This window comes from Sus scrofa, chromosome 13 (assembly GCF_000003025.6).
Source record: "Sus scrofa isolate TJ Tabasco breed Duroc chromosome 13, Sscrofa11.1, whole genome shotgun sequence".
Lineage (NCBI taxonomy): Eukaryota > Metazoa > Chordata > Mammalia > Artiodactyla > Suidae > Sus > Sus scrofa.
The window spans coordinates 29,468,623-29,540,711 of NC_010455.5; the positions used below are offsets into that span (position 1 = coordinate 29,468,623).

At 43.0% G+C, this 72,089-nt stretch overlaps 3 protein-coding genes across 6 annotated transcripts in view; 2 read left to right on the top strand and 1 right to left on the bottom strand.

Moving 5' to 3' along the window:
- On the top strand, positions 2,946–7,655 carry RTP3 (receptor transporter protein 3). Its single transcript, XM_003358408.5, has 2 exons — positions 2,946–4,533; positions 5,975–7,655. Exons 1-2 carry the CDS (start codon positions 4,373–4,375, stop codon positions 6,897–6,899), a joined length of 1,086 nt encoding a protein of 361 aa, XP_003358456.1. The 5' UTR covers positions 2,946–4,372; the 3' UTR covers positions 6,900–7,655.
- On the bottom strand, positions 9,168–55,555 carry LRRC2 (leucine rich repeat containing 2). Of its 4 annotated transcripts, none has more exons than XM_021068200.1 (9): positions 55,410–55,554; positions 40,610–40,753; positions 35,449–35,656; positions 30,058–30,214; positions 22,916–23,052; positions 20,865–21,010; positions 19,041–19,196; positions 16,113–16,249; positions 9,168–11,526 (listed from the first exon to the last, which is right to left on the bottom strand). In XM_021068200.1, the coding sequence occupies exons 2-9, from the start codon at positions 40,732–40,734 to the stop codon at positions 11,477–11,479; spliced, it is 1,116 nt and encodes a 371-aa protein (XP_020923859.1). In that variant the 5' UTR covers positions 40,735–40,753; positions 55,410–55,554; the 3' UTR covers positions 9,168–11,476. The 4 variants fall into 4 exon arrangements, with proteins under 4 accessions (XP_020923859.1, XP_020923860.1, XP_020923861.1 ...); XM_021068201.1 differs by having other exon boundaries at positions 55,406–55,554; XM_021068202.1 differs by lacking the exon at positions 16,113–16,249 and having other exon boundaries at positions 55,410–55,555.
- The window catches only part of TDGF1 (teratocarcinoma-derived growth factor 1), a 6,813-nt gene continuing 3,975 nt past the window's right edge, over positions 69,252–72,089 (top strand). Inside the window, exon 1 of the mRNA XM_013981587.2 lies at positions 69,252–69,342. Within this exon, the coding sequence (XP_013837041.2) occupies positions 69,252–69,342 (91 nt within the window). The remainder of the gene's footprint in view (positions 69,343–72,089) is intronic.

Genomic DNA, 72,089 nt, shown 5'->3' on the forward strand with positions numbered 1-72,089 from the left:
GAGGTGGCCTTTTCCGAGCAGCTGACCCAGGGCCCAGCCCAGTGTTCAGAAAGAGTGTTAGCCATTCACATGAGGAAGGGCCAGAAGCCTGCCATGCCCTGGCCAGGTAACAGGCAGTAATGCAAGCGCCTATTTATGCACAGAAATTTCTCTTTCTGGAGTGGTATGGGTCCCAGTAAGAGTTGAGGGTGTTCCAAATGAGGCCCAGGAAATTGTTTTTATCAAGTGCACCAGATGAGATAACAGCATCAGGCTAAGGGCTCTTCTCTGCACCAAGCATGCCTCACACCCTTCCACATAAAAGGCACATTTCATCCTCAGAAAGCTGAAGTGACTTGTCCACTGTCACAGAGCTGGCCAGAGCCCCAGACAAAAGACCCTGACTTCCTGTCCAGACTCTCCCACTGTATCCTCTCCCACTTTCTCAATCTCCTAATCTGCTCTGAAGTTGAAAGTAGTTGGAAGGAGAATAGAAAAAAGAATTTGAAAAATGGAAATTAAGAGGGCTCCTAAATCTGATTAATTTCTTTTTAAAAACATTTTTAAAAAGTTAAAGTATAGTTGATTTAAAATAATGTTGTGCCAGAGTTCCAGTTGTTGCTCAGCAGTAACAAACCTGACTAGTATCCATGAGGATGTGCGTTCAATCCCTGGCCTCACTCAGTGGGTTAAGGATCCAGCGTGGTGGTTAGCTGTGGTGTAGGTCACAGACGTAGCTCAGATCTGGCATTGCTGTGGCTGTGGTGTAGGCCAGCAGCTACAGCTCTGATTTGACCTCTACCCTGGTAACTTCCATATGCCATGGGTGTGGCCCTAAAAAGACCAAAAAAAAAAAAATCGTTGTGCCAATTTCTGCTGTAAGGTAAAATGACCCATCATACGTATACATTCCCTTTTTTATATTATATTTCATCAGGGTCTATCCCAAGATACTGGATATGGTTCCCTGTGCTGTACAGTAGGACCTCACCGCATGTTCATCCTAAATGTAATAGTTTGTGTCCACTAACCCCAAACTCCTAGTCCTTCCTACTTTCTCCCCCCTCCTCCTTGGCAATCACAGATCTATTCTCTATGTCTGTGAGTCTGTTTCTGTTCTACAGATAGGTCCATTTGTGCCATATTTAAGATTCCACATGTAAGTGATATCATATATTTGTCTTTCTCTTTCTGACTTACTTCACTTACTATGATCATGTCTAGTTGCATCTATGTTACTGCAAATGGCATTATATTGTTCCTTTTTATGACTGAGTAGTATTCCATTGTGTATAAGTACCATATCTTCTTAGTCCATTCACCTGTTGATGAAATTTAGGTTGTTTCCATGTCTTGGGCATTGTGAATAGTGCTGCTATGAACATATGGGTACATTATCTTTTCAAATTGTGGTTTTGTCCAGATATGTGCCCAGCAGTGGGACTGCTGGATCATATGGTAGTTCTATATTTAATTTTCTAAGGAGCCTCCATACTTTTTGCCATAGTGGTTGTACTAATTTACATTCCCACAAACAGTGCCGGAGGGCTCCCTTTTCTCCACACCCTCTCCAGCTTTTGTTATTTGTAGACTTATCAATGATGGCCATTCTGACTAGTGTGAGGTGGTACCTCATTGTAGTTTTGATTTGCATTTCTCTAATAATTACTGATGTTGAGGATTTTTTCTACTGGCCATCTGCATGTCTTCTTTAGAGAAATGTCTATTTAGGTCTTCTGACCATTTTTCGATTGGTTGTTCAAATCTGGTTAATTTCTAACCTGAGCCAGTGTTATTTCTCCAAGTAATATGGAGAAATAACACTGGAGGGTGAGGAGGGAAGACTTAGGCTTCCCAAGATGGACCTGTTATTGAAGAAGTTGAGCTGAACTCTGGGGCAGCAGCAGGGAGGGTGGGAAAGAGGTGGCTGTGAGGTTGTCAAACGCCACCTGCCCAACCCATCCCCTTCCGTTCCTCCCCCATCCCCCCATTCCCTCCCCCTTCTATCCCTTCCCTTTCCTCCTGGCCCACTGCTCAGACTGCCACTGTCTGACCCAGCTGGTGGAGGCAACCAGGCAGCTCTAGGACTGGTTGCCCCCAAAGTAGGCTCTGTAAGCCTTGCTGCTTCAGCCACAGCACTGCAGGTGGAAGGGACACCTCTGGCTATGGGTCTCTCTCCTTCTCGTGTGCTTGCCACCAGGATTTCTCCAGGTTTTCCTTCCCTTCCACCTCATGTGGTTGCCACATAACAGAGCCTCAGAACCACTTGGGGAGTGTTTTAGAAATGCTGATGGCCCGACCAACTCAATGAGAACTTCTGGACTTGGAGCCAGTAGTGCTGCAATTGTACATAAGTATGAATACCTGATGCCTTCTCCTCAGCCCTGCTGAGCTTTGCCAAGCCTTGGCACCCCGCCCCCAACCCTGGAAACCCAGAATTCTCTGGAAAAAACAGGTAAATGATGTTACTCATAGTAGTTAGAGAGAAGACACCTAGCCTATGTTAACTTAAATGTGTCACACATTCTTAAATACTTTGAATGTATTAAGAGGCTAAAGGAAATCTTTATGTGACCCAGAAACACTATCTGGGTATCTTCCAAAAACCTCCTTGCACAATTATTTTAGAGTGTGGTTTTTTTTGTTTGTTTGTTTTTTGCTTTTTAGGGCCCCACCTACTGCATATGGAGGTCCCCAGGTTAGGGGTCAAATCGGAGCTACAGCTGCCGGCCTATGCCACAGCCACATCAGTGTACAATCCAAGTCATGTCTGTGGTCTACACCACAGCTCATGGCAACGCTGGATCCTTAACCCACTGAGTGAGGCCAGGGATTGATCCTGCAACCTCATGGTTCCTAGTCAGATTCGTTTCCGCTGTGCCATGACAGGAACTCCTCGAGGGTGGTTTTAATGAAACAGAACTAGATGTGATATTTTCACACAATATTTCACACCAGTCACAGAGTCAGAAAGATTCCTTTATTAAATATTCTTTGGTCAGCACCTTATCTGAATGAGCTTTATGATGCAGAAGAGCATTTGCTTTTAGGGGGAAAAGGAGGCAATTTCTTCCTCCAGCCACAGATAGGAGCCCAGTGCAGGAATTTCCTTAGTTAACACCAGGCAGGACAGGGGAGTGGATGGTGGGACATGCCGTGTGGAGGGAAGGCAGGTGCTCTGCTTGGAGTGGACCTGAGTGCAAGGCCGGAGAGCTGGGAGGATAGGAGTGTTCAGAGGATGGCACAGAGGGCAAGGGGTGGAGTTTCGGGGGTGGGGCGCATGTGGCCTTTTGGGAAGATGAACTTGGAAGGCCTGGCCTGGGAGGGGTCCAAATGCCATGCTACCGCCCAGTGTAGGTGGGGGTTTCTACTTCTGGAAAGACCCTCAGCTGCAGTAATGGAAAGTGGCTCAAGTAGCCTGGAGGGGCCAAGAGACCAGGACAGAGATGGTTATGCAGGCCTGAGCTGAGACAGGGGTTGCCCGGCTGGAGGATTTGCTGAAGGCAGGGCTTTTCTCTTGAGAGGTGGTCAGTGACACGGGTCAGGCCAGGCTGTCCGTGAACAGGCCTTGTGAAGCACACACGGAGAGACTTGCCTACTCACTCTGGACTCTGCCCTGCTCATCTCAACTTCCTCCTTCCTAAGCCTCTCCTGGAGGAGACAGGGATGATGAGGAGACAGGGATGACCTCGGGGTATACTGTGGCCGCCCACCCACGTGGAGCCCTTGTAGCCTCATTCCCAGGACCCAGGAACTGCAAGGGCTTGGTGTCCAGTGGATGGAAGAGTGGGCTTCGGAGATGCCTTGGACGGCTTAGTGTCTATGGAACACCGTCCCGCAGAGACTTGGCACAAGCAAGGGAGGAAAGAGCAAGAGCTGGGAGGCAGGGATGCAGGGCTTCGATCAAGGTCCCAGGATGGCCATGTCCTCCTGTGCGTCTCTCCTCCCAGATCATCAGCCCAGCAGCCCAGTGGATAAGGATCTTTAAACATTAGAACTAGACAGGGCAACTGCAGCCTGTCTCCACTGTTTACAGGGAGTAAAGGTGTGTTCCTGGTTAAAGATGGGCAAATGGCAGAGCCTGCCTGAGATCCACCCCTCCTATCATAGAGTCCGGGGCCCTCCTTTGGTAATAGTTTGCTGGATGAAGCCATGCGTTCCACGTCTTTCGAAATTCCCTGTGGAGTCTAGTGCTGTTCTTAGAACTTAGAGCCAGAATCAACTGATCTTTGTCCTTGGGGCAAAGACCCAGTACATGCCCAGTTCAGGGATATAAGGGGCAAGCAGGTCTGAATCCTTGCTCTCCAAAACAGGAAACCTGCTCCAGTTCCTGTGTCCTGCTCCAGATCTCTCAGAGCCCAGGTGACGGTGATGTGGTCAGTTCACCGGGACCATGGCGATGGGTCAGAACACCGAGGTGTGGAAGCAAGTGTTCCAGGAGTTAATTCAGGAGGTGAAGCCATGGCACATGTGGACCCTGATACTAGACAGAAGCCTTCTTCCCAACATCCTGAAGCCAGGGTGGACACAATATCAGCAGTGGGCTTTTGCCAGGTAAGGAATGTGATGGTAATATTCCAGAAAATTCTTGCTTATTTCTTACTGTGCATACTTGTTACTTGTTCAGCTCATACTTACAAAGTGAAGATTACAGGAAGTAAGGTGCCCATCATCCAAGGATGTTTTAGCACCATTAAAGATTTTTTTCCTTATATGGAACCCCAAAACAACAGCAGGACTGGCTGACGCTCAGATAGAAATCTGAGGGTGAGGGGAAAGCATGAGAAGCATCAGGAAAAGAGAAGCGGAGGAATGAATGTTATTTCCCTCAACTGCAGGAGAGTTGGCTGAGCCAGGCTCAGGGCATATGCTCCCTCCTTGGAAGGCCTGGGGTCCAACATAACCCAGGGGAGAAGCCCTGGATGCTGAAGAGACCCCCTCAGGGAAGGGGTTGAGGACCAGGGAGCTGGCAACACACAGCAACCTTACCCCTCTCTACTTGGAGAAGATGGATCCTTTTAAAAATAGTGTCCTCAGAAGTCATCCAAAGTCTCACCCTTTTTTTCAAATGGGAAAGCAGAGCCCCAAGGATTGGGGGTGGGAGCTTGGGACTTGATCCCAGAACTGGGGCCATGCTCATTGCCTGCATACCACCTCCCCCAGGAGAGGGTCTGGGTAGAGGAAGCAGAGCTCTCCTCTCCTGGTGGCCCGTACTTTTCCCAGGCCAGGAGCTGACACTGGGAACATCCTTTGGAGCAGAGTCTCAGCTCACTGCTTGCAGTTCTGGAGGTGGGAAGTCAAAGATCAAGGTGCCATCTCCTCTCCTGAGTCACAGGTTTTTCATTGCAGCCTCACATGGCAGGAGTTAGGACGCTCTGTGGGGTCTCTTTTATAAGAACACAAATCCCATTCACAAGGGCTCCACCCTCATGGCCTAATCACCTCCCAGAGTCTCTACCTTCTGGACACCATCAAGGTGCCATCTCCTCTGGCAACATCTCCTCTGGCAACCATCTCCAACATGGCAATTGTTGGGGAGGGGAGACACAAACATTCAGATCACACATATCTACACTCACCTGTACCTATTTGAGGCTTGCAGCTCAGGGTTCCTGGGGGTGCTGTACTTGTAGCCTTTGACCAACTTAGATCTATGTTTGAAGAAGCCTTGGTTTGGGGTCAGGACACTGGAGTTCCAGTCCTGCCTCTTCTATCCACTATGTCTCTAAGCATGACAAATTCCCAGTGTGTTCCTCAGCTCTAAAGTAATGACATTAGACACAGAATTTGCCCAAGACCCCTTCCAGCTCTGATGGCTTGTGATTTGCTGTTTTCATGGCAGACACACCTGTGGGTCACAGAGTGTGTTGGCGGCACAATGGAGACAGGAACAATCCATGATCCCAGTCAAATCATGTCTCCATGTGCCCCTCGGGCACAGCCCACAACTTGGCCATAATGAGCCAACTGAGGGTCCTGTCTTCTGTCTCCACAGGTTTCAGTGCTCATCATGCTCTCAGAACTGGGCCTCCTCCCAAGTTCAGGTCCTTTTCCACATGCACTGGAGTGAGGGGGAGTCCAGGGGCCAGGTGAAGATGAGGATCTTTTCCCAAAGATGTAAGAAGTGCTCCCAGTCTTCGTTTGAGGTTCCCAAGTTCACAGAAGAGAACATCTCAAGGATCCTGAACAATCTGGTATTGCGAATTCTGAAGAAATGCTACGGAGAAGGATTTAAGTTGGTGGAGATTCCTATCATCAAGGAAGTTTCTCTTGAAGGGCCACATGACAGTGACAACTGTGAGGCATGTCTGCAGGGCTTTTGCATCCAGAGTGGGTTAGGTCTGGCCACGCAGGCACCAATGTCCCCATCACTTCCTACAATAAGCTCACCCCCCGTTGAGATAGCAATCCAAATGCCTTCTCCCACAAGGAGTAGCACCACAGAGGATGCAGTGAAGAAAAAGAAGGTAATACCCAGACCCTGGTTTCCTGAAGCTACACAAGCTGAGAGCCTCCCCACTTCCTGGAGCCCAAGAGCAGACACCAACTCCCAGAATCAGAGAGCAGACATCAGCTCCCAGAGCCCAAGAGCAGATACCAACTCCTCCCAGAGCCAGAGAGTAGACATCAGCTCCCAGAACCTGAGAGCAAAGACCAACTCCCAGAGCCCAAGAAGAAAGACCAACTCCCAGAGCCCGAGAGCAAAGACCAAATCCCAGAGCCCAAGAACAGACACCAGCTCTCAGAGGTGGAGAGCGAATACCTACCTCCAAGTGGAGAGAAGAGTGCAAGACTCCCTCTCCAGGGAGGTTTACTATTCCCACACAGCTCAAACTTTCAGGAGCAGGAATTTAGGCTGTTGCTGTTGTCTCATCCTAATAATCATCGTCATTGTAATTGTTATAAAAATCACTATCTGAGCCTCAAAGGCATGATGCTGAGTTTAAAAACTCGGACACACAGTCTAATCCCACTGATGTGAAATATTCAGAATACATAAATCCAGAGACAGGAAGTGTCTGTCATTTCCCCCCAATCATGGGGCTGGAGGTGGGGTGGAGAAGGAAATGAGGAACAGCTATTTAATCTGTAGGGTTTTTTCTAGGTGGCGGATGATGAAAATATTTTAGAGGTAATGGTTGCACAACACTGTGAATATACCAAATTGCTCACTTTAAAATGGTTAATTTAATGTAAATTTCACATCAGCTTTAAAAAAAAAAAAGAAAAAGAAAAATGCTATAATTTCATTCATTCTCTGGAAAATGGAGGTCAAAGCATTTATGGCTCCCAAAATGATCTGGAATTCTCATGAAACCCAGGACCCTGTTACCAGAAAATTCTACATGGACCCTCTGACGTCAGTCTGTGGCGGCATTTGCTGTCTGAAGCGTTAGCCCGAGAGCTCCGGCTTTTGGAATACTGGTCTCTGCAGAGGAGCAGCACGCACCTGAGGGCTGAGGCAGGACCATCCACCAAGGTGGGGAGATATCCTTACAACTCCATGTAATTTTTCTTTATACTTTACTATTTCTTGTTGCATGTTATATAATGTATGCTAACCTATTAGTAGAATGGTATAGTGCAATAATGTATAGATAAATACATTTGACACAACATTGTAAATCAACTATAATTTTAAAAATGAGAAAAAAATAAATACGCATCCATTAGGAGCATGTGCTTATTTCTCATTGTAGGTTTTCTCTATCAAAAACATCAGGGCAGAATTCCCATTGTGGCTCAGTGGGTTACAAACCTGAGTAGTATTGATGAGATGAAGGTTCGATCCCTGGCCCCGCTCAGTGGGCTAAGGATCACATGTTGCCGTGAGCTGTGGCGTAGGCCAGCAGCTGCAGCTCAGATTCAACCCCTAGCCAGGGAACTTCCATATGCTGCAGGTGTGGCCCTAAAAAGGTGGGGGGGATAAACAAAACCAAGCAAAACATCAGTGCAGGAGGGTGGGCAGGGGTGGGGGTGGGGGTAGTCAGGAGCCTGTTCTGAAGGACCAAGGGCGGAAGTCTGTGCTTCCATTCTCACCAGGATTCTGAAAGCAAGTTGCTTTTTAAGTTTTCTGTTCTAATTAATGAGAATAATTTTAAGACTCATTCTTTTTTTTTAAATCTAGAAATAGGAATCCTGCTGTTTATGTGGCTAAAATGGAAACAATAGACATTTACAACAAATGTTTCTTTTCACTGCCCTTCCTCTCCTCCACCCATCTGGTTTTCTCATCAGGCACAGGCTGGGTCTGGCAGAGGCCCAGCCCACAGGCCCCTCCCCCTAGAGGAAGCTCTAGAATTTGTTCATTTTGAAAAACTGAAACTCTAAAGCCTTTAAATAACCACTCCCCTTTTCTCCCTCCCCTACACCCCTGCTAACCACCATTCTTTCTGTTTCTAGGAATTTGGCTTCTTTAGATACCTCATAGAGTGTTTGTCTTCTTGTAACTGGCTTATTTCCCTTAGCATGATGTCCTCAAGTTTCATCCATGTTGTCTCTTGTGACAGGATTTCCTTCCTTTTTGAGGCTAAATAATACTCCTTGTATGTATGTACCATATTTTGTTTATTCAGCCATCCACTGAGAGACATTGGGTTGCGTCCATCTCTTGGCTGTTGTGAATTATGTTGCTGTGAACATGAGTGTACAGATATTTAGTTGAGACTCTGCTTTCAATTCTTTCAGTTATATACACCACAGAACAATATCTAAATATCTAAGAGTATCTAAGTTTCTTTCCCATTCAAACAGTAATAAGACCCATGGAGGAACAGGAGTGGACACAAAGGGAATTAATTTCTGGAGCTAACTCTTGACAATCATCATGAGTTACCCTAAATTGGTGCCTGGCAAGCATCCCAAATGGTGGTTCTAGAAAGCTAGACTCAAGAAATCTGGTGTAGATCTTGCTATTAATTAAATACACTACTCAGGGTTCCTATGTGGCTCAGCAGGTTAAGGACAGGGACCCAACATTACCTCTATGAGGGTGCAGGTTGGATCCCTGGCCTTGGTGGGTTAAAGATCCAGAGTAGTGCAAGTTCCATCATAGGTGGCAGATGCAGCCATAAAATTAAAAAAAAGAAAAAATGTGCTACTCATGATTTCACTGAAGTGTCTTCGCCCTTTAACTTCCAACATATGAAGAATGGGTATAATAATAAGCTTTGGGAACCAGAACATTCTTCCCCTAAGAATTACATTTTATTCCTTCATTCACATTGCTTTAATGTTCATTCCTATATTCTACTACAAAAATTACTCTTCCAAATTATGCATCAGTCCATATGATTCATGTAAAATTTTCAAACTTCTATTATTTCCTCTAAGATGCTTAATCTACTTTAGAATATTTCTACATTTTTATATTTATATGACTAAAGTAAATAGTATTTCTACAAGCCTCATATTTAAACAATACATTTGTTTGGGAGTATTATAAAATAATTATATGTCAATATAGTACTTTTTAAGTTATTTTTATGTAACAATGAGACAAGGTTTTTGCACAAAAAACTGATTTTATTGAAATAAATTTTACACGAGTTATGGACTGTCAATTTATGTGAAAGTCCCATTGTCCCCCTTTTCAGATGTATTTTTACATCTGGCTGTATATAACATATCTTGGGGAGTTCCCATTGCAGCTCAATGGATTAAGGATCCAGCACTGCTGCAAGCGGTGGTATAGGTCACAGGTGCCGCTTGGATCTGGCGTTGCTGTGGCTATGGCATGTGCCAACAGCTGCAGCTCTGATTCAAACCCTAGCCTGGGAACTTCCATATGCTGCGGATGCTGCCCTAAAAAGACAAAAAAATAATAACAATAACATATACCTGGCATGAAATAAAATTCCAAGATCATTCACTATTATGACTAATAAATTTGAATTATATTTTTAAATGCAAATATGAAAATTGTTTGAGGCTCAATTAAAGTGACTTCTCATTTTCCTACTCATTTCATCTCTTAACCTACTTCTTAGAGTTTGTTTTTAAGTTGAAGCAGTGCTCTACTGAAGCATTACCATGTAGCTTTAGAATATTCTGTTTTATGTCTGTTGAGGATAAATATTTAGAATTATGATTAAGCCTATCAAGACAATATTAGGGTATCATTATTAACCATTCTAGGATAAGAAAATAAAAATTACCCTTCATTTCTAGCTCAGATTAACTTCCAAAAAACTCAATTGGCTAGACCTGTACTGTCCAATATGGTAACTACCTTTGCCTATTTAAATTTAAATGTAATTGAAAATTTAGTTCTTCAGTTACACCAGACCTTGTCCAAGGGCTCAAGAAGCACGTGAATCTGGTGGTTACTAAATTGGACAGCATAGATATAAAACATTCCCATTACTGCAGAAAGCTCTACTGGATAGCACTGGGCTAGACCAAAGAGTTGTTGAATCATGTAGAAACATGTGAATATATGCATTTTTTTCTTCTTAGTCACAAAAACTACTTGTTTTAACTTACCATCAACACTTTCACAATCCTGTCTATTTTAGCCCAATAGTATAAAAATAGATGTTTGTACAATTTCTCCACATTATACAGTATGATGTAAAAGTCCAAATCCCTGTAATGAATCTCTGCTTTGCCAGTGTAAACCCAGCCTCATGAGCTCCCTCTGGACCACAGAGTCTTGGCCACAGGCAGAGTTCTCCTGTGCTACCTGCAGAAAAGCCTTGCTAGGAACTCCTCGTCAGTGTGGTCATTCCTACTACCTTATATGGCCACCTTGAAGGATGGGTCCCTGGGGGCACTGCCTCTGCTCTCTGCTCTGAGATGGGTCCCAGGACCACTAAGGTGTCCACTCAGGGCAGGCTGACCATCCATGCAGGCCATACAAGCTTCCTGTGACCAGCCAGGCCCACACTTCCTCCACTCGGCTGCCGTCCGAGCCCAACGCCTAGGCAGACAATCCACCCCTTCTTCCTACCTTCAAGGCCCAGTTTATACCTAGTCTTTCCTGAGAGCCTACACTAATAAAATATAACTTAAAATGTATGAAAATAACAATTTGTATAAAGCCAAGGAAAGCTGTTCTCAGTAAAAGAAATAATGCATTAAAACTCAAAATAAAATAAAATAAGCTCTCATCTGACTAGTCCAATATAAATACTCTTTTCATAACCCCTTTATCCTTTGATGCCTGAAAACAGTGCAATCAACTCAAAATTTGGTCTTTAAGTGATAATTTTTAAAATAACACATTTTCTAAAATAGTAAATGTGTATTATTTGGAAACAAGTGTATGCAAATGAACCTCTAAATTATCAATATATAAATCATCAGTTCTCCAGTCCACAGAGAGAGGTATTCACATATTTAAAATTTGAAAATCACTTTTCCTAACTATGACCCTGGTTTCTAGACTTTGTCTTTAAGCCCAAACCATTCATTATTCCTCTCTGACATGACCCACAACCCAAAGATTTATAACTCCACAGGTTAGGAAGATTCCACAGTCTTCCGATAGAGGGCTTCAAAGCTGAAGGCTGAAAGACACTTTGGTGGTATAGCTGGGAACAGATTCTGTAACAAAAGGAAAAAAATATACTCAACCATTCTCCATCCTATTATAAAGTAAAATTACATGCTGTGCCTATGTCAAAACACAAATTATTGATGCTTCATTCTTTGACTACAGAGATAAATGCATTTTTCACCGTTACAAAAGTGTAGTCATGCTTTAGAGATATTTAAAGATAGAAGAACACAGTATTATTAAGTCTCATCTTTTGTAATCTTTCCCAACCAGCTACATCAATATCTTGGAAACTGTATGATCGTAAGATAATATAGGTTGATAAAATAGAAATAGATGGCCAAGGACTTGGAACTATGGATACCAGGTGGAAGGGGATACAGTTTCTAAGAGAACTTTGGGCTATACCTAAACCACACGCAAGCTTAGTAAATAATCCTTATACTAAGTAAATAATCCTCTGTCCACTGGTTGCTGCCTTCCTTCTCTCTTTCTCTCTCTGTCTCTCTCTGGTCAAAGGTTGGTCTATATCAATAGCTCTCAAGGTGTGTTTCTCAGACTTATGCATCAACATCATCTGGGAACATCACCCCAGGCCTGATAAGTTGAAAATTCTGAGGATGGGGCGTGCAGCTGATTCATATGTTCACTTCCTCATCATTCGTGGATCACATGAGGTTGGATGTCCATGTGGACTGACTAAATCTACTTTTTTTCCCTTGTAGCAGTAGACTATCTCAGACATTAATCGGATGGGGAAGGAGAGAAAAGAAAGAAGACAATAAGATGAAGGAAAAAAAAACTTTAAAAAATTCAAAGCATATATCTGATCACATACAGGTTGAACTCTTAAGAAATCACCATTTTTGTAGGTCAAAGCCAGCTGAATATTGACAATATCATTTGGTTCAACTTAATATGAATATATAAAGGATAGAATTATTATAATTATTTAGAAGTAAATGAATTAAAAATCTGAAATTAACTTTTAAAATCAAACTATTTTAATTGCTTACTACATATATCCAAAGATTAATATCTATTTTCTCTAATTCACTCTTGTATTTTTACATAATAGCACTAAAATATAATTATGATGAATCAAATAAAGTACAAGAAAGTTTTTCACAAGAGGAAAATCATAATCTGTTGATGGACTTTTAGGTTTTCCATGCCTTGGCTATTGTGAACAGAGCTGCAATGAACATGCAGGTGCATGTGTCTTTTTCAAGGAAATTTTTGTCTGGATATATGCCCAAAAGTGAGATTGCTGGGTCATATGGTAGTTCTATGTATAGTTTTCTAAGGTACATCCTTACTGTTTTCTGTAGTGGCTGTACCAGCTTACATTCCCATCAACAGTGCAGGAGGGTTCCCTTTTCTCTACACCCCCTCCAGCATTTGCTATTTGTGGACTTATTAATGATAGCCATTCTGACTGGTGTGAGGTGGTATCTCATGGTAGTTTTGATTTGCATTTCTCTAATAATCAGTGATGTTGAACATTTTTTCATGTGCTTGTTGGCCATCTGGATATCTTCCTTAGAGAAATATCTATTCGGGTCTTCTGCCCATTTTTCATTTGGGTTATTGGCTTTTTTGCTGTTGAGTTGTATAAGTTGCTTGTCTATTTTAGAGATCAAGCCCTTGTCAGTTGCATCACTTGAAACTATTTTCTCCCATTCTGTAAGTTGTCTTTTTGGTTTCCTTTTCCAAAAGGAAATGCTCAAAAGCTTGTCAGTTTGATTAGTTCCCACTGGTTTATTTTTGCTTTTTATTTCTGTTGCTTTGGGAGACTGACCTGAGAAAACCTTCGTAAGGTTGATGTCAGAGAATGTTTTGCCTATGTTCTCTTCCAGGAGTTTGACGGTGTCTTTCTTATATTTAAGTCTTTAAGCCATTTTGAGTTTATTTTTGTGCATGGTGTGAGGGTGTGTTCTGGTTTCACTGATTTGCATGCAGCTGTCCAGGTTTCCCAGCAATACTTACTGAAAAGACTGTCTTTTTCCCATTTTATGTTCTTGCCTCCTTTGTCAAAGATTAATTGACCATAGGTGTCTGGGTTTATTTCTGGGTTCTCTATTCTGTTCCATTGGTCTGTCTGTCTGTTTTTGGTACCAGTACCACAGTATCTTGATGACTGTGGCTTTGCAATATTGCCTGAAGTCTGGGAGAGTTATGCCTTCTGCTTGGTTTTTGTTCCTCAGAATTTCTTTGGCAATTCTGGGTCTTTTGTGGTTCCATATAAATTTTTTGATCGCTTGTTCTAGTTCTATGAAAAATGTCATGGGTGATTTGATAGGGATTGCATTGAATTAGGAAGATGTGGTATATATACACGATGGAATACTACTCAGCCATAAAAAACAACAAAATAATGCCATTTGCAGCAACATGGATGGAACTAGAGACTCTCATACTGAGTAAAGTTAAGTCAGAAAGAGAAAGACAAATACCATATGATAGTACTTATATCTGGAATCTAATATACAGTACAAATGAACCTTTCCACAGAAAAGGAAGTCATGGACTTGGAGAATAGACTTGTAGTTACCAAGGGGGATGAGGAGAGAGTGGGATGGATTGGGAGCTTGGGATTAATAGATGCAGACTATTGCCTTTGGAATGGATTAGCAATGAGATCCTGCTGTGTAGCACTGGGAACTATGTCTAGTCACTTATGATGGAGCCTGATAAGGTGAGAAAAAAGAATGTATACATGTATGTGTAACTTGATCACCATGCTGTACAGTAGAGAGTTGACAGAACACTGTAAAATAGCTATAATGGAAAAAAATAAAAACCATTATATAAAAAAATAATAGAATAGATAAATAGATAAACAATAAGAGCCTACCATATAGCACAGGGAAGTATGTGCAGTCTCCTGAGATAGACTATGATGGGAAATAACATTAAAAAAAGAATGTGGTGTGTGTGTGTGTGTATAGTGAATCACTTTGCTGTATAGCAGAAATTGGCACAAGTTGTAAATCAACTGTACTTTAATTTTTTTTAAAGTCTGATTTAATATTCCACAATGTATCTTTTGTAGTACTTGGATCACAATAGATCATGAATAAATAGTTGATGAATGTAGTACATGAATCATTGACCAAGATCGAGAAAGCCCTCAAATCAGTGTGTTTTCAGCTGAATCAACCACATCTATTCTAACAAAAAAATAATAGCTAACTATTGTTTCTCTCTACTTCTGTTAATATGAGGTCCTATGTTTTATTTCTATTCCTGTTAGACTTTTTTTATAACATTAATATTTATTCCATTTTCATTTAAAAAAACAAAAAAATCATGCAAAGATAAACTTTCACAAATTAATGGTTCTATTATTTCAGTTTCATGTTTAACACAAATTTCTCATTTATTTAATAAAATTTCAGGATTCAAGACGAGGGATGGCCAAATAGATTAGAAGTAACTGTATAAAAATTTCTTAAGTGAGAAAATTTTAATTTGCCAATAAATGGTATATTTCATTAATGTCATGAGACATCTGAATGTCTGAATGTGACTAATCCTCTTCAGACACCTACTAACGAGGGAGGAGTAAGCTCACATGCCTGATATTTTCTGAGAGGGACTGAGGGAACCTGCCCCTGGGGTGCTCATCTTTAAAGTCATGGGGATCAGGCTACCTCCTCCACAAACCCACACACATGGCATCTTTCAGGGCTGTGCCCAGCTTATCAAAAAAAGAGAACTGAAAAATTAAGAGATAACTTGCAGGTGGGGATTAGAAGGAAAAAGACTGATTTATGCCTTTTCCTGTGTCCGTGTGCTTGTTGCAGGAGGAAAGGACTCCAAAGTTTCTGGTACATTCTAGAAATAACCACTGGGGAAAACATTTCTGCCCTTTACTGAGGTACTGGGACTGCCCTGTTCCTCTCACCATCCTATGGGAAACCCAAACCAAATGGATCTGTCTACTCACCTGCCATCTTGTTTTTTTGATTTTTAAATAGGTATACCTTAACTTTATACAAGAGATGACTTTTTTAAAAATAGGAGATAGCTTTCCATTTATTTAGGCATCTTTAATTTCTTTTAATGAGGTTTGTAGTTTGTGGTTTTTTTTGTTTTGTTTCGGTTTGTTGTGTTTTTTGGGATTTGTTTTTTTTTTTTTTTGGCAGTATTCATGGCATGTGGAAGTTCCCTGGCCAGGGATCGAACCTGAGCCACTACAGTGACTTCGCCCAATCCTTAACCCATTGCACCAGAAGGGAACTCCAAGATGACTTTTTCTAAAGTTGAATTTAAATGGGTTTTGATATGGAATACTATTTTATCAATATCTTTTCATTAGAAACCCATATAAGTTTAGTAATGCCACCTTCACATTTTAAGCACTTGTTTCTCTGTCGCATGGTTGAGGATGTATTAAGCATTCTAATGCACTAGGAAAATTTGATGATTTTAAGGAAAGGAAATGTATCTCTCTATCTCCCTCTCTCTCTCTCTTTTTTTTTTTTTTGGCAAATAGAAAAATAATTTACAAAGTAACCTGCTCCTCCCCAATTAACTTTTTGTCAGCTTGACATAGCAATAAATGCATTGATGAGTGAATGGAATTTTGTATATTCATTTAAAATAATTTTACATATGAGTAACCAACCTCTTTCTTTAAGATCTTCAATATAGGCTTTCATAAATTCTTTATCAAAATGTTGGCGATCTCGTTCACTTTCTACCAATTCATCACCATCTTGACACTGGGTATTCTCAATAGGATTGTCCATAAGGCTTATAAATCTATTCAAGAGAGTGTGGGAAATAACACATTTTCACATGTGCATTTGTAACTGTGCAAAACTCCTCTCAGAAATCAACCTTTGTGACATTAAATCCCAATTCTCACTTCTCCTTGGACATCACAGCTGACCACATAATATTAGTGTCACCAGTGTAATTCCACTGGAATCAGTTTACAACAGAGACTGTGCAGAGACTTGATGGGGGGAATGAGTCACAGACAGAGGACAGAGGGCAGGAAGCCATTAGGTGGACAATAATACCCAGCCTCCCCATCAGATATGATGTCTTACTACGTTTGATATTACTTCCACTTAGCGACATCAAACTCTTAAAATGGCTACATTGAAAAGGACTCAGATGAAATCCCTACAGAAGAGTCGTGGGTTTTTTTTTTTTTTTTTTAATGACAACATTTGCGGCATGTGAAATTTCCCAGGCCAGGGATTGAATCTAAGCCACAGCTGCGACCTACACCACTGCTACGGCAACACCGGATCCTTGACTCACTATACTCGGCCAGGGATTGAACCCCAGCCTCTGCAGTGACCTGAGCTGCTGCAGTCAGATTCTTAACCTACTGTGCCACAGTGGAAACTCCCAAGAGAATACTTAAAAGGTGGACTACCGCTACAAAAAAAGAAGCTAAAGAAGAAAAGCTTCTTAATTTCTTCACAATTTTGAAAGATATTTTGAAATTCTCTGGTGGCACAGTAGGTTAAGGATCTGGTGTGGTCACTGCAGCAGCTTGGGTTGCTGTTGTGGTGCAGATTTGATCCCTGGCCTGGGAACTTCCGTATGCTGAAGGCATAGCCAAAAGAAAAGATCTTTTGATATGAAAGATGATATAATTATTTTAATTCAAAATAATTAAAAATCTTTCAAGTACTCTTTGGTTGCAGTTGTAGGTCCTGCAGTCTTTCTTTTTTCTTTCTTTCTTTTTTTTTTTTTCTTCTTTTTGTCTTTTGAGGACTGTACCTGCAGCATATGGAAGTTCCCAGGCCAGAAGTGGAATCAAAGTTTTAGCTGCCGGCCTACAGCCACAGCAACATGGGATCCAAGCCTCATCTGCAACCTACACCATAGCTCATGACAATGCCAGATCCTTAACCCACCGAACAAGGCCGGGGATCAAACAGGCGTCCTCATGAATCCTAGTTGGGTTCATTACCACTGAGCCATGATGGGAACTCCAGTCCTGCAGTCTTTGGGTGTTAGTGTTGTTCTCCATGGTTTGTAGAGGAGATGTTATATATGTATATAACACCTATTTTAGTCATATATCTTTCCCAATTCATTTTCCTTGAATTTTATTTAATGGGAAAACAAATGTGTTTTAATTCTCATATAGCTGGATCCATTCAACTTTTCCTTTGCAATTTCTTTTAAAATAATCACTGTATGGAGTTCCTGTTGTGGCTCAGTGGTAACGAATCTGACTGGTATCCATGAACATGTGGGTTTGATTCCTGGCCTCGTTCAGTGGGTTAAGGATCTGGCATTGTCCTGAGCTGTGCTGTAGGTTGCAGATGCGGCTTGGATCCCACGTTGCTGTGGCTGTGGCGTAGGCCAGCAGCTGCAGCTCCGATTCAACCCCTAGCCTGGGAACTTGCATGTGCCACAGGTGCAGCCTTAAAAGACAAAACGAACAAACAACAACAACAAAAACCAAAGCAATCACTGTACATATCTCAAAATTTGAATAATGCAATGATACTTTTATGTAAAGCAGCAATCTTTTGTCCTATCCCTTTGCTCCTCTCCCATCCCAGAGGAACCACTTTCATTGGTCAGTCATTGTTTTTACTTCATCTCTCTGAAATATCTTTTACCACAGGACAAATCCTTTAATGTTGTTCAATCAACTGGACATGTTCGTCCCCTTTAACTCCCTCTACCTTCCTAACCCCTCCACCAAGTATAATGGTTAACTACACATTTAATTTTTCAACATTTTATTATGAAAATTTTCAAACATTCAGAAAAATTTTGCAGTGAGCACTCTGTTCCCACCACCTAGGTCCCGCATCTAACATTTTACTGCACTTGCTTTTTCACCTTCTCACCCCTCTAATCCACCCATCAAGCCATCTGGATTTCCGACACATGTCAAAGCACATCCCAGACATTGAGTACTTTTTCTTTTACACTGCTAACGCCAATACCAGCCACGCTCTGATCTGTAACCACATTTCACTTTCCTATCTTGCCTGCAGTTTGAGTCTCAGGAGAGAGACGACAGGGGACCCCAAAGCCCCAGATTCTGGCAGGACATACTAGCAGGGAGCCAAGGGGATGTGCTTTGGAGTCAGCCTCAGGGGAGGGTGCAGCTGAGGCTTTTCAAGTCCATTTCCAAATTAAGAAAGACTGTTCCATTTTACCCCAGACCCCAGTTTGTATCACATTTGTATGGATGATTTTTCATAGTTTTGAGTGGTTTTCAGATTCCTTTAAGGAAATGCAAAGAAAAGCAAGGCAACCAGGGAGGATTCAACAGCCACTGACCCATGCAGGCCAGTGGTAATGGGAATGTTGAGTGACCGACCAGGGAGCCCTGGGCAAATGCCCCAGTGTGCCTTCAATCAGCAAGTAGCATTTGTCCAGAAATCCTCTGAGCTCTACCTCTGGGTGCTGCTGGCCCCAAACTTCAATATTCTGTAAAAGTACATCAGAACTTCCTGTTCTCAGAGTACAGGAACCATCTAATCTGGCTCCTGATATGGGTTTCAGGTGCTCCTCGCTCTTACCTTTGTGTCTGAATGGGCCTCTACTGGGCTCTCTGTCTACTCACTTTAAGGGTGTAGATGAGTCACAGAGGGCGGTTGGGAGCTCCACCAAGTGGTCTCCGCTGACGACTAACAGGGTGAGCTTCTTTAGGTTAAGCAAGGCATAAGGAAGATAGGTCAGCTTATTCTTATACAGGAGAAAGGTCTGCAGTTCTTCTAGCCTGAGAAGATATAAAAGGGATTAGAACACAAGGACTTACATAGCTAAGAAAACCAAAGTGAATTACAAATAAATTTTAGTAGGAAATCCCTACTTAGTTTCTTTTTATATGTGACCCCTATAAGAATAAACTGAGTTTAAAATTTAACTAAAGTCATGCCAGGTGACACAATTTTTTAAAAAATTTTTACAACTTAATTGCCAGTTGAAGACAGAGATAAAGCAGCAGGATAAGCAAACTGTACAAACTGTACAGTGGGCCATGATGGAACCTAAAAAAAAAAAAAATCAGGAGTTCCCGTCGTGGTGCAGTGGTTAACGAATCCGACTAGGAACCATGAGGTTGTGGGTTCGATCCCTGCCCTTGCTCAGTTGGTTAAGGATCTGGCATTGCCATGAGCTGTGGTGTAGGTTTAGACAAGGCTCGGATCCAGCGTTGCTGTGGCTCTGGCGTAGGCCGGCGGCTACAGCTCCAATCAGACCCCTAGCCTGGGAACCTCCATATGCCGCGGGAGCGGCCCAAGAAATAGCAACAACAACAACAAAAGACAAAAAGACAAAAAAAAAAAAAAAAAAGAAAAAAGAAGACTGTGGATTCTAAGAGGCCAGAGAGTTTGTTTCATTCACCACTTTGAACCCAGCCCATTCTCTGGGCCTGCCATATAGGAACCTAGTAATATTGGTAGAATAAACGAATGAATCTTATGTGACTCAGTATAATAGTTATTATTTAAACATGAAATAGCTACAAGGATATAATTTGAAAACCTCACTAGGCATATCAGTTTTATTTACAATATTATGTATGAAAAATCAGTAAAAGAAACAAAAATTATTCTGATATTCTATATAGAATGACATGTTTTGATTCTGTACATAACATATTTCCTTTTCTACTTCTGGGGAATAATGGCAAGTTAATGATTTGATTCTCTTGAGGACTAAGGTAAATTAAAGTTCACCAATATGATGAAGATGTGTTCAAATGCCTATATGCAGATTTTTTTCAACAGTAAATACTATAGTACTACATGTGTCTGTGGTTGGTTGAATCTGAAGATGCAAAGGAACTCCAGGTCTGGAGGTTGATTATAAATTATGAGAATTAACCCCATCACTGGTCAAGGGTCAATTAACTGCACATGTATATGTATGATGCAGACTGGGAATTGTCTTATTCTATAAAGAACCAAACTAATTTCCTGGAAACAAGAAATTCTGGGAAATTAGTTGATCTCAGAGAATATTCATGTGTTACGCATGTTTAATTTTTTTAATGTGTTAATTACATATTTTATCTCCCACAAAAATACAGTATCTACAGGGGTTTAGTGGATTTCATGCTATCTTCTTTCTGTCAGAGGCAGAGCACAATTAAAAAAATATTGCTGTCTTGACAAAAAGTGAGGCATGATTATCTATAGGTCTCTACTGCCAATAATTTTCCTTCATTTTTTGAAACTTTTTTTATTATACTTGATTTACAATGTTCTGTCAATTTTGGCTGTACAGCAGTGACCCAGTTATACATATATATACATTCTTTTTCTCATAATATTTTCCAACATGTTTCATCACAAGTGATTGGATAGAGTTCCCTGTGTGTTATACATGTTTAAAATGTTAGTGACTAACACATATACCTCACCTTTAGAATGTGAGTAGCTACCTGTCTATGTCTTGTGGCAGGTCATTGAGGTTATTGTTGCTGATATCCAACCACTGCAAATTAGACATCCGCAGGACACAGATTGGGACACTGGAAAACTTGTTTGCTGAGATATCTACGAATGAAGCTTGCTTCAAATTACTTAACTAGAAAAGAAGAATAAAGTATTTGAATTACTTTTTAAGAGTGGGTATTAAATTTGAGTAATAATTAAATTGATGTCTTTTCCCAAAGGCATTTCCCATGAACATATGCAAATCAGATCAATATGGTATGTATTTTGAGCCCCTTCTCTGTGTCCTTGATTGTGCTATAGCACATGCTGGGGGCGCTAAGATGAAGAGGCCACAGTGGCTGCCCTCAAGGAGTTTATACTTTCATAAACAAGCAATGCAATTTTATGTAATAAGAACTTGTCTGGAGAAGTTTCCAATTTAAAAATGTTCAGTAACACAGAAAAATAAATGGTTAGTCTACCTAACATCACACTGGGGTGAGAGTCAGGGGTCAGGAAATATTTCCCAGAGAACAGAGTACACGAATTGGGTCCTGAGGTTCCTCCACAGGTGGAAAGGTAGGGGAGGAAACTCCATGCGGGGACCAGCATGTGCAAAGTCACAGAAGGCAGAAAGGACAAGCCTCAAAGAAAATATAATGACCTGGGAAAGACTGTTTTAAGAGTTTGGGCAAATTTTCAGGAGGCTCACATTTGAACTGGTAGAACGACATGGCAAACAACAGAAAGCTCCCTCTGAAGGGTATGTCCACCAGGACTGACTGACAGAGTAGACATGGGGTGTGGCAGCAAGACAGGTCAAGGATGAGCTGGCTTGCTTGCGGCCTGGCCCTCTGAGAGAAGGCTGGGCCATGTCTAAAGTGGGGAGCACTGGGGAACGAGCAGCTTGCGAGCCCTGGCTGTGACCCTCACCAGGACCATCGCCCGGCATTTCCTGGGGTGGCATGGGTGCTGAGAGGGGAAGCAGCCACTTTTTCCTGCCAGAAGTTTTCATGAAAGGAGGACAGTATGGCTTCTAAGACAAGATAGACTCAGTGGCCAAGGCCTTAGCAGAGCCTTGCCAGTGATACTATTTTTAGCCTATTCATTACCAGCAGGATTTGTGAGGTCCTTCTCTCTCTTTAAGCACAAGAAGCTAGTTGAGTTTTACTGGGCCAAAAAAATTGTTCACTTTCATCTGCTCCATTTTATCAGAAAATGATGTAAAATCATTTCTGCAATGAATACACACCAAAAGAAACTAATGGATATTTTTAAATTAATGGCCTTCTCAAATCCTATCTGTAGGACTGCTTTAGTTATCTCTAAGTTTTGTTATGAGTATATGAATTTTTTAAATTTTATCCCCTTTATTTATTTCTACTTGTTTCTAATTTATTTCCCCATTATGGAGTGAAAAAAAAAATCAGGATCTGCCTTACAGACAACAGGCATCATATATTAAATAAGCCTTAAATAAAAATATTTGCATGAAAATAGGATTTTTTGCCTAGTTTTCCTTTGACAACATTTCTGAACTTAAATTCAGGTTGCAGCCAAGTGCAAGAACATTTTTAAAGACTTTATAAATAGCTGGATTACAGTGATTAAAATGTCAGGAGAATGTGATATAAATAAAGATGGATTTCATCTTTTAAAACTTTTCCCCCCAGAGTTCCCGTCGTGGCGCAGTGGTTAACGAATCCGACTAGGAACCATGAGGTTGCGGGTTCGATCCCTGCCCTTGCTCAGTGGGTTAACGATCCGGTGTTGCCGTGAGCTGTGGTGTAGGTTGCAGACGCGGCTCGGATCCCGCGTTGCTGTAGCTCTGGCGTAGGCCGATAGCTATAGCTCCGATTCAACCCCTAGCCTGGGAACCTCCATATGCCGCGGGAGCGGCCCAAGAAATAGCAACAATAACAACAACAACAACAACAAAAAAGACAAAAGACAAAAAAAAAAAAAAAAAAAAACACCTTTTCCCCCCTATTATAGACCGTTCCATGTCATAAACCAAATAAAAGTAAATCATAGTACAAAAATTTTCCTTTCTTACTTCAAAAGGGAGCTCGGTTAATTCTAGATTTCCAGAACAATCCAGTTTCTCTAGATTTTCACAATCTCCCAGTTCTGGGGGAATGCTCTTCAGATAGTTGAAACTCACATTGAGTTCCTTCAGGTTCTTCAAACGACCTGAAAACAACCAGAAAAAATTAACATCCGTGGTGTGGGTCCTTTAAGCTCTTTTAAGGACAGAAAGCAAAATGAGGAGTTCCCGTTGCAGCTTAGCAGTAACGAACCTGACAAGCATGCACGAGGATGCGGGTTCAATCCCTGGCCTTGCTCAGTGGGTTACGGATCTGGCAACAAGCTGTGGTGTAGGCCAGCAGCTGCAGCTCTGATTCAACCCCTAGCCTGAGAACTTCCATATGCTGTGGGTATGGCCCTAAAAAGACAAAAAAAAAAAAAAAAAGGCAAACCAAAGATGCAAAACATTTGTATAAATGATGGTGGGAAGACATTAAAATAATTCTGTATTTTTTTTAAGCACTCTGTATTAAATGTCTACTCATCTTTCATCTTGAGCATTTTGGTCCTTGATCAGCGAGCATTTCTTTGCCTATTCTTTACTTGTTTAGCCCTTTGTGAAACTATAGTCGAAGTGAGTGTGGGGGTCTTGTCAGTGCCAGCACCCACAGAGTGAAAACCCCTTTGAAATCATATGATGAATGAAGTAATAGGCAACGGCTCTCAAGTGGTGCAGTTCCTAGGAAGCACAATGACCAGTTGTGGCCTATTGGTGGACTTGAATGGGAAGTGAGCTAAGTACTGAAATATGTACGTAATGAGTGACCCAAACAAGGAGACTGTTTATAAACTCCATGTAATTCATTTATATTTGGCTTCATATTTGTATTGATTTAATTATGATTCATCATGCTACTAAAGAACATGCTTTACAAAAGCCTAAGTCCCTTTCACAGGCAGAAAGTGAACACACTAAGAACATCAGGCAATAGTCAGATTGATTGAGAAACACTGCATCCCATTTCAGTCTTGACTGAATAAACACATGATCAGTTCCAAAGCAGAAACTAGCCCAAGAGTAAATATATTTAATATTCCAAAAATCATGTCATGCATGTTCCAAGGCAATGAAAACTTTAACATTCTTAAACCTTTTTTTTTTTTTTTTCGGTTTTGCTTTTTGGGGCCACACTTGCAGCATATGGAAGTTCCCAGGCTAGGGGTCAAATTGGAGCTACAGCTGCTGGCCTACACCACAGCCACAGCAATGCATGATCCAAGCCTTGTCTGCAACCTACACCACAGCTCACGGCAATGTAGGATCCCTGACCCACTGAGCGAGGCCAGGGATTGAACCCACATCCTCATGGATATTAGTTGGATTCGTTTCTGCCACATCCCAGTGGGAACTCCCTCTTAACCTAATTTTTTAAACTAGTAAACCAAAATTATTGTTTACTTTTGCAAAGCAGGCACTCAAACTACAAATTTCTTGCCATTTTAAATGAGAAAGGGAAACAAAGACAGTATATTGAAGGCAGAGCCATTTCTGAGTCAATTTTGTTGGTCTCACTGTTTGAAAATAATGGTGAGACTGTGAAAATCAATGGCCCCTCTAACTTACCCACCTGGTATACGCTGCTAATTTATCATCAGGTATTGGTGTCAAAATAGCAGGACAGGATAGGAGGGCTAATATAAAATAGGCAAAGACAGTTTCTGTTCTGGGGAGAGCTGGGGAGCATACAGACTAATGATCTCCACAGCCCCAGCTTCTGTAAGACAATGTATTGCACAATCCTTGTGTAGTTTAAATAAGGAAAGTAGAAGGTTGGCACGGATGGTGTGAATGTCCTAAGCTGTCCAGTTTCAGACACAGGAAAGGTAAATTTAGCTATTGAAGAGTTACCTGATCTGGTTGATGGAGGCATTTGCTCCAGCACATTAGGGACACATTTATACCAACTGTATAAGCATTTGTTTATTATGAGGGGAAACAAAGAGAAGACAAGGTAACTGGAGAGAAAGCTGTATACCAGCTCCTTCTAGTTAGCTCAAAGACAAAGTGATGTTCCTAGCTAAAAGAAAAAGCAATAGCTTTAGAAAGCCTAAGTTGAGTATAACATTTTAATAATTTATAGACACAAAAAATTACATATGTTTATATTCAATTGTTCTCCTTGCCACGTATATCCACTACGCCTGATCTCATTCTAGAAGCACTGTTTTTCCTTTCTCAATATCCTGATAAGAATTTGGCGTTATTCATCTGAGATGCACTCAACTGTCTCCATCAGAGGTGGTGAGCAGCATTATCTTCAAGCACCATGAACTTGAGGTTCTGGAAAAAAGTTTTTCACTGTGACAAGGGCCCCACATCACAAACAGTAAAATAAAACTGTGAAGGCACTGCTATGGTCTGAAAATTCATACACTGAAATCCAAGTTCTCAAAGGTGGCATTATTAGTAGGTGGGGGTCTTTGGAAGGTAATTAGGTTTGGAAAAGGTTGTGACGGTAAAGCACCCATGATGGGATTCATATTCCTGTAAAAAAAGATCTCTGTTTTTAAGTATTGTTTTAAAAGATTCTATGGGAGTTCCCATCATGGCACAGCAGTAACGAACCCAACTAGTGTCCCTGAGGATGCCAGTTTGATCCATATACCACAAGTGCGCCCTAAAAGGAAAAAAAGAAGAAAAAAAAAAAAGATCTCACAGAGTACCACAGCCCCCTCCACCATGTGAGGATTCAACAAGAAGACTGCAACCTAGAAAAAGGCCCTCGGCCAACCATGCTGGCATCCTCATCTCAGACTCCAATAAGTTTATTTCGTTTATAAACCACTCATCTGTGTGTGTGTGTGTGTGTGTTTTAACAGCAGCCTGAATGGACTAAGACAGGCATTGTAGTTCCAGCACATTATACTTCTCTATAGCTAAAGAGTCTATTCCTTCCTGGAATGTTCCAGGATCTTTTCCAAATGAAATGAAATCTCCCTACTTACAGCCCATTCTCCCAGGGCCCTCAGACCTAATTTCCAGTGAAAGAAATATAATCCAATTGGGTCACAATTTGTTGTCTAGAGGCTTCTTGTTTCAAGAGCCCAAGGAACACCTTAAGGAATTAACATACTTTAAATTATTTGAATTTAAAAGTGATTTCAATAATCAGCTATTTTATATCCATATAACGGTAATTTCCAGGGAGTTCCACAAAAGAGTTAAGAGGATCACTCATTTGATGTCGAATGTCAGAAATAATTGTCCTAATAACGAGAAAAAGAATACCCTGTTTGGTGACAGTTCTCGGAGACAGCACTCAGAGAATCCTACTCCCTTTACAAAACACAGCCATTCATTACATAAGAGCTCAAAACTCTTCACTCTCACATTCCTCTTTCTTGCTTGACTGCCACATCCTATAGCGGATTTTTTTTTTCATTTATGTGTATTTTCTAAGAAGTTACACCTGCTCCTCCAGGAAAGGACCATGTCTTAAATTAATATACGTTGAGTTTTTTCTGCATGTTTGGAATGATTCCTCCTAAATGTCCATAATACTTGTGTTTGGAAAGAAAGGAGATGTATTCCAAATACTCCAAGTTAAAAACTCAAATATTATCTAACAAGCAAGTATGGAAGAAAATCATTCCCTAGAAGAAAAAAAAAAGGTTAATCACAATGTTGCCTAAATGATTCCAAAACTCTCTATTATTTTGCCCTTAATTTTCTTATGAATGTCCTATGTAATGATGAAAAATTTTATACCCAACTGTCCTAAGAATCTCCAAACTGGGGATATGATACATTTCTCAGCCACATGAGAAGAAGAGAATTTTTGTGACTTTGCCTAAGTCACAGATGTATCAGGATGAATTATATTCAATTGACTTGAAAGAGATTCAAGTTACGGGTTGGATAAGATATGTACATATGACGTAGATCCAGGATGAAGTGTATAAAACTTCTGAGACTCCTTTCTGCCTCCTTCCCACAGGTTGAAATGCAAACAAACAAACAAAAAAAAAACCTCAAATAGAGATTTTTGGAGGTGGCCAATGTTATAAAGACCATCTAATCTGACCCCTTATCCTACAAATGAGGATACTAGGATCCAAAGAAATTATAATATTAGCCCAAGTTACTCCAAGTCAGACTAGAATCGTGTTTTCAGAATCTTAGACTTATTATCCAATTATTTAGCTTGAATTTAAAATATCTGAAGAACAAGTTAAATAAACCATGCCATAATCACCACTCCACCATTAGGAAGAAGGAGGAAAGTTTGGATATTCTGATACTGAAAAATAACACAGATAAAGATGACGATGATGGTGGTGGCTGCTAGCAAATGTTGGGGGCTAATCTGTTTTAAATACTCCATTTGTATTATCTATTTAATCCTTACAACACTTTATGAAGTAGGTAATATTATTATCCCCATTTTATAGATGGGGAAACTGAAAGCCAGTGAGTGATCTGCCTAAGGTGACCTGCCAATAAGTGAAAGACCCAGGCAGCCTGACCCTAGAGTCTATCTCTGCCTTCAGGGTGTGATGAGGGGAAACAAAGCTTAGGCTGGAGAATGTGGTGTAAGACCATCTGTGTAAATATGTTTAACTTGTGCATATATTTTAACGTATATATTTATAAATGGATAAAGCTACAGTGTAGATCTCTAAAAGAACACTGCTATGTGTACAATTTTGATACCCAGGAAACTGTGAACAATCCTTGCTGAGAGCTGACTTGACATTTTAGTCCTTTCTAAAAGGTTTAATTTTTTTTTCTTTGGTGCTGCTAATGAATGAGGGGATGATATGTCTCCAGAAAGGCTTCAGTGTCTTGGAGGAAATTATGTGCCCAGCACATTGGTGCTTATAGCCTCATCTGATCCTCACAAGTGAATGAAGTACATGATCACACCCACTTTACAGATAGGGAAACTGAGGAGCAGGGAAGTTAAGTATGGTCCCCAATCACACTTTGGCCTCGCACACACGCCCCTCACTCACTGCTCTTTTCTGCTCCCCAGGTACCAAGGATAACACCCTCACTCCTTCACCCAGTGGTTCTCAACCCCAGCTGCACATACAAATCATGTAAGGAGTTTTTAAAATGCTGATTCCTAGAACCGAGGCCCAGAGATCCTGATGGAATTGGTTTGCAATGGGTCCTGGGCATTTGGTATTTAAAGCTCTTTCAGGAGATTCTAATATGCAGCCAAGAATGAGAACCACTACCCAAATCAAACTGGCTTCAAGAAAAGAATGAACTTTAATCTGGCTGGCAATAATTTCAAGGAGGACACTTTAAGAGACTAATAAAAATACAAATGAAGCAAACATCTGTGGTGAAGTTTCAGACCGCTGCAAGCATGGACCAACCCACGCTGATGCCTGAACCCCTTTCCAATGGCTCCATGCTTGCAGCCCATCTTCTTACGGCTGAACACAGGGTTCCCCAGCCAGCCTGATGAGATGGCAAAGATCCCTAGTCTAGCTCACCCACTATGGCTTCTCAGAAATGCAAGGCGGAATATGTCTACATGAAAACGATTTTTTTTTTTCTGCACCCAAGGCATATGGAGGTTCCCAGGCCAGGGGTTGAATCGGAGCTACAGCTTCCAGCCTACATCACAGTCATAGCAATGCCATATCTGAGCCATGTCTGTGACCTACCCCACAGCTCATGGCAATGCCAGATTCTCAACCCACTGAATGAGGCCAGGGATCGAACCCACATCCTCATGGATACTAGTCAGGTTTGTTATAGCTAAGCCACAATGGGAACTCCTGAAAAGGATTTTTAAAGAAATCCAGTCCTTGGAAATTTTATTCAGTCATTTATATTTACTGTGTGCCTCCCCCAGAATGACTCGGAAATAGAAAAGTCTGGTTTTTGGTCCAGGTTCCTGGGAAGTTCCCATGTCTAGACCCGAGTGATAATGGCTAAGTCAGCTAAGGGCCCTGGGACCTCCTCTCTCCAATCTGTAAAATGAAGTAGCAGGAGGTAATTGGTGCTAACATGTTGAAGATGGTACTTTCCAGTTATAAAAATTCTAAAGGTCCTTTCTACCCTCCCAGAAACTGGGCAAAGTACTGAAATTTGTCGAGTCTTAGATTTTGTATTACCCTAGGAACAAGCTAACAAATTTGCCTGTTACTGTTTCATAGATACTGGCAGAAGACACGAGATTTCTGGGTCAGAGACCACCTATATACATCAGTTGCTCTTATCCCCTGAGTCTCTGGAGGATGACACAGGTGGCCCAGATAAACGCTACACATGAGGTGCATCACAGCTGAAGAACGGCAAGCTTGGATAAGTCACTGCCTTCATAGCAAGTGGTAAGCGAGTCTGCTCTTCGTCCAGGGGAGTCATCTCACATCCCAGCCTGGGTATAAAAGCAGTCAGGGCCTCGTAGTCTTGGCGCACCCAGTAAGACGTGTATGGCAGGCATTGTGGGAATGGAGCTCTCTGCAGCCCCCAGACCTTTGCCCCTCACACCCAAGCGAGAGAGAAGCAGTGACGATGGTCACTGTGGTCTTCACTTAAGATGAAGCAACTGAACAACACAATGATTGAAAATAATAACATTTTGATCACAATAACATAATAAGCTAAACTAAACTTACACATGGACTGGTATATGGGAATAGTATATTCTATCTTTTCTTTTTTCCTTTGGCTGCACCTGCCACACGTGGAAGTGCCTGGGCCAGGGACATTAACCGCATTGCAGTTGTGACCTGAACCACAGCTGTAGCAATACCAGATTCTTAATCCACTGCACCAAAGAGGAACTTCCAATATATTGTATCTTATGTTTACGAGAAATATATTAGTGCGTGTTTATATTCCTAAAACTAAAAGGAAAATACTAATAGTTCCTAAACACAGAACCGCTCACTCATGAGACTTGTTATTTCTGAGAAACTGGCAGGTGCCAGCATATGCTGAGTTCTGCAGGTGAGATTGCGACATCACCACCCAGAGGGGACACTGCGAACCATCAGCTCTGGGAGAGCAGCTCTGGGAGCACGCGCAACAGCCCTGCCCAGCAACTTCCTGGGGCAACAGGAGGAACAAGGGTTCTCAGTGTTGCCTGCCCACCAGCTGCCTGCTAGCCAGACGAGGGTCCTGGAGCCTCTGGCTAAGGAACATACCAATTTCAGCTGGAAGACGGGAGATTTGGTTTTTTGGCAGATCCAGAATTCTCATGGCTTGAAACAGCTCGATATACGTAGGAATGATTTGAATCAGGGTATTGCTTATGTGCCATTCTTTCAGGTGCGTCTGCTCCTTCAAGGAATCTGGGAACTCCTAGAATAGAATGGATCCCATCAATCAGAACTAGTTCCTTCGTGTGTCGGAGTTTGCAGGCACAGTGCACAGAGCCAAGGATGACATGCGCTTATTTCAAAAACAAGAAGCAAGAGAGTTCGCAAGAGCATTAGCCTTAACTGCCAGCTCTACAGCCATGCCAAAGAGAAAGCATGACGTGGCCGCTGTCATTAGCTTCACACTAGTAGGTTAGCCCAGTTTCAAAAAGAGCTGTGAAATCATGATGTTATTAAAATCAAACACCGGGTGAACACTGACAACCTGGCTCCCACCCAAAGCCACAATACATATTATTTATTTACAACATACCAATGTAACATCTTCTAAAAATAAAATCTGTCCATGTCTTATTTTATTTATTTATTTATTTATTTGCTTTTTCGGGCCACACCAGTGGCATATGGAGGTTCCCAGGCTAGGAGTCAAATCAGAGCTACAGCTGCCAGCCTATGCCACAGCCACAGCAACACCAGACCCCAGCCATATCTACGACCTACACCACAGCTCACAGCAACACTGGACCCTTAACCCACTGAGCGAGGCCAGGGATCAAACCTGTAACCTCCTAGTCAGATTCGTTTCCGCTCCACTACGATGGGAACTCCTATGTCTTATTTTAAAATGTGGACTACATTTCCCTTCCTCTGTACTAGTGGCTTTTTGAAATATTTGGCAAACATCTAATGACTGCTGTGCCTAACTTCTCAATGTTTTTACAAGAGTATAACAGGGGAAAAGCCTAGAAGGACAGTGGGGAGATCTGGATGCTGAGTCACCTTCTAGTGGGGAGATCTGGATACCTGGGACCCCACTTCTGAAATGACAGAGAAAAAAGCAGCTAAATCCAGGGCTTCCCCTGGCTCAGATGTTCTGGGATAAAGCCATAAGGGTATTGAAAAGATTTAAGACTTTAGAGGAGCAGTTTACTCAGTTCAAGAAATTCAGTTCACAGCTTTATGAGCCCCCACTACAAGGGATAGCTGTACTGAGCATTGAGGGACCTGCATGTTCCCTAACCTCAGGGAGTGACCACAGCACATCATCAGCAAAGTGGGGCAGGAATGTAGAGGAGAGAGATCAGGTGGGATGGAGGTAGCAGAGAGTCCACAGTGGCCCTTTGCGTGGTACTGGGTACTTGTAATGCGCTATTAAGATCATTGCGATTGGATACATGGGTTAAGCTTTTTTTTTTTTTCCTCGACTTTTTGTCTTTTCTAGGGCCGTGCCAGCAGCATATGGAGGTTCCCAGGCTAGGGGTCTAATCGGAGCTGCAGCCTCCAGCCTACGCCACAGTCACAGCAACGTGGGATCCGAGCCGAGTCTGCAACCTACACCACAGCTAACAGCAATGCCGGATCCTTAACCCACTGAGCGAGGCCAGGGATCAAACCCACAACCTCATGGTTCCTAGTCAGATTCGTTAACCACTGAGCTACGATGGGAACTCCAGGTTAAGCTTTTAACTTAAAAAAAAAAAACAAAAACAAAAAAAACAAAAAACTTTCACTCTAAATATGCTTTCACATGACAGTACCATAAATAGGCAGAGTGGACCTTATTTTTTTTTTTTTTTTTTTCAGGGCCACATCTGCCGTATATGGAGGGTCCCAGGCTAGGGGTTAATCAGAGCTGCAGCTGCCAGTCTACGCCACAGCCACAGCAACATACCACCACGACTTACACTGCAGCTCACTGCAATACCATATCCTTAACCCAGTGAGCGAAGCCAGGGATCAAAACCACATCCTTATGGATACTAGTCAGGTTCTTAATCCACAGAGCCACAACAGGAACTCCCAAGTGGGCCCCATTAAGGTCCATTAAAAAGGAGAAAACTGAAATCCAAAGACATTTAAATGGGTCACTTAGGGTAAGAAAAGGCTACATGGTTTCAGGAACTAGTGCAAAATGAAAATGCAGGCCCCTTGCTAAAAATCATGAAGAATTTCAAGACAGTGACAGCAGACCATTAAACAAAACACAGGGCCCTTCTCTGCACAGGGCCCTGTGTGACTGCCCCAGCACCCAGCCTGGCAAATGCATCCTGGTGCCTCCAGATCTGAAAGCAACCCACACTAGGCCAGAGAGTTTCCTCCTGCAGCTGAGACAAGAGGACAGCTGAGACATTAGAGAGCTGACCCCAGGTGCTAACATCACCCTGTTTATTGAAGCTTCAATTATCAAGGGCCTCATAAATAACTTCTCTCATATCGCTTTTTCAATAATGGCACACTTGGATGGAAAGATTATTATGCCTTCTAAAATTACATCCATAACATGAGAAAAATCTTGAGAGCACGTTAAGTAAAAATAAAAGGAGGCGTTCCTGCTGTAGGGCATCAGGATCAGCGACATCTCTGGAGCACTGGGATGCAGGTTCAATCCCTGGCCTGGCGCAGTGGGTTGAGGATCCAGTGTTGCCACAGCTGCGGCTCAGATCTGATCTCTGGCCCAGGAACTCCATATGGCGAAGGGTGGCCAAAAAATAAAAATAAATAAATAAAGAGAATAGTGTGAAGATGGCAGATTGAACATACATATATACTTTTGCTCCTCTTCATGAACGAATTCTTTTTTGAAGGCATAAACCTTACAGAAGGACAAAGAGGAAGAGAAGGGAGGTGGCCGTAACCAAGTGTCAATAGCTAGAGAGCTGGACAATGACAGCCTATCAATCTTAGACCTGCTCAATCTTAGACCAGCAGCAGTGGAAACAAAACAAAACCTGACCATCTCACCTGATCCCCTGAGGCTCAGGCACAGGAAAAGCAGGGCATGTCTAGAGGTGGAAGGCAGGGCTAAAAGAAGGTCAGGTTCTTAGTCTAGAACCAGATCCCTGCCCTCATCCATGTCACAGAGCTACTGCTCCTGCAGAAGATTGAGGCTTATCCATGGGAGGAGTCAAACAGAGTCCCTGGATTGGGGACCATCAGGCACATCTAGAGAAGGGAGGTGGCAATTACAGGATGAGTGATGGATACTGAGCCTTCTCCTCCCCAACCCTCCTCTGTCCAGAGCATGGGCTTCCAGGCCTGTCTGCCTGAAGAACAGGAGACAATTCTTCTCTGTGACCTACAGACAAATCAGAAATACTCACTCCCAGGGGGCAGGATGAGGTGGGGAGCATGCTGGTGACATGGGGGCTCTTTAGCAATGCCCTCAAAGACAAAGCCCTGGCCTGACACACACTGGGAGCTTCCAGGCAGCTTCTTAGTGTTCCCGAAACCCAGTGCCTCCAGACCTCCCAGAGAGCCCCAACATGCCAGACAAAGACAAACACCTTAAAAGAAAAAGGAGACTCTGAAAGACAACATCTTCTTAAAAAAGCTATCAATCCCAAGATAGATAAGACATTATCCCATGAAATGAACACAAGACAAAATTTTTAGAAGAAAATGTAGGACTTATCTATAAAAGTAGAAAAATAGAGCCGCAAGAATCTAGAATCACAAGATTCATTCATTCACAAAACAAACAGACAGCTCGTGGAAATTAAAAACTTGATAGCAGAAGTGAAGTTTTCTACTGAAGAATTATTACATAAACTTGGGGAACTCTCCATGAAAGAGCAGAGCCTGGAGGCTTTCAGCTCACAAGGAATGACTTCCCCCAAAACCCCACCCCAATCAAGCACCCTAAGTCATAGATAACAGCCCCACAGCCAGTCCTAAGGGACCCCAGGGGAGCTCTCCCCACCAAGACCCCAGAGGCTCCCCTGCCCATTCACCCCTTGATGACCTCCTACAGAGGCCAGGGCTGCTGCCTGGTGTGATGTTAGAGGCCAGAACGGTCTCGTGGCCAGGGGCACCCTAAGATGGCGAAAATCCCTTAATGGAGCTTCTCACTCCTTAAGTAGGTGTAAGACTGAAACACAAATCTCTCTGGGGGAGGAAAACAGCCAGTGAAATTCATACTAATGAATGATGTATGCGGCCCCAGAGCCTTCCCTGGGTGGGTACCAATGAGGACAGGGTACCGGCTCAGAGAACCAAGTAGAGGGGAAAAAAAGGCTGTAATGAAGATACCATCCACGTAGGTCCCCTTGGGGTCTTCCCAGCCTGTTGACTCATAATTCCCTTCCTATCCCCTGATCACACTAGAAACTTAATAAATGCTCTTTAAAATGATTTTCCAAAGGTCTGTGAGCCGAGAGGACTCAGCAAGTTCACCAGCACACAATGGCACATGATTTCCCAGTGGTATTTAATTAGAAATCCAGACAGGCCCTCCTTCTTGCCCGAGAAGAGGCCATGTCCGTCAACCCACGGATCTCAATGATGGGGATGCAGGAGAAAGACCCCCGAAGAGGTTTTAGTCACAGTCTCTTCCAATTTTATAAGGTTGTGTCCTCACAAGTCGTGTCACAGACTATCCCCTCATTTGATCCTCACAGCAGTCCTCAGAGGGGGTCACGGCAAGCTTTAGCACCATTTGACAGAGGAGATAACATGTATGCAAGTGGGATCAACTGCCTCAGGTCACATGGCCAATAAAGGATCACCCCAATTATTTGGTCTCCCAGCCCAGAGCCCTTTCAGCCACAAAATGGAAGGATAAAAAGAGACAGAGGGCAGGTCCCACTGAATGGACAGTAGCCTGAGTTCACCCTCACCCCACAAGGTGCTGCTTTAACCAGAAAACCATAGACCACAGGCAACCCTGAGATGAATCTCCAAGCCAAGTGGCAGACTGGGGGAAGTGGGACCAAGCAGCACCTGTACACACCTGAGGAAACAAAGAGGGGCACCTTTATCCTGACCTCGGAAACTCTGAGGCAACTGGCTAATGGATCTATGAAATTCCTTTGTGGCTCTACTCTCTGTAATAAATCAGCAAAGTCACCGCCCACAGAGGGGTGTAAGGCAAGTCAAATGCTCAATGCATTTAAAAAAAAAAAAAAGGAAAGAGTTATTTTTAATGTGGGGGATGGGACATGGCAGAATCAAGCATTTTAAAGGCTGTGCCATCCTGGGGAGCTGCTGGAAGGGATCCAGGGGGATCCCACTGCTCTCCCCAGGACTAATAGTCTTTCACTGTGGGAGAGACATGAGAACCCAGTTTAGAGCCAGCAAGTGCTTCTCCACATCCTGGGAAAAGCCTCTGAAGACCAGAGTGCCAAGGTCAATGCCCTGAGCTCAGCCTAGCAGCAGTCATCCTCCACAGCACTGCAAAGCGCCTCCACTTGCTTCAGGAACAGAAATGCATGGACTCACCTTCCAGTGCTCCCCGAAAAGTTCAAACACAAACTCACTGCTCCATTTGTGTCCCTCCTTGGAAAGTGAACTCTGCCTTGCAAGAGAATTCCTTTCAATCTTGTCCAGAAGTCTCACACTGGTGTCTACAAAGCCATTCTTGCAGTACACAGCCTGAGGGATGCCTTTCCTTCTGCACTCAGCCACGAAGTTCCACTCTTCCTTTATCCTAAAATGGGCAGCAGAGGCCCCGGTTACCTCCTGGGAATCAGCATCACTTGCCTGGAGGAGCCAGGCAAGCTACCTGGGCACAGGTGCAGGCCTTCTCATTACCTGCAATTTCCCAACTGCAACCCTCCCCATTACTCACCCCCCCCTCCCCGTCCCTGTCCCTCATTTCTTTTTTTCCTCTGCTGTGGGAACTGTAGGGGGATTTTAAACTCTGGGAGTTGTAAATTATTCACAACTGACTAAAGAAGTAGAGGAGATGCGTTAGATGGCTAAAATTTCTACCTGTGCATTTGATTGATTAAAATTTCTTTTGATATTACGAGGTCCCACCCCAAATTTTTAAAAAATGCAAGGCCACAGTAATTTGTTGATCTTTCAAAATAGAAATATACAGGCAGCCCCAGTTTATAAAATACTTGACTTTATCTTTTGTCTTTTTTTTTTAGGACCACACTCGTGGCATATGGAGGTTCCCAGGCTAGGGGTCTAATCGGAGCTGTAGCTGCCGGCCTACACCACAGCCACAGCAACACCAAATCCAAGCCACATCTGCGACCTACACCACAGCTCATGGCAATGCCGGATCCTTAATCCACTGAGCGAGGCCAGGGAATGACCCCATAACCTCATGGTTCCTAGTTGGATTCATTTCCACTGCACCATGACAACAACTCCTAAAATACCTGACTTTAGAAGATCTTGTGTCAGCCACCTTGGGAAACTTCACTCCTGCAGATGCACGTGTTATTCATAAACTCCAGGTCCAGTCAGACACTGGAGGGCGGGGGCGGGGGGGGAGTACACTAGAATCACCGTCAGCCCTGGGGTCCTAAGCAAGCCTAGGGGGGTTTAGAGGGGCAAGAACATCTTTGAAGACTGGGCATGTGCAAAGTCCTGGCCTGGGCTACAAGGCATTGTCAACTGTAAGAAGAAGTGTAAGGTTGAAAAAAGCAAGAGAGTCTTGGGTATCCTTGGGAAAGCTGGAGCCTTGAAAAGTTTTATCCAGTCCTAAAGGGGTGTGCACCTTTGCCACTGACTAGGCTATTTTACAACTCTGCAGAGATTGAAGTTAACTGGTAGAAAATTGATAGCAATACAAATCACTCTTGTCTACAGACACAAATGAATTCTGACACGTGGAGGGACAACCTCCCCCCACCTCTGAAAAGCTAGTTTGTCCCATTTGCGAGTTCATTTCAATATGCCTGATCTCCAAATGTGTCTGTCCTTTGGATTCTCCTTTAAACTGGCTATAACATCTTACTACTTCTCCCATGTAAATAATGAGAAAAATAAAATCTTTAACACATGTTCCTTTTACATCTGTAACAGAGTCATCATTTCACCTTTTAAAAAAATTATGCTTTGATTGCAGCTGCAGCTCAGATTCTATCCCTGGCCTGGGAACTTCCATACACCTCAGGTGCAGCCAAAAAAAAAAAAAAAAAAAAAAAAAAAAATATATATATATATATATATATATATATATATATATATATATATGCTTTAACACAAGTTAGGTGCTCTGTGATCACTTCGAGTTTCAGAAGTTGGGCAGGGATGCTGTGAGGTGGGGTGAGATAGCCCAGATCTCTTCCCCATGTTCCTTCTTGTCCTGGGATTATTTTCACCTCCACACTTATGTAGCTTCAATTGCTTTCAGTCCTGTTTGATTCTTTGTTTCACCCCGTGGGCACTCAAGATTAGGTCTTTGCTTGGAGTGATCATAATTTCCCGTTCTTGAAGTTCCCTGGTGGCCTAGCCATTGGGGACTTGGCATTGCCACTACTGTGGCTTGGGTTCAGTCCCTGGCCTGGGTACTTCTGCATACCATGGGCATGGCTAGTAATAATAATAAAAACAATAACTTCTCATGCCTAAGTAAACTTGATGTACAGATGCTCCAGGAGAACGAGTGAGGAGGGAAATGAAAGATAGATTCTGGCAATGTAATATGATAGCTATTAAGCTCTATATAACACATCTTTCCTATATCACATATTACAAATTGATGTGACTATTTCACATATCTTGGTACAGTCAACATAAAATGGAGAAAACCAGGAAATTAGATATGCTACTTAAAAAATATTTAAATGCCTGTCCATCAACAGATGAATGGATAAAGATGTGGTATACACACACACACACAATGGAATATTACTGTTACAGCAGCTGCCCAGCAGCCCTGAGCCGCAGCGTATCAGCTCTGGTGAGAGCCCTGTGGCTATAGTGTACCAGCTCCAGCAGCTCTGTGGCTGCAGTGTATCAGCTCTTTTACCCGGCGAGAAACCAAGCCAGCACTTGGAGAATTGGAGAACTCAGGTTTATTATGCTGGCAGGCTCAGAGGGGATTGCTCTCTGGAATCTGAGCCCCAAAGAGGAATTTCACAAGGCTTTTATGGGCTAGTTCTTCCAGGTCTGTGCTTGGCGGACCAGAGTGAGAACTGGCAAAGTAATAGATGCAGAAACAAGTTTACAGAAGCAGATGTGTGGGGGAGGGGTGGCTGGGGCAGTTGGTTGGACTTTGCTTGGTCATCATGGCCGGGGTCTCTCCTTTCTACATTTTTATCAGGACATTTTCTCCTACATTACTAGTCATAAAAAAAGAAATAATGCCATTTACAGCAACATAGATAGACCTAGAGATTATCATACTAAGTGAAGTAAGCCAGACAAAGACAAATACCATATGATACCATTTATATGTGGAATCTAAGAAAAGGACACAAATGAACTTATTTACAAAACAGAAATAGACTCACCTAGAAAACAAACTTATGGGGACCAAAGGGAAGGAGGAGGGATATTAGGAGACTGAGATAAAAATATACACACTATATATAAATAAAACAGACTGGAGTTCCCGTCATGGCGCAGTGGTTAACGAATCCGACTAGGAACCATGAGGTTGCGGGTTCGGTCCCTGCCCTTGCTCAGAGGGTTAACGATCCGGCGTTGCCGTGAGCTGTGGTGTAGGTTGTAGACGAGGCTCGGATCCTGCGTTGCTGTGGCTCTGGCGTAGGCTGGTGGCTACAGCTCCGATTGGACCCCTAGCCTGGGAACCTCCATATGCCGTGGGAGCGGCCCAAGAAATAGCAAAAAAAAAAAAAAAAAAAAAACAGACACCCAGCAAGATCCTCTTTTATATATAACTAAATATATCTAACTGAATCACTTTATTATACACCTGAAACAAAAAAAAAACACTGTAAATCAACTATACTTCAATGAAAATTTTTTAAAAATTTAAATACCAAATAATTTTTGGATATCTTTTTTTAAAATGCTTTATGTCTCAGTCCCTTTAAAATTGAATGATATTTAAAAAAAAACCTAATGAAAGTCACACTGAGAATATAAGCTATTTTTACAATTTCATTCTCTTCCTTGAGAATAATTAACAAAAATAGAATGTCATTGTCTTTATACTTTATCACCTATATAATTGAGTAATCTTCCCCTTGAGTCAATTTTAGTAGAACTTCAAATACAAAATTAACATACAAAAAAATGCCATTATAGCTCTATTAATTAAGTCAATAAGCGTGCAAATATAAGACTCTTTCCTAGGAAATGAGCCCACAATTTTAGCTTACATGGCAAATGGCCTCATTGGATGAAAATCTCCTCACTTAGAGCTTAACAGTAGTGCCTCTATCTCTCCCTCTAAGTGACAGATTTTCATTCAGGGAGAGTGATGTGCTGTATTTTATCTCTACTTAAAACTTTTAAGTGTTGGTATATACCTCATAGAACAAATACAGCTATCACAAAATGAAATATCATATAGTGAGGTAACAGAAAGCTAGAGGGTTTTGCCTGGTTTAGCACATTTAAATTAACCAGATAATTGCCTTTTATATCAGGCATTCATCATTTTTTCAATATATTAACTTCCCCACAGATAACAGATTTTAAGAAACTAAAGGTTAACCTTCATATAGTCCTAACAGTTACAGTATGAATCATATTATGGAACTTCAAAGGTATCTGCAAAAAGGGTAAATTCACTACATTCATTTCTGCAGGTCCTGGGAAACTAATAAGTTTCTTTCTTGAACACCATAAACCTCCCACCACCCTCCCTCCTCACCATCCAGCTAGTTTGGTGGCTGGTTTTCTTATCTTGAGCTAGAAAAGCCTAACAAATTCCCAAGATGTTTTCTGTCTTAGGTTAAGATATGACACAGCACAAGCCCCATGGCACCGAGCCTAATGCAGGGCCTTCCCTGTGTACGTGAGACTTGTGAATGTGGGCACAAAGCCATTTGGCACCATGAAAGGGACCAAGATCAAGAGGAAAAAAGCTTGCAGAGCTTGGTTCTCAGCTCCTGCAGGTAGCCCCTGTTGCCAGAACCCGTAGGGGGTCCCCTTGACTACAGACATCTCCATAGACCTTCCAGGGCTTGAGTTCCTGTTCAGTTAAGTTGTCCCACCCTAGAGGAACCCCAGATGCTGGGAGTGGGAGTAAGTTGGAGCAGGGTTAAGAGCCACTTGGGGCTGAAAAGGCCCTGAGACCTTATGTAATTCGTGCTATAGATCCCTAAGACCCATTGCCACCAGTGCCGCCTAGGCAAGGGCTAAGTGCAGGATAGGGAGCAGCTATCACATGGCTCACACAGGGGTGGGGGGGGCATCAGACAGCCAGCTAAGAGCATCTAAGCTGTCTTCTCAGAATGTACTGTAGAGGAATTTATTATGTCTTTGTTTTTTCTGTGCCTAGTATGGTGCCTGGAATACATGTGGGTCCTTATAGCTATGACCGTTATTGTTGCAGGAATTGAGTATTCATTGTGGGCAACAGTTTAAAGATTCTGAAATTCAGTGAGCCAGTGTCACTGACAAGGAGAAATCTCAGAGGAGAAGCAGCCCCTACACAACAAAACTGCAGCTGGCTCAGACCTCTATTCTCTAAAGAAGCTACAAGGCAAGTAGAGAGAACACATACTTTTCCAATGCACTTTTCTCAAGCCTTTCTGCCTCCTTCTTCTGCCAAGCTTTGTGCTTCTTGACACGAGTTTCCCATAAGGCTCTGACGACAGAAATGTCAAACACGACGACTTTATGTCCCATTTTGGGAGCATGAAATTACCTGTTTTAAAAAAAATATGTATATATATGTTAGATCCATACACCTACAGAAAAAAACTTTTAACTTGAACTTTAAAGTATGAATAAACCAACTTCATCAAGAATGATGCAATGCCTTGTTTCTTCCAGGTGGTTGCTAATGTTCTTAAGGTTTGAGAGTACTCTTGTCTGAAGTTAAAGTTCAACACTCACCTGGGGTCATCTCCTCTAAACTGTCATACTTTTCTCCCTACCCCTCAGCTGAAACGTGGGTTCCCAAGTCCCCTGGTCATTTCTCAAGCTTCATGGCTCTACATTCTATTTGAATTTACTTCCCAATAGGTTGTAACATACCCAAAGGTAAGTTTGATGAAGTAATTTACACACACACACACACACACACATTATCCGAGGCTAAACACTAGCCACTATTAAGTAACAAAACCAATCATTGAACCAAACCCCACTGAGTACCTTCCCACCTGGAACTGACCACACAGCCTGGGCTCTTGTCCTGTATGGTTCTCCCTGCGATGTGAACCATCGCAAGCTCCTGATCTCTGTTTAAGTGGTTTTCCAAGTGCAAGGAAAGTCAGACTCAGGTACCTCTGGGTCATCAGCTCTTGGTGAGATCTAGCACAGTGCCTGGCACATAGGAGGCCGTCCAGAACTATTTGTTGAAAGAATGAGTAAATGAATGAATGGAAGTGAATAAAAGATTTGCATCCAGATTGCTTTGCTCTCAGCCTACTCACCAAGCTTTCTCTCTTCTTTTTATTTCCCCACCACATCTCTACTGTGTTTTTTAAGATAACTTTTGCTCATTGCAAAAATAAAAAAATCAGGACATAAAAGTGCATTTCAACATTCACTCCATTAAGCTATACTTATCTCCCTTATCTAAGTAAAACAAGTTTCTAGATATATTGTTTTTAACTTCGCCTATCTACAGCATCGAAATCTGGCTAAATCTATTTCCTGATTTGCACAAATACATGGAGTGTCAGTTGGCAAAGAATAGGGCTGTTGAATATGCTCTGTACCAATTTCAGACACTTCTACACAGCAGTAAAATGGGGATAGGAAAACAAATACTTCATGTTCAGACTCAAGTTTGTTCTCTCTACCAGTGTCTTGCTATCAATGTCTGAGTCAGACATTGATCTGGCTTGAGTTTGTGCAGCTGAACATTTGGAGGTCCATAAGTTTAATCTGAAGAACTGAAAACACTGACCCCAATTGATTTCCTTCTTTCCTTCAGCTTCTCATATCTGAAGCTATCTTTTCTCTCCCTTAAAATTCTTTTACCTAAAGGAGACTTTTTTTTCTTTTTTTTTTTTTTTTTTTTTTTTTTTTTTGCTATTTCTTGGGCCGCTCCCGCGGCATATGGAGGTTCCCAGGCTAGGGGTTGAATCGGAGCTGCAGCCACCGGCCTACGCCAGAGCCACAGCAACGCGGGATCCGAGCCGCGTCTGCAACCTACACCACAGCTCACGGCAACGCCAGATCGTTAACCCTCTGAGCAAGGGCAGGGACCGAACCCGCAACCTCATGGTTCCTAGCCAGATTCGTCAACCACTGCGCCACGACGGGAACTCCTAAAGGAGATTTTTGACAAAGGTACAAAGGGTGCAAGTTTTTGTGTGAACATTATGTTTTCAGTTCTCTTGGGTAAATTCATAGGAGTAAAGTTGGAAGATCATATGTTAACTCTTTTTTCCTTTTTAGGAACTTCCAGACTGTTTTCCAAAGTGGATGCACCATTTTACATTCCCACCTGCAGTGTATGAGGATTCCAATATCTCCACTTGTTATTTTCTGTCCTTGTATTATACCCATCCTAGTGGATGTGAAGGATATCTTGTTTTGATTTGCAGGGAGCCGAGACGATACAAGGAGCCGAGGAAGGGAGCTTGCCTGAATGGTGCAATTCCGAAGGCAGGCTCCTAATCAAAAAAAGGGGCCTGTCTGAATGGTGCAATTCCGAGGGCAGATTCCTAAACAAGGAGACATCTGCCTGTAGGGCGGCGCAATTCTGGCGCAATTCCGAGGACAGAGAAGACAATAAGGCTCGCCTGCTGACATTGGTGGGGAACTGAATTTTCCAGGAAACAATTTCCATTTTGTGTTACTGAGTGGGGATTGTTCCATGGATGACTTAGTCTTTTCTGTCATTCACTTGTTATTCAGTTTTCCTCAGTCTTTCCTGATTATTTACTTACTATTCTTATTTTTCATTCTTATTTTCCTGTGGTGATTTGTGATTTAACAAAATTACAACAATGATATAATAAAAATTTCATCCTGAAGGACTTTCCCCTATTTATTCAACTTAGTTAAAACATAGTGTTTATCTACTAACTAGTTACATAGTAAACTTTAGAGTTAGGATTTTAATGAGGTTCATAGAAGTTAGACATATGTTATCCAAGAAACCTAGCTGTGAGTTTTGTCCTTGATTTTAAAAGCTTTTAAGTGATAGCTAGTTAAGTTGGTTTATATTTTCTTACACTGTCTCCCTGCCATAATGCTTTAAAGATAAGCACAGTCTAAAAACAAGATTTGTGAATGCCAAATTCCTGTGTCTGTGACCTCTTCAAATTGTAAAGACTGGCTGGCCATGGGATGATTTGTACTGAGTCTCCTCCTTTCCACATGATATATTGTACCTAATTGCCCTTAAATTGTACTCACTAAATTTAGTTAAAACCAAGATCTTAAAACTATACCATGTAATAGTTAACCAATGTACTTTTAACACTGTGATGTAAACTGTAGTGAAAAACTGTCTATATAATCAACCACTTATGCCAATAAAATTTGAGCAGTCCAGTGCCCTCAAAGAAGGGACAAAGAGGCTGTCTCCATATGTACATTTGCCGACACTGTCCATCTCCTATCAGGAAAGTGTATACTCCCTGGCCGCTGGAGCTGGCCTCCAGCATTGATTTACATTTCCCTGATAACTAATGATTCTGAGCATCTTTTTATGTGATTATTGGCCATTTGCATATACCTTCTTGAAAGAAATGTCTAGTTAGATTCTTTGCCCATTTAAAAAAATTTTTTTTTGTCTTCTTAGGGCTGTATCTGTGGCATATGGAGGTTTCCAGGCTAGGGGTCAAATTGGAGCTACCGCTGCCAGCCTACGCCACAGCCACAGCAACACGGGATCCGAACCATGTCTGTGACCTACACCACAGTTCACTGCAACACTGTATCCTTAACCCACTGAGTGAGGCCAGGGATTGAACCTGCATCCTCACGAATACTAGTCAGATTCATTTCCTCTGAGCCAAGAGGAGAACTCCTTTGCCCATTTTTTAAATTGAAGCTATTTGTCTTTTTATCATTGAGTCATAATAGTTCTTTACATATTCTAGATACTGGACTTTGACCAGGTAAATAATTTGTAAAAATTCCCTCCCATTCTGTGAGCTGTCTTTTCACTTTCTTGATTCCATCACTTTTAACCTAAATGGATGGTGATAGTAGATGTTAGATTTTTATGGGCAGACTCATTGAGTCAACCTTTTCTGACAAGTTCTGTCTTTTAATTGGTATATTTAGGCAATTTAGTGCAATTAAGGATATATTTAGATTCAGGTCTACTATTTCATTATTTGTTTTCTGTTTGATCCCTCTTTTGCTTTCCTCTTTCATACTTTCCAACCTTCTTTTGTGTTATCTGAACATTTTTTACTATTCCATATTATTTTCTCTATTGTGTTTTTTTATTATATTTCTTTGTGTGCTCTTTTCTTTTTCATGGCTGCCCTCAGGAGTATAAGATAAACACTTAACTTCTCTTGGTCTTCTTAGAAACAGCATTTTAACCATTTCAAGTAAGATGTAGAAACCTTACTGACATATAGGTCCCCTTATGCTCTTACCATTACATTGTAGTTGTCCTATGCATTACATTATTCGATGTTGCATTTTTGACTTCAGATCATCAATATTATTTCAAAGAATTCATGAGGAGGAGGCTAGCCCACCCTGATATTTTCCACTCTGGTATCATTTGCTTTCTGTCTAAAAAACTTCCCTTAACAATTCTTTTAAAGGAAGTCTGCTGACAAATTCTCTATTTTCCTTCATCTAAGAATATCTTTTTTTCACCTCCATTCCTGAAGATTATTTTTTTGCTGGATACAGAATTCCAAGTTGACAGTTCTTTTCTTTCAGCACCTTAAAAAATATTGTGCCAGAGTTCCTGTTATGGCTCAAGGATAATGAACCTGACTAGTATCCATGAGGATGTGGATTTGATCCCTCACCTTGCTCAGTGGGTTAAGGATCCAGCACTGCTGTGAGCTGTGCTGTAGGTTGCAGATATGGCTCGGATCTGGCATTGCTGTGGTTGTGGCATAGGCCAGCAGCTACAGCTCTGATTTGGCCCTAGCCTGTGAACTTCCATATGTCACAGGTGTGGCCCTAAATAGACACACACACAAATACTGTGCCAAAACAGCCATACAGACCAATGGAACAGAACAGAGAACCCAAAAACAAACCCAGACACCTATGGTCAATTAATCTTCAACAAAGGAGGTAAGAATAGAAAATAGGGAAAAAACAGTCTCTTCAGCAAGTGGTGCTGGCAAAACTGGATAGCTGCTTGGAAATTAATGAAACTAGAACACACCCTCACACCATGCACAAAAATAAAATCAAAATGGCTTAAGGACTTAAACATAAGACAAGACACCATCAAATTCCTAGAAGAGAACATAGGCAAAACATTCTCTGACATCAGCTGTACAAATGGTTTCTTAGATCAGTCTCCCAAGGAAACAGAAATAAGCACAAAAAGAGATCAACGGGACCTAACCAAACTGACAAGCGTTTGCACAGCAAAGGAAGCCATAAAAAGAAAAAAAAGACAACCTACAGAATGGGAGAAAATAGTTTCAAACAATGCAACCAACAAGGGCTTAATCTCCAAAATATACAAACAACTCATACAACTCAACAGCAAAAAAACAAACAACCGAATTGAAAAATGAGAAAAAGACCTGAATAGACATTTCTCCAAGGAAGACAGCTGGCCCACAAGCACATGAAAAATTGCTCAACAAACTGATTATTAGAGAAATGCAAATCAAAACTACTATGAGGTACGACCTCTCACCAGTCAGAATAGCCATCCTTAATAAGTCCATAAATAACAAATGCTAGAGAGAGTGTGGAGAAAAGCGAACCCTTCTACACTGTTGGTGGGAACGTAAATTGGTACAACCACTATAGAAAAGAGTATGGGGGTACCTCAGAAACTAAATATAGAACTACCATATGACCCAGCAATCCCATTCCAGGGCATATATCCAGACAAAACTTTCATTGAAAAAGATGCATGCACCCCTATGTTCATTGCAGCACTACGTACAATAGCCAAGACATGGAAACAACCTAAATGTCCATTGACAGGTGAATGAATTCAGAAATAATGCCATTTGCAGCAACATGGATGGAACTAGAGATTCTCATACTCAGTGAAGTAAGTCAGAAAGAGAATGACAGGTACCATGTGATATCATTTATATCTGGAATCTAATATATGGCACAAATGAACCTATCTACAGAAAAGAAACAAACTCATGGACATGGAGAACAGACTTGTGGTTGTCAAGGGTGAAGGGGACGGAGTGGGATGATGGAATGGGAGTCTAGAGTCAGTAGATGCAAACTATAGCATTTGGAGTGGATAAGCAATGAGATCCTGCTGTATAGCACAGGGAACTATATTCAATCACTTGTGATGGAACATGATGGAGGATAATGTGAGAAAAATAGAGAATATATATATATATACACACATATATATTTGGGTCACTTTACTATACAGCAGAAATTGACAGAACATTATAAATCAACTAGAATTTAAAAATTTTTAAATATATATATTGTGCCAATTTTCTCCAGCCTCCATGGTTTCTAATGAGAAATCCACTGTCATTTAATTCATAATTTCCTGTGGGTGGAAATTCATTTTTATCTGACTACTTTCAAGACTTTATCTTACGGTTTTCCGCAGTTTAATTATAATGAATCTTGGCATGGATTTCTTTGGACTTATCCTATTTGGGATTTCCCCAGGCCTTCTAATCAGTAGGTTTTATATTTGCCAAATTTGGGGATTTTCAACCTTTATTTCCTTACCTATTATTTTCTGCCCTGCATTCTTTCTCCCCTCTATCTAGGACTTTAATAACATAAATATTAGGCCTTTCTATATGGTTCCACATGTTTGTTTGTTTGTTTTCCATTTTATGGCCATACCTGCAGCATATGGAAGTTCCCAGGCCACAGACTGAATCGAAGCCATAGCTGCGGCAACACAGAATCCTTTAACCCATTGTGCCAGGCCAGGGATCAAACCCACACCTCCATAGCGACCCATTCCACCCAAGTCGAATTCTTACCTGACTGTGCCATGGCAGGAACTCTTGTTCCATATATTCTTGAGGCTCTGTTCACTTTTGGTAAATCTCCTTTCCTCTCCTTTTTTCCAGTTAGTAATACCCAGTTATCTATCTTCAGATTTCCTAACTCTCCCCTATATCATCTCCACTATATTTATAAGCCTGGGGTATTTTATTTCAGTCATTGTCTATTTTATTTATAAAATTTCCATTTAATTCTTTATGCCTTCTATTTCTTTGTTGCTACCTTCTATCTTTCCATTCATAGCTCAGGGCAGAAGGAGAGTACCTCAGTGCAGAAAGGACAAACTTGGAAGAGGTTCAGGCCTCATTTTAGAAGTTATGGTTTAGATAGCAAGGAATTCCTCTGTTTGGTCAGGCTGGTCTAGCTTTCTGGACATCTAATAGGCCACCTCCTAGAGTGCGGGTAGAAGATCAGCTGATCAGCAACCAGTGGCATGGTCATGCAGTGCAAGTCCAGGTGCGGGCAGGGGCAGGAGGCCTTCAGGGTATGTAGACCACACAGCAATGTGCAGGAGTGGCAGCTTGGTGTGCAGACCCTTCAGGCCACAGGCTGCATGCAGGCCATGTGGGGGCTTGTAGAGAGAGTCCAGGTACAAGCTTGGGCAGGAGGCCTTCAGAGCACATGGGCTACAGACAGGCTCCGTTTGCTGGATCAAGCAAGAGAGCTGCAGAAAGTTATTGCTAGCCAAGGTTGCCAGGTTGCAAAGGGACCACATTCTGGGCTTGTGGCTGGGAGAGGCTCCAACAGATGTCCCACACTGCTGATCCCCCACCCACATTGGAAAAGCATGAATTCTTTTCCTCTTACACTGTCCCTCCAGTGTCTGTTCACTTCAAAGGACAAAACTTAAAGGAATTCCATTGTATATCTCAGAATATACAAACTGAAGGGCGCATTCCAAACTGAGAGGTAACAAGGTGAGAAGTGACACAGTAGGTGAGCAGTAAGTGACCAATTTGGTTTGGGTTCCGACCTCACATTCCAACCTGCCCTCTGAGGGCTGGACTCCCATTTTCACTTTGCAGCGCTATTCAGCTGTTCCGTGGGCACCACCCAGTGGCCATCTGGAAGGTGATGGTCCACCTGGAGTTCTGCTCTCAAAGACTGATATGTGGATTAGGGTCAGGTCTATACAGGAGCAGCTGGAGGAAGAGCCCAGGAACTTATCAGCAATCTTCAAGGTTGTTCTTCTGAGTTCCTCCCTCTTGGTGATCTTCCTAGTCCTTTCAGATTCCTGGGGCTTGCTTTTCCATCCTCTGGCCAGAGACCTGGGGCTTCAGCTACCTACAGGCTTTGCTGTGCATGTCCTACGAACTGCACTGCATCTGGGCCAAGCAGCAAGAAGACTGAGAGGAAAAAACAATGAGCGTTTCCTCCACCCTCTAGGACTCACAGCTCCTCTGATCAGAAAAAAAATATATATATATATATCCCCTCCTCAAGGTCTCGGTGACTGAGGTCCTCTCCTACCAACATTTTCTCCCCACCACCTCTCACTCTGCTACTGCTACAGAATCCTATGGGGGCTGAGGCATGAAAGGATGAAGAAAAGAAAAAAAAGAAAAAGTAAAACAAGGATTTATCCCCACTCTCTAAGCATTGGGAGTCTCCTTTCTCACTTCTTGAGTAAAATTAGATGCCTTGTATTCAATTCTGTGTCTCAGGCTGCCTTGAGTTCAGGCTGGGGAATACTGGAAGGGGACAATGGGAAACAGACCGTAAGTTCTGTGTTGCTTTGAATTCTGGTGTTCTTCCCTCATTCTCCTGCAATTCTTTACTTTTCAGGGCCTTCCTATTGTTTTTCTGTGTGATTTGTCCAGGTTTTATAGCTGCACTTAGTGGGAGGGACAGGCTGAAGTGTGCCTGCTCCATTCTTACCCCAAACCAAAAATCTCTGCATTTAATTTTTTATTTACCTCCTTCCTTACTCTGTTACCTTCAGCTCTGGAGCAAATAACTTAAAGCTTTGAATTTTGATGCAAAAACCTTCATAAAGCAATGCCAATAGCCAGTAATGGGGGGAAAAAAATTTAAGACAAAGGATTAGGCAGCCTAGCTTTTGTGAGAAAATATCTGCACATAATCCAAGTCCATACATAAAAGCAAACCAAAAGGCCAAAGTAAAGTGAACTGCTTTTGAGCAGTGTAGACAGCCAGTCATCCAAGAGTAATTCAAGCCTTCAGGCCTGCTTGCTGTCCAAGGTGTGTGTGTGTTCTAGATCAGCCAGTCATGGCTCCAATTTTCTTGCTGAATTTCTTTTATTTTCTTAGACCAGTAAATGCTTGAGAAGTAACCAGATCTGCACATTAACTCTACATTAATCTGCACATTAATTTTTATGCAGTAATTTGGAGAAATATCATTCAAATTCCCATCTTAAAGGAATGGTCTCTTCTTGATGCCTTTGTGTCCTATTTTTAAATAGCTATAAAGCAACATTAGTCTCGGTATTTTGGTGGAAAGGAATGTGTTCTGTTTGTCATCTAACCACAATCACTATTTTCCCTGTGTTTCACGAAGCAGAGAAAGAGACTTATTCTTCAACTAAGAGGGGTTTGAATGTGCTAGAATTTAAATTGGGATTTTGCCTATCAGATGTTCTGTTGGTAAATGGGTGTAATGAAAACTACAGACTCTAAGAATGATAAGTGATGACCATGTTTTCTGGGGATCTATAGGTAACATGCAGAGATCCTGGGAAGCTAGGATATACCAGCTGGCTTCCTGTGCAGGACAGGGTTCAGTCCAGGCCTCTCTAGACACTGGACAGGTTCAACTTTAATCCAGGAGGTAGTGGCCCCATGGATGGTGCTGTGACTGGGAAAGGGGTTTTATAACAAGATCCCATGAATCATTCTGTCCAGGAAAAGAAAGCCACTTTGGGGAGCAGAGGGGAGGCAGATTCAGGGACAAATGCGGGTGCCAATCCCTTAGCAGCTTGGGGAAATGGAAGCCCCCTGGCAAATTCAAAAAGCTAAACCCTTCTTTGTAGCATGAACTCCATTCAACCCAGTCTTTCAGGCAATGACATAAAATGTAATTCTCTAATTTTCTTTTTTCTGAGAGTTAAGTTTTATTTGGGGCAAAATGAGAACTTAAGCCTGGGAAACAGCATCTCATGTAACCTGAGAAAACTGCTCTGAGGAGGCAAGGGGGGAGCTAGAATATATAGGAGTTTTGCAACAAAGGGCAGGTGGTAGGGAAAATGTAATTTTCTAAGCATTAACTTTCTGCAGAACTACAGAAATATCACCATGGTATACCCTACTAAAGCAGAAAAGAGAAAAATTCAGCTCTTCAGGATCCAGGCTGGAAACCCTCAAGGCAAATAAAACAATAGCCTCTTAGTTACAACCAAGGAGACTCTCCTGATGTAGCATAAGAATGCTGAGCTTTAGCCTGGGCCTGAATTGAACTTGACAGCAAAGATCCATGGTTCCAAGAGGGCTCTGACTCCAACTCCCTGCTGGAGATCTGGCTTCACATGGTGAGAGCAGAATCACGAGAACAAGCCTCCCCAGACTTGGCTGTGCTGTCCACAGCCTCAGAGCATCTTCCATAGAAGAAAACACTGGGGAGTATGAGAGGAGAGGGAAGAGAAGTGGCACTCACTGAAACAGAAAGGACACTGGCACAGAAAGTCATCAGGCTCCCTGCCCTCCAGGGCCTAGTGTTTCAGGCCCAAAGGGAAAATATCAACAATCAGACACTCTCAAAGGTTAGAGTCACAGTGGAAAAAAAAAGAAAAAAAAATTTTTTTTTTCCTGGAAAAGCCGTTTGCTTGACTGCAGGGGTTAGCAAACATTTTAAGTAAAGGGAAAGAGAGTAAATGTTTTATGCCTTGACGACCAACAGAAAAAATTGAAGCTATTATGTGTATACATAGATAACAAAAGAGAAAAGGCTCTGCCTGACCCTCCCTGCTTGCCTGGTGTGGGACTGCCTGAGCAGAAAGCTTGCCTCCATGCCTCTGCCCACTTGCCACCTGCAGGAGGCATTCTCAGGACAAGACCTACTGGCCCAGGACGGAAGGCCTGGCAGCCACGAGCACAGGGGCTGGGGAAGGGGACTTGCTGCAGTCAGCTTCCCTCTCTGCCCCAGTGACACCCAGATGCCTGTGTATCCTCTCCTCCCAGCCACCTCCAGCTGGGCAGCTGACTGGAGGCTAGGTGACTTGCTAAGTCACCAGCTCCTGAGCATAGATTTGACTGCTTGGTGCCTGGCAGTTGTCAACAGTAAAGTCTCCAAAATGTAAATGGCAGCTAGCATGGACCTTGGGCAGCACTGAGATACAGCTGGCCAGGCAGACAGGTACAGAGAGTCTGGGGGAACGGGGATAGAGGGGGTCACTCCAGCTTAGTCTCCATGGCTCACGGTGCTAGCAGCAGGGCCCATGTGCCAGGCCTGAGGGTGATCATTTGCTGTACCCCAGCTTTTGTGAATAATAAAATATAAAATATTTTGCTTTGGAGGATGTGATGGCTTTAAATTACATACACAAATTCTTTGGCATTCTTCCCTTTAAAAAGGTAGAGCTTAATTCCTCTCTCCTAGAGCAGGGGCTGGGCTTAGTGACTCACTGCTAATGAATACAATGTGGTGAAAGTGATGGTGTATGACTAATGAAAACTAAGTCCTACAAAGTATTACCCTCCTCCTTGGATCACTCACTCTGGGGGAAGTCAGCCACCATGTCCTGAGGATGTTCAAGCAGCCCTATGCAGCCCTATGGAAAAGCTTCATGTGGAGAGAAACGGAGGCCTCCTGCCAACAGCCATGTGAGTGGAAGCTGTCTTAACAGCAGATCCTAAAGCCTCCATGAGTCCTTCAGATGACTGTAGCCCTGGCCAAAATCTTGATTTCATGAGAGACCCAGAGCCAGAACCATTCAGCTAAGCCACTCCAGGTTTCTGACCTTTAGAAACTATGTGATAACAAATGTTTATCATTTTAAGCTGTTAAGTGTTGGGGTAATTTTTATGCAGCAGTAAATAATAAGGTGGACAGTAAAACAAGAAGCACATATAAAAATCAGTCTTAATTTATAGTGACATCTGGTGTCTACATACAGCTGCTTCCTTGACATACCCACTCAGATACCTCACACACATCGCAAAAGAAACATGATTCCCTCCAAACTTGCTCATTTAGAATCGATCCATCCCTGGCTGCCTTAATTCCCCATCTCAGAACAATTTCATATTTATCTGGAAGTCACTCCTTTATGCTTTTTCTGTTTTCTCACCCAGTCCACCCACCAGATGGATGTGCACAAGCGTGTGTGCGCGCACACACACACACACACACACACACACACATTCACATATCCATTTATCTTGTAAGTCTTAGACGGCTTGTGTTTCTCACCATCAGTTAGTGCCACATCTGGCCTCAGTGGTGCAAAAACCTCCCAGCTGGTCTCCTGGCTTCCCGCTACACCAGGTCCAATCCATTTGCTACACAACAGGGAGCCCCATCTACCAGTGAGAACTACATCATGCTGCCACCTGGCCCAAGTCCTCCAGAGACATTGGAATGAGAGGGAGACCCCAGATCCTCAGGGAGATCCTGGCACAACCTGCCCTCAGTCAGCCCCTCCCACTGGTCCCTCTGCCCTCCTCCTCAGAGCCTGTCCACCCCCTGCTTCTCCTCCCCCCACCCTCAGACCCAGCACACTCTGCCTAGATGCTCTCCTCCTATACATGTGGCTCCCCCACCCCCACACCCCTGAACTCACTTTCAGTATTCTCTACTCAGTGTAGCCTCTTTGTCTCAGAGAGAGCCCCCTGCTACTCTCTCTCTCTCTCAGACTGTTGCTTACTTATTTCATTACACATAATATAAGTTGAATCATTTGACCATTGATTTAATTATGCTTTGTCCAGGGACCGAGCCATGATTTACTGGCAGAAGCAGCCACCTGAGGGGCCCCAGCCTTGGGCTCAGAGCCTGTCTCCCCAAGTCAGCCAGTCACCCAGTCACAGACATGGGAACTGCACAGGCTGCGAGGGCTGCAGATGGCAGGCTCCCGCTTCTGAACCTCAACACAGAAACCCAGGATATGAAGCCAGTTTACTTGGTGTATATTTCTGTTCTCTAATTCTTGGGAACCCTAAATAACTGACATTTAGGGACAGTCATTAAATGTACAAAGATGAATGTCCTTGCCTCTGACCTCAGTCTAGAGAGGAGAACAGATGTTTAAAGGGATACATTTCAATGCAGCATGTGGATTCAACAACAGAGGCTGCGGGAGCTGCTGTGGGAGCCAGAAGAGGAGGGATGCCCTCAACTGTGTGGTGGGGTGGGGCTGGGGATGGAAGGTCATGGGTAGTCCTGCAAGGACTGTGAGGAAGGGGAAAGGGCTATTCTTCCAGGTTTGGCTGAGTAGCTTTCCACACTCGCTCCCCAAGCCAGGTATATCAGAATCACTTCACAGAACCACCCATACCCTGAGCCAGAGGGCATGACTGGAAAAACACGTCCTCATGCACCAGAACATTTGACTCCACTTAGAATCTCATGCCAGGGTTCCAGGCAGGAGGGTGGACTTTCTGGTCACCTAGTCCTCTCACTTCTTGTCAAATGATAGGCTGGGTTGTAAGGGGACAGGGGCTGGGTACAGGGCTCACATCTCAGAGAATCTGTGGTGGGAAGAATCTGGGAAGGGCTGGGAGGAGACTCAACAGAGTCCACAATACAGACACCAAGCCGTTCTTGGTGCTCCCTCTGCAAGGTTGGGAGGGGGACAACAGAAAAGGCGCAGGAGAAGGGCACAGAGCTGGTGCCAGGGGTCGCCCAGAGCAGCCCTGGGGAGAGAGGCCTGGCTCCCTTCCTCCCCAGCTCAGAGCCCCCAGGACTCCACTTTCCCTTGGACTGAACAGGTATATCCACCATGTGCAGAAGACACCTATCATCAGCCTTGGACCCAAGAGAACATCTGTAACCAACGGGAACTTCTGGTGACATCAAGGTACAGTGGGGACAATAATATGGCAGACAAGGGGCTTCAGTGGCCCATGAATTCCATTCAATCCTCACATGAGGCCACTGCCTGGACTTCAGAGTTAGAAGCCTGAGTGGATTTTCTGGTAGAAACAGTAGGGTAAATAGGAGCTAATATTCAAGCGAGGTGAGTCACAATATTTTAGCCAAATTCTAAATCAAAGTACATTTTATGTCACCTGATCAGTTTCCCTGGGGACACCCATTATCTTTATGGTAATTTGTTAAAGCAGAAAATCTGGCCAGGGGAAGCAGAGGCTTCAGACAGGATGAAGAACACAGTCTGAGACAGCCTGCTAGCCTGGAGTCCTGCCTCCCTGCTTACTGCTGCGTGCTCCTGAGACGGTTACCTAACCTCTCTGAACCTCCGTGTTCTCATCTGGACACGGTGCAACAGCAGCACTGAACTCACAGGATTAGTGGGAGGATCACATGAGATAATTTGTGTCAAGTGCTTAAGACAATACCTGGCACACAGTCAAGCTAAAAAAAAAGTTAGTTATTTAAAGAAAAAAAGAAAGGAAATTAAGACAGACATTGCCCCCAATTAAATGTAAGATAAAAACAAGAAGTACATGAACATCTGGGGATTTTTCTCCACTGGGCATGGTTACAGAGGTTTTGTGGGAAGACACCCAGCCCTCAGTTATGGGAGAGGATCTGGTCCAGAAGACTCGCCAGCACAGCTGAGCTGCTTACAAAACGGGACAACTCTCCTCTGTGTCTCCAATCACTTTTCCACTCTCACCCCCACGCCTCTCCTGGAAGACAGACTTCACCGTCAGATGTCAGTCGTCACTTTCAGGACACTGAAGACGCACAAACAAAGTTGATTTATCTCCCATGGACAGCTCTTTGGACCAGAAAGTTTTGAGCTCAGCCTCAGGCACCAGAGCAGTACGCTGGGAATAACCCATTAGCCAGAAACAGGAGTGTGGGGACCTCACCACAGGGCAGCCAACAACCTGCCCCTGCACAGGCTCTCCTTCCCCATTCAATTCCAGTCCCTGCCCTTAAATGCAGATTGACGTGTGATCCTCAGCCCAGGTTCCTTGGGGAGGTTCACCGGTCATGCCTCGCACAATAGGGACAGACATAAACAAGGAGGCACTGTCCCCCACCCTCCCAGTAGGTACCACACGCCCCCACCTTTGCCTTCCAGCACTTTTAGGAGCAGCCGGCACTCACCACCCCCATGCCCTCCTGAGGGCCACCTACCTACCCGTGCCTGAGCTGCAGCTCCGAGCCCCTGCTGCTGCCCGCCGCCGAATGGAATCCAGGCTCCAAAGCCTGTTTACACCCACAGCAGCCACGCACTGGAGCCGGAAGCACTCCAACTGCCCGAGCCTGCCTGCCTGTGCGCTAACAGGCTATATTTGTAAGCTGATAATATGATCTGTAGGCCATGTGCTGATAAACTATCTATCTATTCTATGTGACTCAGCCCAGCATGAGACAAAACTGACTTGAGAGGGGAAGGCTTGGCACAGCGCAAATGACTGGCCCGCCAATCTGAGCCCCATAACCCAGGATTATCTGCACCTCCCTCCACATGGCAGTGCCTTTTGACATTGGAAATCCTGAAGTGTGTTATATAAAACAGGCCGGAGAAGGCAAAGGTTTCCAAATTCTTAGCCCACTGAGTTGAGAACCAAACAAAAAACAGAATAAGAAAGCCATAGAACCAAAGATATGTAAATTTTTCTTCAGTATTTGAAGCAACAAATGTCCAAGGTCTAGATTTCATTTTTACATTTTTTTCTTTTAATTTCCTAAAACATATGCAAGTTTGGGTTCTCCTTAGGGATTTTACTAATTGGGCAAAGATGTTTTCCTGACATCCAACACTGAGCCAATATGACAGTCCATTAATAAGCAGTTATTGTGTCTACACAACCCCTCCGCGCCCCTTCGTGACAATAGTTCCCCATACACTTTCACTGAAAAAGTGAAAAATCGAAAAATCACCTTTTGTATAATATATGCATAATAACTTCAAGTACAAAATGGTTTGATTTCTAAAGGACTATTTTCTACATGGAACATTTTCTATTTGTTGACATTTTAATTAAATTACCATTTAAAATTGTATATTAAGTTAGTGAGGCTCAAATAAATCTTTGTATGTTGAATCATACCTCTAAAGTACTGGAAGGGCAGAGCTCCCATTGTGGCTCAGTGGGTTAAAAACTCGACATAGGAAGTTCCCGTTGTGGTTCAGTGGTAATGAATCCAACCAGTATCCATGAGAATTTGGTTTGATCCCAGGCCTCACTTAGTGAGTTAAGTATCTGGCGTTGCTGTGAGCTGTGGTGCAGGTTGCAGACACAGCTCAGATCCCGTGCTGCTGTGGCTGTGGCTATGGCCGGCAGCTACAGCTCCAATTCAACCCCTAGCCTGGGAACTTCCATATGCCACACATTATCGCCCTAAAAAGCAAAAAAAAAAAGAACTCAACATAGTGTCCATGAGGATTCAGATTCAATCTCTGGCCTTGCTCAGTGGGTTAAGGATCTTGTGTTGCAGCAAGGTGCAAGCTTCAGCGCAGGCCACAGATCAGCTTGGATCTGGTGTTGCTGTGGCTGTGGCACAGGCCTCAATTGCAGCTCCAATTTGACCCATATGTTGTGGGCACAGCCATAAAAAGAAAACGAAAAAGAAATAAAGTGTTGGTAGTGCTTTTTATTACTTGGGATAGAATTTTTATATTTCTCTCTTGATAAACAATGTATATTACCTAATTAGTAACTAATGTTCAGTGGGGTTTTTCAGCCACACCCACAGCTTGTGAAAGTTCCCAGGCCAGGGATCAAACTCTTACCATTGCAGCAATCCAAGCCACAGCAGTGACTACACTGGATCCTTAAACTGCTGAGCCACCAGGGAACTCCCTAGTTTGGTTTTTGTTTTGTTTTGTTTTTTATGGTATTCTGAACTAAAGAATATAAATTGAAAAAGTAGTTTCAGTTCAGATTCTATTAAATACTATTTCAATTTATAAGAGAGATAAATATTCAAAAACTTAATCATATTTAAGTGGAAAAAAAATTTTTTTCCCACAAATGCATTTGAAATACAGTGGAATGCCTTTATGATGCTGGTGTTGGAGAAATGCGCCATTGTATAGCCGAGGCTCCTCAGACTATACTGTGTAATCAGTAGGTCTGAGAAATTTAGCAAATGAAAATAATTTTCTGTTACATTTGCATTTCATATAAACAGAAATTACTATTTTTAATGTGTATCTGAAATATTATATGACATACTTATACTAAAAAATTATTTGTTGTTTATCTGAATTTTTTTTGGCTTTTTATTTATTTTTTTTTTGTTTTTGGCTTTTTAGGGCCATACTCATGGCATACAGAAGTTCCCAGGCTAGGGGTCCAATCAGAGCTGCAGCTGCCAGCCTACACCACAGCCACAGCAACACCAGATTTGAGCTGTATGTGCAACTTACACCACAGCTGAAGGCAATGCTGGATCCTTAACCCAATGAGTGAGGCCAGAGATCAAACCGGCAATCTCATGGATACGAGTCAGATTCGTTACCACTGAGCCACAACAGGAACTCCTGAAATTTAAATATAAGTGAGTGTCCTGTACTTTACCTGGCAACCCTCCACCCAAACTACCAGGATCTTACTAAAATGCTGAGTCTGATGCAGAGGGGGCAGAGAGGAGCTGAGAATGTATCTCTAACAGGCTCCAAGTGATACTAAAGCTGCCAGTCCAGGGACCACAACATGAGTAGCAAGGATCTGGAATTAGCATAGTCTGGTGCAGTGGTATCCAGGATTGGCTCCTTGCTGGCATGGCCTGGATGGACCCCTCTGCCCCTCGGAGGTTCTGACTCAGTAAGTCTGGGGTAGGGAGTGGGAGGTCTAGTGGTCAGTATTTTCAGCATGCTCCATGCATGGTTGCTTCTGATTCACAAGCCAGGATGTGAACCAGAAAGAATTTTAAAATACAAAATGTACTATGTTCATGCAAGGAATTATTATCATTGTATTAAACTCACTATGTGCAGCTTGTTGAATCTCTGGGCTAAGTGTGTCCAGAAAAACCTTCCAGCAATAAGATTTTGTCCTGTGGTCTTCACTTCCCAGTTCCATGACAGCTGGAACAGCCCAACTCCTACATGGCCTTACTATTACCAACCCCGGCCAGTTTCTCAGAACTCAACACTGTTTTATGCAATTCAGTTCCATCTGGGCTTGTCTCCTCATGAAATGCAGTCCACAGACCACAGCTCTAGCACTTCTGTGGGGAAGTGTATTTGTTTGCCTCACATCTGAAGGGGTTCCACACTCAAGCTCACCCAGACATCTACCAAGGACCGAATGCTTTCTTACAGCCACTCTGAGTCTAGGACTCCTGTTGGAACATTGAGTCATATGCACCACAAAACTTTCTTCCAAGTAAACCCCTGGTCTCATCAGCCCAGCGCCCCCTACTTGTGACATAATTACAGAAGAATGAAAAACCCAAAATTTTATAAACCGTTTCATCCTACTTCAATGACCATTACTAAATGTTTCCCACCAAAGCAAGTGGGGAGGGCTCTTGACTCACCACTTCACATCTGCTGGCTAAAAATCTCAAGCACAGGGAGTTCCTGTCATGGCTCAGTGGTTAACAAATCCAACTGGTATCCATTAGGACATGGGTTTGATCCCTGGCCTTGCTCAGTGGGTTAAGGATCGAGCGTTGCCATGAGCTGTGGTGGAGGTGGAAGAGGTATAGTGCAGAGGTGTGGCATAGGCTGGTGGCTGCAGCTCCGATTGGACCCCTGGCCTGGGAACCTCCATATGCCATGGGGGCAGCCCTAAAAAGACACACACACACAAAGTCTCAAGCACAGCACACTGAATTGAGAAAGACTGCACTGATTATTGAATTCAGGTGATCTACTAATTATTAAGCCAGTTTTTCAAAAGTATTTTGTCTAACTTTCTAATTGTTTCATACAGGTCGAAATCGCCTATTCAATCATTACTGAAAGTGGAAACTACAATCATAAAAACATATATTTTCATCTTTTTAGGGCCGCCCCACAGCATAAGGAAGTTCCCAGGCTAGGGGTCAAATCCAGCTGTAGCTGCCGGCCTACACCACAGCCACAGCAACGCCAGATCTGAGCCGCGTCTTCAACTTGCACTACAGTTCACAGCAACGCCAGATCCTTAACCCACTGAGCAAGGCCGGGGATGGAACCCATGTCCTCATGAATACCAGTCAGATTTGCTTCCGTTGAGCCATGATAGGAACTCCCATAAAAATAATTTTTTAAGAAATCTCTCATACATGCTTATTTTCCCTCAATAGGGAATCATTTATTAATTTACCAAGTATTTATTAAGTGCCTACTACGTGCCTGGAAATAGGCCTGGCATTAAGTATTTGGTAGTAAATTGAACAAGGAAGGATCTTGCCCTTTTGAATGTCAGTTTCTTAGAAGAGTTTCCTCTAAGCAAACATTTAAATATCCAACTGTAAATTGTGATTAATGCTGTGAATCTAAAACACAGCAAGGTGCTGTAAAAAAAAAAAAAAAAAAAACAAACAGGATAGACATTCATGATCTCTTGTACTGATCAGAGTTCTTAGCTTATAAAACGTCTAGGAAGACACAGCTAGAAGACGGCCAAGGAGAGAACCTCAGAAGAAACCAAGTCTGCTGATACCTTAATATTGGACTTAGAGTCTCCAGAACTTCAGAAAATAAATTTCTGTTGTTTAAGGTCCTCGGTCTGTGGTATCTGTTATGGCAGCCCTAGCAGACTAATATAATAAATAAATTTTCTAAGGGCATTGGATACGAGAGCAATATAAAAATTAGTGCCACAAAAACGGAATATATTATTAACTTTAACATTAAAAAATAAATATTTAGGAGTTCCTGTTGTGGCTTAGCAGTAAAAAACCTGACTAGTATCCATGGGGCCTTGCTTAGCAGGTTGAGTATCCAGCATTGCCATGAGCTGTGGCACAGGTCACTGATGTGGCCTGGATCCTGCATCACTGTGGCTGTAGCTGTGGCCAGCAGCCGCAGCTCCAATTCGACACCTAGCCTGAGAACTTCCATATGCCATAGATGCAGCCCTAAAAAAAAAAAAAAAAAAAAAAAAAATTAGGAATAATCCAACAAAATTATACAATACCACTCTATATAAAACCATAAAATTATTAAAATAGATTAAACAGCACCTAAACAAATCTTCATGAACTGGAAGACTCAGTATGATACAGATAGTAATTCTAAAGTATCAATGTGCTCTGATCAAAATCCTGACAGAATTTTTGGGGAATTTAGAAAATGGTTTAAAAATTATATGGAAATATGAAAGGTCAAGAGTAGTCAATATAATCTTGAATATGAAGAATAAAGGAGAGGACTTTTATAAAGTATAAAGCTGCAGTATTAAAGATGGAATGGGGACTTCCTATTGTGGTGCAGCAGAAACAAATCTGACTAGGAAACAAGAGGTTGCGGGTTTGATCCCTGGCCTCACTCAGTGGGTTAAGGATCTGGCATTGCTGTGAGCTGTGGTGTAAGTTGCAAATGCAGCTCAGACACTGAATTGCTGTGGCTGTGGTGTAGGCCAGCAGCTGCAGCTCCGAATCGACCCCTAGCCTGGGAACTTCCATGTGCCACCTCAGGTGCAGCTCCAAAAGGCAAAAAAGAATGATATTGATATGAGAAGAGATAGGCAGAATAAGGCATTAAAAAAAAAAAAAAAAAAAAAAAACCTCACACAAATACCTGAATAATTGATTCCTGATGAAAAGGCACTGTAGAACAGTAATACAGGAGTAATCTTTTCAGTAAGTGGTGCTGAATCTCTGTATAGATTTGTATATAGCCACTGCAGCGACAATCCAGATTTTATATTGCTGTGCAACAAATTCCCACAAACTTAGTGGCTTAATACAACATCATTTATTATCTTACAGTTCCCATGGGCCAGAAGTCCATCCTGACTCAACCGAGTTTCCAGAGTGGAGTGTACACTTCAGAGTGCCCAGGGTCATTTGCATACAGGAAATCCTCTCCCTGGAGCACTTTAACCCACCTCTGATACAGCTTGGTTTTGTACTTTGGCCTCCTTCTGTCCCTCCACTTGAATTCAATCCATTTCAAAACCATTAAGAGCTGTGAAGAATGCCTGGATGCAATCAGATACAAAATCCACTTAAGAAGCACTTAAAAATGACCTCCAGGTCTTGTGAAACCAACAGGATCCCACCCAGCTTGCCTTCCCAGTCTCACTCCAAGGAGTTTGCCTATCCATCTGTCTGCTGGGAGCCATTAACCTTGACCTGGTCAGTGGGCCATCAGGAAGTGACTGTTCCCTCCCATCAGCAGTTTTTGAATAACACTAATATAGCCCTTGGCATAGATTCCTGGGCTAGTTTATCTGGAGGGAAGGGAGAAGGGAGCAGGAACCCAATCTTGGAGATCTCTGTCTCCCCCAATGCACTCAGCATAGAGCAGCTGATGAGTAAATATGAATTTGATTGGAAGGAGAAAAATTGGGGTGAGAATTCTAAACCACAGCCATGTCAAAAAGTCTAAATAAGAATTCCCCTACCCTAACATGGTTTCCAGTAAATGCATCAACACTTTTTCATTTTGTATATGGTGAACTCCCTTGAATGAGCTGTCCAGAATTTAGCCATGCTTGGAGTAGTTAGGACTCACTTTTTCTTTCCTTCACTGTTGAGGGGAAGAGAGAATTCTTTTTATTTCCTGGCTCAAGCTAGGGGGCGCAAGTTGTCTTCCTTTGGAGCAACTCAAAGACCTTGCTCTCACTCATCCCACTTTGCCTTTACTTTTTTTTTATTAGTACCATACCTGTGGCAAATAGAAGGTCCCAGGCTAGGGGCTGAATCGGGGCTACAGCTCCTGGCCTACACCACAGCAACACCAGATCTGAACCACAGCTCATGGCAACACCAGATCCTTGATTGAGGCCAGGGATCGAACCAGAGTTCTCATGGATACTAGTCAGGTTCATTTCCGCTGAACCACAAGGGGAACGCCTCACTTTCTCTTTCAGAAAGTAAGGCTGAAACCAAACTTTTAGTCAGCCGTAGATAGGTTCTGCAGATGGAATTAAGACTTAGCCAAAAAGGGGAGTTCCCGTCGTGGCACAGTGGAAACAATCCAACTAGGAACCGCGAGGTTGTAGGTTCAATCCCTGACCTCTCTCAGAGGGTTAAGGATCCCGCGTTGCCATGAGCTGTGGTGTAGGTCGCAGACGTGGCTCAGATCTGGCATGCTGTGGCTGTGATGTAGGCCGGTCGCTGTAACTCCGATTCTACCCCTAGCTTGGCAACCTCCATATGCCACATGCGTGGCCCTAAAAAAAGGACAAAAGACAAAAACAAAAAAAAAAACAACAAAACCAAAACAAAATAAAAGACTTAGCCAAAAGGAAACCAGCAGAAGCAGACACACTGCACTAGAGGCTGAGGAAGCTGAGCTTTCCAGATCAGGTTTCTGAATCTCCAAGGCTGGGGGATAAGGTAGAGAGGAAGGGCTGGTGAAAGACAAGAACTCCAGCAGTTTACAACAGCGTGGACAAATGAGGGAAACTCCAGTTCAAGTTCCCACCAAGAACTACCCGCAAGTTCACAGAAAAAGAAGCACAAGAATCCAATCAACATAAGAAACAATGCAAATCCAAATAACAAGATATTATTTTCACAAACAAAATTAACCAAAATTAAGAGGCTTGGGAGTTCCTTGGTGGCACAGCAGGTTAAGGACCTGGTGTTGTCACTGCTGTGGCTCCGGTGGCAGCTGTGAGTCAGGTTCAATAGTTGGCTCAGGAATTTCTGCATGTGTTGGGGAGGCCAAAAAAATTAATAATATTGTATATGATTTTTTTTAATTAAGATGCTTTGTTGCAGCCAGCTGCTAAGCATGGTGGGGGATGGGGTGGGGGTTGCTGGGGAAGAGGGAAGAAGGCAGGGAGAGGTCAGTGCAGCCTTCCCAGAAAATAATTTGGACAAGTCCATCTTGTAACCAACCAATTCCAGTGCTAGAAGTTTACCGGTTAGATACATTCCCAAGCAATCACCAGGAGCACATACAAGGGAATTCACTGCAAAATGCAGAAACACACCAAGTGTTTCTTGATAATTTATGCTATGTCTATACAGAAATTCATACCCATGGAGGAAAGACAGTCTCTTCAATAAGCGGCACTGGGAAAACTGGACAGCTACATGTAGAAGAATGAAATTAGAACATTCTCTAACACCATACAGAGAAACAAACTCCAAATGGATTAAAGGCCTAAACGTAAGGCTTGATACTATAAAACTCCTAGAGGAAAACATAGGCAGAACACTCTGACATAAATCACGGCAGTATCTTTTTTGATCCACTTCCCAGATAATAAACAAATGGGACCTAATTAAACGTTAAAGCTTTTGCATAGAAACCATTTAAAAAACAAAGTCAACCCACAGAATGGGAGGAAATCTTTGTGAATGAAGCAACAGACAAGGGATTAATCTCAAAATATACAAACATCTCATTCAGCTTTATATTAAAAAAAAAACCCAGAAACATACAACCCAATAAAAAAAAAAAAATGAGCTGAAGATCTAAATGGGCATTTCTCCAAAGAAGACGTACAGATGGCCAGTAGGCACATGAAAAAAAAAATGCTCAACATCTCTAATTACTAGAAAAATGCAAACCAAAACTACAAAGGTATCACCTCACACCAGTCAGAATGGCCATCATCATCAAAAAGTCTACAAACAATAAATGCTGAAGAGAGTGTGGAGAAAAAGGAACCCTTCTACAATGTTGGAAATGTAAATTGGTATAACCACTATGGAGAAGAGTGTGGAACTTCCTCAAAAAACTAAATATAGGAGTTCCCTCATGGCTTAGCAGGTTAAGGAGCACCTGCTCCTTACAGCTGTGGCAAGGGTTTGATCCCTGGCCCAGGAACTTCCGCATGCTGCAGGCATAGCCAAACAACAACAAAACCCCAAACACCTAAATATAGAACTATCATGTGATCCAGCAATCCCGGCCTTGGGGCAGGATCCTGGTTCCCTCTCAAGGAATACACATAATAATATAGGCATTTTATACACCTAAGAGAAAAGTTCTATTCCTCATGCTTCTTTTAGAAATGAATATTTTTAAAACTGAACAGCTTAGAGTCCTTCCTTATCCTTCTCTCTGATTTAATTGCACCTTAAACACAAAATCCATAAGCTAACAATTAGGCACCCTGAGCAAAATTGCCTGTGGGTTAAAGATTATTAGCACATGATGTTTTGCAGGAACTTTCCTGGTTTGTTCTAATCTCTGATCAATATGCCCTCTTCGCAAGTACTGTTATTCTAGGCAATAACCCAGAAGACCACCACTGTGAACATCTTCTGACTCCAGCTTTGATGACTAAGATTCCCCCAAAGAAGAATGCACGTCTGTCCCAACCCTGATTCCTATCTGAAAACCTGTTTTTCTCCTTTTTACTGTAAAACTTCTCAAAATTCTTTCGGGGGTGGGGTGGGGGCACAGTCTTTAGGGCATTAGCCTGCTGTGACCCCCCCCCACTTGCCTGGTAAAGCAATAAAGCTATTTTTTTCTCCTTTACCCAAAACTCTGTCTCTGCATTTCAATTTGGCACCGGCAACATTACTTGGGTTTTATCCGAAGCTGTCAGACACCAAGTTCGTTGGAATCAGAGGCCTCACATTGCCCAGTTAGACGAATTCCCCAGCCTGGCTTGCCTCTTTCCCCTATCTTCCAGCCTGCCTGAATGTTGAAGGGACAATGACAGAGGTAAGACACAACAGGTCCCTCCCTATAAGTCCTATGATTAAAATAGGCTTTGGGAGTTCCCATGGTGGCACAGCAGAAACGAATCCAACTAGGAACCATGAGGTTGCAGGTTTGATCCCGGCCTCCCTCAGTGGGTTCAGGATCCGGCGTTGCAGTGAGCTGTGGTGTAGGTTGCAGACTCGGCTCAGATCTGGCATTGCTATGGCTCTGGCGTAGGCTGGTGGCTACAGCTCTGATTAGATCCCTAGCCTGGGAAACTCCATATGCTGCAGGTGGGTCCCTAAAAGGACAAAAGACAAAAAATTAATAAATAAGTAAAAATAAAATAAAATGGACTTTAAACCTAAAACCTCATCACTGTACTGCAGAAATGGCTGTTCTTTGTATTAACTATTTCATCGGGGTTGTCTCGACCACTGAAATGTGAGAATTGGCTTTTTAAAGCTAAAATCTATCCTACCTCCAAATGCGTTTTCTTCCTTGAATTTGAGACAGACACTGGAAGTCTCTCTTTTGACTATACTGTGTTTTGGTTCAGGTATTCTTCTTGGTTGGTTGGACAGTTTTTAGTCAAATTCCTTTTTTTTTTCTCTCTCTCTTTTGCTTTCTTTTTTTTCATAGGCCGCATCTGCAGCATCCAGCAATACCAGATCCTTAACCCCCTGAGTGAGCCCAGGGATTGAACCCACATCCTTGTGGATACTAGTCAGGTTCGTTACTGCTGAGCCACAATGGGAAACTCCCTCAAACTCTAATTTGTGTGATTTTATTTTTATATTAATTTGTATGATTTTAAACACACAGTTCTCTGTCTCTTGCCCGAGTTTTTAATAGAGGACAACTCAGAGTGCTGTCAAACCCAAGTGCCTGGGCCTTACGCCCATTTCAGTGTATTTGGCCCCACAGTGTCTCAGGAACAAGAAGGCGATCCTGAGCCATCCTGAGACCAAGAGCATGTGTCGGCGCCCTCCATAAGGGAGAAAGTGGGCTGCTTCTGACTGGGGACGCCCCTCCCAGGGTCTCCTAATCCCAGGCCCTCTGTGGGTCTCTAATACAGCACTCACTGGCCAGGCTGGGTGGTCTCTGTCAGTTTCAGCAGTGACCGAGCAGCGAGATGTCCAGTGGCCATCCCAGAGTTGCCAATCAACTTCCCCACCCAGAGGCAGCATCGCAAACTACAATCACTGCTGACTGTCATTAGGTGGGGTCACCTCTCACCATTGCATCCCCATAGCCCAGCCCTTGACCAGCAACATAAGAGACTCATTTAACACTCATTGAATAAACAGTCTGTGGCTCCCCAGCCCAGTGATAAATATCTGGCCTCTCAGGCGCCTCAGCCCTCCCTTCCCCCTCCCCCTCTTCCTATCCCCAAACTTTGCCCAGATTCTGTCAATTGCACACACTTGACTTTCTCTGCCCTCTGTACCTGTGGGGAATGCAGATCTTTTCACTGAGTTCTCATCTTTGAGTACGCAGAGATTCCATGAGGGTTGCAGGCTGAACTCACACCAAACATGCTAACATCACTGGATTCTGGGACTTGGTTCCCTCCTCTGAAAACGGGGAGGCAATTTCCATGGGTCTTAATTAAAGTCTAAAAGTCCCACCAGCGCCCCTTCAGATAAGAAAGTGTCAATGAGGAGGTGCCACTCTGTTCTGCCACAAACCTGCCCAGCCTCTGTCAAAAAGACATTTAAGTCCACAGATGGGATGTGTTGTTTCATCCATAAAGTGAGACTAATATTCCCATGCTGTTATCTACGTAGCACACTGGATTGTTCAGAACCTTGGAGCACAAGAACCTTGGAGCACAAGGTGCACTATAAGTATACTGTAGTTCTTTCTTTCTTTTTTTCTTTTTTTTTTTTTGTTTTTTTGTCTTTTTGTTTTTTTGTCCTTTTTAGGGCCGCACCCTCGACATACGGAGGTTCCCAGGCCATGGGTCCAATCGGAGCTGTAGCCACCGGCCTATGCCACAGCCACAGCAACACCAGATCTGAGCCATGTCTGGGACCTACACCACAGCTCACAGCAACACTGGATCCCTAACCCACTGAGCAAGGCCCCAGGGATAGAACCCTCAACCTCACGGTTCCTAGTCAGATTCATTTCCACTGTGCCACGATGGGAGCTCCATATTTTCTTTAACCCTCCCTGTAGCTCCTATAGTTGGGTGATTAGCCTCCTCCTCTGCACTGCCCTCCCCCACATCCGGCTTCTAGAGTATGAGACCAAGTTTCCCATTCTCTCTGAATCTCAGCATGACACTTGAAGATTTTTAACAAGTTAAAAGGCCATACAGGGGGTTGAAGCACAGCAGGAATTTGCTGCTGTGGAGTAAAAATGCTACCGTCATAAGTAAATGGGCTGCCTCCCATCCCACCATTGTGACGGGGGCCCTATCTACCTCCCCCCACACAATAACTTAAAATTTGGAGTTCCCATCATGGCTCAGTGATTAATGAATCTGACTAGGAACCATGAGGTTGCAGGTTCTATCCCTGACCTCACTCAGTGGGTTAAGGATCCCATATTGCCTCGAGCTGTGGTATAGGTCGCAGACACGACTCGGATCCCGAGTTGCTGGGGCTCTAGTGTAGGCCCGCAGCTGTAGCTGAAATTAGACCCCTAGCCTGGGAACCTCCATATGCCACGGGTTCGGCCCTAGAAAAGACAAAAAACCAAAAAAACCAAAAACTTAAAATTTGATTCTTCCGGAATGAAGATATAGGAGCAAATAACAGCTCTTCTTTAGCACCTGTGGATCCGTCGCATTCACAGAGGTAGACACGAACACTGAAATAGCCTCAGATGCTGTCAACTTGTTCTGCTCCAGTGTAGATCCGGCGCACAGAGATGGTGACAACTGGACTGAGACAGGAGGGAAGGCGGCCAGGGCATAACCCTTAAAGAATGACACAGCCCAATTAAAAAAAAAATTAAAAAAAAAATAAAGAATGACACAACCCTAGAGAAAGACTAGATATGACAAAAACTGTTAAGAACCAACTAGTCCCAAGATGGCAGAAGGTTCAACTTCTGGGGCTTGAGCCTCCTTATGCACTCATTGTAATATGTTAGCATGCTGAACAACACATCCACAGGTGGGGCGCCGTGACAGTTCTGAGGCTGACCATAAAAGACCAAAAAGTGGGCAGTCATCCAGTTCCTGGAAATCCCTGCCCTTCCCTGTAATAGATGCAGTAACCCTCCCACTCCTTAGCCTATGTAATTCCTCAGTCCGTAAAAACTCACCACCCTCTATTTTGGCTGGCTCTCACCTTCTGAGGCTGACGGTGTTCTCCCTGTGGGATGTGTGTTCTCTGCTTTCACTTTACTGTGGCTTGATCTTGAATTCTTTCCTGCAAGAAACCAAGGACCTTCCCTTGGTGGCCCATCCCAGGAACTTGCCTGAGACCTTGGCTGTGACCATCCTCTCCTGCCCCATTTTCCTGCAACCTCTTTACAAAGGACATTAATAAATCTACTTCTGAGAGTTCCTGTTGTGGTTCAGTGGGTTAAGAACCCAACTAGTATCCATGAGGATGTGGGTTCAATCCTTGGCCCCACTCAGTGGGTTAAAAGATCTGGTGTTGCCCTGAGGTGTGGTGTAGTTTGCGGCTCAGTCTGGCGCTGCTGTGGCTTCAGTGTAGACTGGCAGCTACAGCTCCAATTCAACCTCTAGCCTGGGAACTTCCATATGGTACAGGTATGGCCCCCCAAAAACGGGGGAAAAAAATACTTCTTACCTATCACTTTGCCTCTCACTGAATTCCTTCTGCCAAGATATAAAGAACCTGACTGAGCTTCGTTAAGTCCTGGAATGAGTTGTGTGGTTCCAGCACTAGATAAAAGCTTCATATTTGTGTGCCTGACAAATGAGGTAAATGCTGGGCTTTTACATTAGAAATTAGGAGTCAATGATATTGAGAAACTACTCATGACTTTGGACATATTTAATAACAAACTAAATGATGTGGAACACAAAAATGTGAGGTTAGAGTGTTACTGAACTCGAGCTTGGCTGCTCATTGCTCAAGAATCCAATACCAAGAGACAAACATTGGGTTAAAGAAAAGATAGCTTTGTTAAGGAAGCCTGCAATCCTGGGGAGGAGGGAGATTCATCCCAAAGAACCAAGCCCCCAGGTTTCGTTTGGAGATTGTATAGGGAAAAGAGGAAGGGGCCACATGCTGGGGAGGAGGCAGTCTTCTGTTTTCAGAGATGATTGTCTCTACCATGCAGTTCCAAGCAGCCATCAGTTCTCACTTGCGCTTGGAATACTATCGGACCCATAAATCTCTGGTCAGCTGGAGAATAAGGAACAAGGGTAAAGCTGATAGAAAAACGAATCTTCACTCTTTTTTTTTTTTTTTGGCTTTTTAGGGCCGCACCCACAGCATAAGGAAGTTCCCAGGCTAGGGGTCTAATTGGAGCTACAGCTGCCGGCCTATGCCACAGCCGCAGCCACGCCAGATCCTAGGCGCGTCTGCGACCTACACTCCAGCTCACAGTAATGCCAGATCCTGAACCCACAGAGCAAGGCCAGGGATTGAACCCGCAACCTCATGGTTTTTAGTCGGATGCATTTCCACTGAGCCACGATGGGAACTCTCGAATCTTCAATCTTGATATGCATCAAGTTTTCTCCATCAGCAGCAAGCTAATGGTAGAAATTAGGCATAATAATAATTAAGAAATAGATCTGGAACAATGTTGAGTTGCTGAGAATCTCTAGTATCAGTCTCACTTCCTCAGTTACAATCCCCACTGTCAGATTTTTTTCCTTCCCAGTGTCAATCCCCACTGGGGAAAAGGGTGAAAATCCATCATCTGTCACTTCTTCAGGATGAGCATGGATGACAAAAGATTCTTAGAGTGGAAGAATCTGATGTAAGAAATATTCTTTGGTTCCCAGACATGTTGGTCGAGATTCCAAAAGAGGCATCTTCATTACCAATCTTTTAAGCAATTGTTTTGCAAAGAGTCATCACGCCAATTATGACCCACTTGACTAGAAGATAAAACCCCACAATAATTAGTAAAAGAGTTACTCCCAATGTTAGGATTCCTTCAACCACTGACATAATCTTAGAGGGAATCCAAGAAAATAGGTTAGTAACCCAATGGGAGTATGGTGGTCTAAGGTCTGTTGGAGCCAGGTGGCCTATTGGGTCAGAATGATCTTGATTGTTTTAAGCACAGTTAATCTTCAACATCAGGGTCAGCTGGTTCCCATTCTCTTGAGGCAAATTCTTGGAATTGTGCAAGCCATAGATTTGGTACTGCTCAACATGGAGCAGCTTATGTCATGGCTACACTCTGGTCATCATGCAGTTAGCTTTTTTCCTCTGGTGGCAGTTACAGTATCTGCAGCACAGCTCAGGAATGTGCATCAAACACTGTTATCTATATCTTTCAAGGAGGAATTAAAGATTCTGTGACTCTATTGTCCTAATCATTAACTGTTTAAGCCTGCTCTTTTGTGACTCAGGGGAGGCCTAGGAGACTATAGGTTTTCTACAGAAAGGAGACAAAGGAACATATGGAAGGGTTGTTGTACCTGGAAGGGTCCTACAGGGTCCTGTTTCAAGAGGACTCCAGCTAGGGGATGCACCTCTCCAGGACAGCTTTGAGGACTTCACACTTCACAGAACCATCAAAGAAGTGCTTTTAGGGTAACCCAGGACACAGCTGAATCTGGGGTTAATTCTGGGTTTGTGGGAAGAGGCCACTCTGATGGTGCTGGGAAACTGATGAAATGCAACGAAACCCAGTGACAAGGCTGAAATCCCAGGCCAGACTGCCTGTTTCCCAGAACTTTTTCCAGGAGCAGGCCTGGCATCTCAACAGGTATCCCAGCCATCAGTCCCCCAGGAAGGCAACGAGCTCCTGCCACACACTGGCACTTCCCTGCCAGCCTCCCCTTGCTCCACACCCCACCCCTGGCGCCAGCAGCACTTCCTTCCAGCCTTGCTAGTAATTCAGGAATTTACACCCAAGAGGTCAGTAGCAAATCCCCCAGCCCAGCCCCCTCTCCTGACCCTGAACTTCTGGATTACCTGCCTCCTAGCCTTTCCCTCCCAGTGGCGGACACACATCCTTCTTGATCACCTTAGTCTGCCCGGGACTTCAACACACCTTTCTTGGGAAAGCACGCTTCAAGAAATAAAGCTTTTCAATAAAAGATCAAACGCCTTGAGAAATTACGGGGTGTGCAGGTTTTTCCACCATTCCTCCAACCTGGAATCACCACCCCACGTCATAACGGGTTTGCTTTTTTTCTTCTTCTTCTTTAAAAGAGTAAGTCTAATGGTAGAGACATCAGGGCTAATTAATCTCAGTTTAACGAGACCCAACCTTTTCCTTCTCTCTTTGTTTGGCTGCTTCACCGCCCCTCAAGCTCCTCACCTCCACCCCCAAGTGTTTAAGCATTGTAATGCACACGGGCCTCCGCCTCCCCGCCCACCGGAGGGCCGGTCCCCGCCGCCCTGGGGGCTTGGGCTGAGGGAGGAGAAACTCCCTGAAGGTTACCGTCAAAGCGTGTATTGGGACCAACCTGTGTGAGGAACCCCCCAGTTTCCCTGGACATCCTGGCTCCTGCTTCTTCTAAGACCTTCTGGGGGAAGCATATTCTAACCTGGGATAGTTTTCTTTTCAAATTCCCATTTTCACTTCAGAAAATTGGTGTTTTCCTTTGGGTGTTTTGGCAATGACTGTGAATTAAATTCAGGCATATATATATACATGTTTTTCCTTCTAAATTGTTAGGAGCCCTGGATCGAAAGAAGATGGAGCGCTTCTCTTCCAGGTAGGAACTGATCTTGAGTGTGAATTTTGATCACTAGAGATTGCCAGTTTAGGAAATCTTCAACACTTCTCTGTCGTCTGATTTCATCTCATTCAAAAACTGCTGTTTTTCCGAAAGACCTGGACCTTAAAGTTACATCCACCTTTGCCACTGGCTTTTAACATCTTCAGTTGGGTTACTGGCTCTGCCTATGAAATAACTAGTGTTTTCCTACTTTCTTATAAAAAAAAGGGGTCAATATTACAACGAAATTAAAAATCTGCTTC

Bases quoted from the DNA above. Each gene is read 5' to 3' on its own strand.
- LRRC2 (XM_021068200.1), bottom strand. From the start codon at position 40,734: ATGGGACATAAAGTCGTCGTGTTTGACATTTCTGTCGTCAGAGCCTTA. The intron at 23,053-30,057 runs GTATGTTCCTTA...GGTTGTTTTCAG, and splicing joins CCGTCTTCCAGCTGAAATTG to GTCGTTTGAAGAACCTGAAG. The intron at 21,011-22,915 runs GTAAGAAAGGAA...CTTCTTTTCTAG, and splicing joins TAACCGAGCTCCCTTTTGAA to TTAAGTAATTTGAAGCAAGC.
- RTP3 (XM_003358408.5), top strand. From the start codon at position 4,373: ATGGCGATGGGTCAGAACACCGAGGTGTGGAAGCAAGTGTTCCAGGAG. The intron at 4,534-5,974 runs GTAAGGAATGTG...CTGTCTCCACAG, and splicing joins CAGCAGTGGGCTTTTGCCAG to GTTTCAGTGCTCATCATGCT.